At 42.2% G+C, this 60948-nt stretch overlaps 1 protein-coding gene across 1 annotated transcript; it reads left to right on the top strand.

The window, feature by feature from the left end:
• The first annotated feature begins 38428 nt into the window (after positions 1–38428).
• On the top strand, positions 38429–57197 carry LOC146005767 (uncharacterized). Its single transcript, XM_083145194.1, has 8 exons — positions 38429–38532; positions 38609–38708; positions 38989–39114; positions 39344–39451; positions 39636–39854; positions 40056–40094; positions 40312–41082; positions 57166–57197. The coding sequence occupies exons 1-8, from the start codon at positions 38527–38529 to the stop codon at positions 57195–57197; spliced, it is 1401 nt and encodes a 466-aa protein (XP_083001320.1). The 5' UTR covers positions 38429–38526.
• Positions 57198–60948: the final 3751 nt, after the last annotated feature.

A 60948-nucleotide genomic window follows, 5' to 3' on the forward strand; every position in this document is an offset into this window, starting at 1 on the left:
TGATTCATCGCGCCCTACGGGCGCTCTTCACACCGTCGTAGGGGGCTACGCCCCATTAAAATGAGAGCACACTGTGATGCTAATGACACATTATGCCGCACACCTTGATGCCCATTACACCCCATACTGTGATGGCAATTACCCAATGCTGCCCACACCGTAATGTCCATTACGCCCCATACCATGATGCCCATTACACCGCACAATGTGATGTCCACAGTGCCAGATATGCCCCCACAGTGCCAGATATTCCGTCACAGAGCCAAATACACATATGGCCCCACAGTGGCAGATATGCCCCCACAGTGGCAGATATGCCCCCACAGTGCCAGATATTCCGCCACAGTGCCAGATATTCCGCCACAGTGCCAAATACACATATGCCTCCACAGTGCCAGATATGCCCCCACAGTGCCAGAGACACATATGCCCCCACAGTGCCAGAGACACATATGCCCCCACAGTGCCAGAGACACATATGCCCCCACAGTGCCAGACACATATGCCCCCCACAGTGCCAGATACACATATGCCCCCACAGTGCCAGATATACCCCCACAGTGGCAGACACATATTCCCCCACAGTGCCAGATATTCCCCCACAGTGCCAGAGACACATATGCCCCCACAGTGCCAGACACATATGCCCCCACAGTGCCAGATATGCCCCCACAGTGGCAGATATTACTGGGGGGAGGGGTGAGGGGGGGGGAGATATGCCCCCACAGTGATAGATATTGCTGGGGGGAGCGTGGAGTGCCAGATATTCCCCCACAGTGGCAGATATTGCTGGGGGGAGGGGTGAGGGGGGGGAGATATGCCCCCACAGTGCTAGATATTGCTGGGGGGAGCATGGAGGGGGGGAGCGCTTACCCAGTCCCTGTCTGCGGCCCACGCTGGACCTCCTCCAGCCCTCCTGCGCTGGCCGCGGCTTCCAGAACACGGACGCGGCTACAGGAAAATGGCCGCCAGCCTTCTGCACTGAGTACATGTCTTCAGTGCAGGGGGCCAGCGGCCATTTTCCTGTAGCCGCGGCCGTGTTCTGCTTCTGGAAGCCGCGGCCAACGCAGGAGGCCTGCTGCCGTTGGCTAATTGGTCCTGACGCACTTCTTTCCATGACGTCATGCTGTATGGCTGTATACAGAGGAATAATAATTTATAAATAAATAAAAAATATACAAAAAATAAAGAACAAAAAACGTCATGGTATTTTTGTATGCCGGTGATGTGTGAACCTGCGGGTTTTGGTGTGTTGTGAGTCCTGGATGTGGGAGCCCTACAGGCTGAGCTATATGAGAACAGGATAGCTTCCTTACCACTTTTTGATATTTGTATACATATACGTAAATACTATAAAAAAATGGGGCGCTAGTTACTACAATATAGAATTTATATGTGATTGGGTTCATGATCCCAAGAAGTGACTATCTTCCTTGATAGTATTTAAATTGATTTATATTTGATTCAAATGTATACTAGGCTTTTTTAACTAATTAGCCATCTATATTTCAACTACTTACAAATTTGTCCAATATAGTTCTATAAATATAAATTGTCTAATGTTTTAACTACGTGTATATCTGTATAATCTAGTTTTCTAAATGCACAAACTGTGGGCCAGCTCGATATGGTCGAGTTAAACACATTTATTTAGAGAGAGTGAGCAGGTGTTTATACACGGACATAAAATAAAACTTAATAGATCCTTCCCTTCTTTATAAACAGTTTTTCTATTTGCAAAATTTAATAAAAAAAAAGAGAAAAAATGTAAACTGTGCTGATAACTGCGGGAATTGGACCCGACACGGTGTAAAGCAGGCATGTCCAACGTTGGCCCTCCAGATGTTTTGAAACTACACATCCCAGCATGCTTTGCCACAGTGTTGCTATTAGAGCATGTTCAAACTATTGCAAAGCATGCTGGTATGTGTAGTTTCAAAACATCTGGAGGGCCAACGTTGGACATGCCTGGTGTAAAGTATACTATTCTTGCTTTGCGAGATGCGCCACCCCGGCTAGTGATAAAAGTGGGTTAAAATAACATTACTAATCCTATGTAAAGAGAAGGAGGACAATTGTCACACCAGGGGTCTGAGTCGCGGAGACTGAGACCTCTGGTGGGGACCTGGATCGGTACCTGAACCGGGGAGTTTGCAGAGGACCCTTTCGCATGTGATGCGAGACAGTGCACCCAGAGCCAGTAATCAGACAGAGGTAAAAGTACAACCAGATTTATTATGCAGAAGGTTGTAACGGTACAGGCAGTAAAGTATGCAATGATGGAATATATACAGTCACTGTAGATAGCAATACTTTACAGCTGGGTGGAATGATGAAATCGATGGTGGAACATCGGATCCGGAATATCGGATTTGAAGAGGCAACTGTGGGTCCGGAATGACGGACTGTAGTTGAGACTGTGGGTCCGGAATAATGGACGGAAGCTGAGGCTGTGGGTCCGGAATATCGGACTTCAGGGCCGATGGTGAAACATCGAATAGGACCAGGGTCCTGGAGCTAGGCTTGGATTGCTGGGCAGCGGATAGTGGATCACGGAGATGGAATACCCGGACTTCTCAGGAGATGGAATACCTGGAACACACTGCAGCAAAGGAGAACATGCACCAGCAGGTAACACTTGCATAGACAAATGACAACTGAAGCACTAGAAAACAAGGAATGTCTTTGCGGAATAGACCCTTTTCGGGGTCTGCGAATAGGGCAACCTTCAATAAAAAGAAGAGTGTGTCCCTAGGGGCACCTAGGAGCGCGGTGGGTACTGTGCCAGGTGATATATAACACAGTTTGTGGATAAGGCAAGGTTGCTGCTTCTTTTCTGAAGAGGATGTGTGGCCTCTTACTAATAATAGGAAAAACAAACAGGGAGTGACTTTGTCCCAGAATAAGGGACGCTGTCACTTTAAGAAGCGCAATTCTGCCTTAATTTTCACAGTATTTATACACACAATTGCTTGAATAATAGATTGTATTTATTTAAAAAAGTATGATACATATTAATATGAAGTGCACTTCAACATATCAACATTGAGTATTACATAAAATCCACATACATGACAAACAACAAATAACATATATTGCTGGCTAGGTGTTTGAGGCAGTTTGGCAGGCTTGAAATATTATGGCATGATAGTCATTTCTTTGTTTGCAATTTGTAATCCTTTTTATAGTTACCAGTCCATTTCACAGTCAGTGTTCTCCAGCAGTGATTTATGGATGGAGATGCCTCCTTATGCAGGTGTAATTCTGTGGGTGGCACGTCACTTATCTACCTTTACCAGTAGGATAACTGGATATCTGCTGTCCACTGTATAAATGACCCGGCTGGAGATTATTAAGGACGGATGATGTAGAAATGGAGCTCAAAAACGCGTTTCTTCGCCTTGCGTGTCTGTCAAAGCCAACGCCTTGCGTTCTGGGACAAAGTCACTCCCTGTTTGTTCAACCTTCAATAAGATGCTCTGGACTTCCGCAATAGAGACAGATGATGCTTTCTGTGAAGCTCCCGTTCCTCTTTGGAGAGCCTGCAGCGCAACTTGGATCGAAATCCCTCATTCAAAACAGGAGGTAAGACATCTGCATACCCTTTACACTGAGGGAACAGAGAATCTACTGCTTCCATGGCAGTTGTACGAACTGGGAGTGTTTCCTTTCGCTTAGGGCAGACAGATATCATGTGTGAAGGAGCCCCGCAGTAAAAGCATAACTGTGCCTCGCGGCGAAGTCGACGCTCTTCTGGAGTCAGGCAAAAGCGATTAACCTCCATAGGTTCTTCCTCTGTCTGGGGCATCGGAGAAGGAGGTATAAGGAATGTAGAAGATGGCGTCTTGACATGATAATTTTTACCTCGTTCAACTGCCCTCTCTCTGAAAGGTAAGTCCACCTTGATACATAAAGAGATGAGGTCGTCAAACTTAGATGGTAGACCACGGGTAGCAAGTTCATCTTTAATTCGATCAGACAGACCGTGCCAGAACGCTGCATACAGGGCCTCATCACTCCAGGAAAGTTCAGAAGCTAATATCTGGAACTGAACTAGGTACTGTCCAACAGAACGGGACCCTTGCCGGAGGCGGAGAATCTCCGTGGAAGCAGAGGTTACACGCCCAGGTTCATCGAAGATGCGCCGAAATGTATGGACAAAGTCTCTGTATGAAGACAGAAGAGCATCAGACCTTTCCCATAGTGGTGATGCCCAATCTAGGGCGGAGTCAGACAGGAGAGAGATAATGTAAGCGACTTTGGTTCTCTCTGTGGGAAAGTTGCTGGGCTGTAACTCGAACTGGATTTCGCACTGGTTCAGGAACCCTCTGCAAGCTTTTGGGTTCCCATCAAACTTGGTAGGAGCGGACAGGTGAAGATAAGGAGCAGCAGGGTTCACGGGAGGAGGAACTTCTACTTTGGGAACACGGATAGTCTCTGGACCACTTAAAGTGGCCTGAATTTTATCCAGCCTGGCGGACAGACCTTGAAAATGTTGAATCATCTGACCTTGCGCAGCTTCTTGCTGATCCAAGCGGGCACTGAGAGTCTCTGGGCCACTGATGGTGGTCTGTAATTTATCCAGCCGAGAGGACAGGTCTTGCAGGTAGTGGATCACCTGACCCTGGGCCGCTTCTTGCTGGTCCAAGCGGGCAGCCAGTTGCATGGCGCTGGGTGGTGAATTGATGCTTGGCCTGAGGCTGGATCCATCTGGCTAGTGCTTACTGTCACACCAGGGGTCTGAGTCGCAGAGACTGAGACCTCTGGTGGGGACCTGGATCGGTACCTGAACCGGGGAGGTTGCAGAGGACCCTTTCGCATGTGATGCGAGACAGTGCACCCAGAGCCAGTAATCAGACAGAGGTAAAAGTACAACCAGATTTATTATGCAGAAGGTTGTAACGGTACAGGCAGTAAAGTATGCAATGATGGAATATATACAGTCACTGTAGATAGCAATACTTTACAGCTGGGTGGAATGATGAAATCGATGGTGGAACATTGGATCCGGAATATCGGATTTGAAGAGGCAACTGTGGGTCCGGAATGATGGACAGTAGTTGAGACTGTGGGTTCGGAATAATGGACGGAAGCTGAGGCTGTGGGTCCGGAATATCGGACTTCAGGGCCGATGCTGAAACATCGAATAGGACCAGGGTCCTGGAGCTAGGCTTGGATTGCTGGGCAGCGGATAGTGGATCACGGAGATGGAATACCCGGACTTCTCAGGAGATGGAATACCTGGAACACACTGCAGCAAAGGAGACCATGCACCAGCAGGTAACACTTGCATAGACAAATGACAACTGAAGCACTAGCATTGATCTGAGAGCTCCCAGAATACTTATACCCACTGGGTGGCCAGGATTGGCCGGGCAGGTATGACAGGGAGATCAGATCAAACAGGATTGGACGGGAATGACATGTGACTGGGAAAACATGGCAGCCCCCATGTCAGGCTATGGCGGGAAAGACTGTTTGTTCATGCCATGCTTGTGGCCAGGAGCATTAACGAGTGCAGCTGTAGTGAGCTGATGCATCAGGTCACACTGCAGGCTTTGCTTCACAGCTGCAGCATTAGGGAGTTACTGAAGAGACTGTGGGGAGGCACTAGAAGGTAAAATAATGTCTGTTTTATCCAGATCGTGACAACAATTAGCTAATATAGTGGCTTTTGTCCAAAATAACAAGGTCCGTTTGTGATATACTGCTCTCTCTTTGTTATCTCTACTTATTGGTCTACTTTGTTATAATAAAATTTGCAATTGCAACATTTCCATAATGATGAACGTATTGTTTGTTTGTATTTACAACTATAACCGTTTTTCAGCTACAAAACACACACTAAACACAGGTGTATTAAGTCATTACAAATTAACTACAGGTGATTACAACAAATACACCTGTTTGATTGGCTATTAGTCTTTTAAAAATGACCCCTAGAAAGGGGAAGGGCATCTTCTGAAGAAACCGACATTGTTGGGAGTCGGAGAAACGCGTCAAGAAAGCCCCTCTGACAGGCATTGTTTCCTGTGTAAGGACGTGGACTCCGCTTACCCTATGTGGCTGTGCCTCTACAAAGCATTCTGACTCCGGTTCTGACCTACAAACATCACGGCGGTGCTGGTTACTCACCATTGACGGGTGAATGCTGAAAACTCACTTCTGCATGCAGTGAGGAGAAACATCGTGGCCGTAAGTCTAATCCCACAGGCGTCCGTCCCCAGCTGAGTGAGTACGGACAGCCTTTGAGTGCAGGAAAAATCAAATACCATATTGCACTCAGCATCTTTTATGCAGCAACCACAATCCATCTATATGTCTCCCTGACCTTAAAACCCCACTGTCAGCATCTATAGCCCGGAGTACAAAGCTATTACCACCTAACCTCATTGAAGGTCTGCTGTAAAATATCTGACACAGCACACATAACAAGTTTTCCCATTACGGTTCTATTGTGACTGTTTGAACTAAGCGTCATTTCTGCATAAACAGCCTTTAAAAATATGGGCAACTAAGTAACATCTAAAAAGACTGTGTTGAAAGTGGCACATTTAGCCTTAGTTCTTGGCTAATGCCCATCTGATTGCTTACAAACAAATACCGGTTGGAGAAATTTATCATCCAAATTCAGAAATATATACATCTATACAAGTGGTTTAAAGTTAAGCTGGCCAGCCTAACAATTTTTATTGGATGTCCATGTCCTTTATTTAAACTGTATTTTATTTATATTTTTTTCTTATTATTATTATATGTACAATGTATTACATGTGTTTTAAAATAATATACTAGCCTGTCTGCCTACTGATTAGGTGTGTGCTAATTATAAATTGTTGATAGAAAGATTAAGATATTATATAAACGATAAAATAAAAAATATATTTTTTTATCAGTAATTCCAGTGTCACAATTTTGCTCTTTATATATTCTTGTGATATTCTCTAAAGTTTTCTATCTACTTTTGGGTTTTTTGCAGATACTCCCCAGTTAAGAGCTGCAAGTGTAACACTTTATAACTATCTAGGAAATTGTATTGGTTAATGTGCGCCCGATTTTGAGTCTCTGTTCCATCCAGCACAGTGTCACGGGTGGATGTGTGTCTAAATATGTCACACATCATTATTCTGTGGCGCTCTGTGTGGAGGAAACAGAAGACGAAATTCTGTATGGCTATTTGGCTACATGTGTCAGCTGGGAGGGGGTTTGTGACCCCGCCCAGCGTTACGGACACAGTGTCCGGATGATTGACACATGTAGCCATATATATATATATATATATATATATATATATCCATGGGGTGGGACGACACTCTTTTGAAAGATACATTAGTGCTGGGATGCTCACTCAAAATAGTCCTCCAAATGGAGTATACTTGGTATATACGTGGGTACAGGTAAGGTCACTCGCCAGACTGAAGTTTTTAAATCATTGCTTTATTTCATTATCTTCATACGCTGCCAACACTCTGGTCAACGTTTCGACCCGAATTAGGGCCTTTATCAAGACTTGTTTTGACAGCCATCATAAATACATCGAACAAAGTACACACCTTGCGGTGTGGAAAGAGTAGCAACACGATCTGTTGCACGTGCCAACGAAACGTTGTATCTACACTTGGCTGTGAGACTTTCTTTCCAGACATCTCACGCTATTGAAGGACCGAGAGTGCCGCCCGTCACCCTGTATGTATCAATCCCCCTGGGGAAGGCACCCGGCAACATAACATCATACATTGGAGTACCTGAGTGCCGAGCAAACCGTCTACATATATATATATATATATATATATATATATATATATATATATATATATGGTGTGGAACAAATGGCAGCACTTGGAGATTTGTAGTAAAAAACAACAACTTACTACAAGTCTCCAAGTGCCGCCATTTGTTCCACACCTTACCCATTGTCTTGGAAGGCACTGGAGCAAAGCACCAGAGGTGATTGAGTGCCGGTCCGCCCCCAAAACGTATATATATATATATATGTCACCCGCTGGCCTCATTAAAATACTTCATCATTGATCATATCCCGGAGTCTCTAAGGAGAGGTGATCGTGCCAGACAGCTCCTTAGGTTAGAATCCAAATGGATTCTGAAACTAGATGTTACACATCCACGTGGTCTTAATGACAAGATCAACTGGAATGCCATCATGTGATTTATGCTATTTGTACAGTTTTTTGTATTTTTCTCTCATTTTTCTTGTACTTTCATATATTTTTCCCTTATTTTTATTTTTATTTTTATATTTGTCTAATAGTGTTTTCCCTATTTTGTAATACAACACTTATGGTGCCTTTGTTTGTATATTGCAGATCTGGTTCCCCCTCATCGCTGACATTGTGCGTGCAGTGGCTTGGTCATAGCGCAGTGAGCAACGTATACGTGGTTGCTAGGCAACCTGTCCTCTCCATGCAGCAGCTCCGGTCTTGCACTGTGTGCGCTTCACCCACTATTGTGCGGCGCTGACTTCCGGACTGAGGTGAGACGTAAACTCCCTCAGTTGCTATGCAACGCCCTGCCCGGAAACTACAGGACGTGTTTCCTGTTTGAGCGCATCGTGCCGGAGGCAGCGTGCGGGGGTGAGCCAGACCTGCTCTCAGGTATATTAGGGGTAAGTTCACTGTATGTTGTTTGCTGTATGTACCTGACGAAGGGGGTCACACCCCGAAAGCTTGTTGCTTCAATACAGATATTTACCTTTGCAATTGCCCCCTGAGTGCTGCTTGTTTTGGATTCCTGCATTACTACTTTTATCCAGGCACCGGGGCTCATTATCAAGGAGTATCAAACGAGTGCCGGTCGATTTGGATCTCTATCGTTTGTTTCCACCGATTTATCTACAAGGCACCATCGATTGTTTCTGCTTTTTTGAACTTTTATTCGTTTCCACTGATACAGTATCTTCTCCCCCAATTCCACCTGTGGAGCACTGTTTATATCTTTCACAAGATGGATTCCACTGATGCTTCAGCCACACAGGATGCACCTGGCTGCCTTAACGTCTCCATCCCTCCAGGATTAACCTTTACATATACAAAGGCTGAGATATCTGAGATCTTATTCGACACCGATGTTGATGCCGATGATGAGGATAACATCCCTAACATCGAGGAGTTACATCGCCACCTCTTCAAACTACACAGCAGGAGAATTGATTTTCTGTTGCACAGAACAACTTTATCTGACTACTACCGTGCCAGACGTATCCCACAGGGCTTCAGAGTCCATAATTCTCCGACCATTGGACGCCAAAACCCAGAATTTGTTCGCAAGTGGGTAGGCATACTAAACCGCTGTGCGTTGGATCTAATGGTGCTTGTAGTAGAGGAGGCAGGCCATGAACTCCAGGCCACAAAAGAAAAGATCAATGCCTTTCACTCCCAACATGCAGCTACTTTTGAAGACCCAGCTAATACAAGTTGGAAAGATAAATTGGATGACCAGTGCAATGCATATAAGAAGGAATCACTTAAATTCAAGCGTGAAAAGAAAACTATTGTTTACTATTGATTACGAGACCAATCGAGTTTACTCTTGGCTATCTGGAGAACCTGCCCCCAAACGATCGGATAATCGAGGCCGTCGCCGTAGACCTTGGCAAAACCGAGGTAAACACCAAAATGATAAAAAATCTGGACCTACTGCAATTAGTGACAGCGATTTTCAATTTTCCGAATCAGATGAAGCTTCTGGGTCACAACAGGTCCCTTTAGCCCAGGGCCCGGCGGCTACCAAACCCGCCACAAAAGGCCGGCCACCCGCAGGGGCGGACAAAACAAAAGAAGTAAGACGCAATCCACCGCGCATCCCAATCAACAAGAAACCCTAATTTACAATTTGTCTAAACGGACCCTGACACCAACTGAAATCAGTGTTCTCAATAGAGGGTTGTCATTCGTGCCAACCAACTCATTCGATGATTTTAGTTGGAAATGTGATCAACACCGCTCTATGCGGAAACTACGGCTGAAGGAATTCTTTGAACACTCTACACCTACTGTATGCCACGACCCTGTTACAGAATTTGCCAATACCCTATCCAGATCATCTTTCGACCCCCCCTCATCCAATGCGTCATTGAAAACCTTTGGACGCCTGTTGGATCAGTCAGCAACCAGATTTATGGCTGCTCCGGAACATGTACGTAAAAACCTCTCTCTGGAGGAGTCTCGAGCCCTTAAACAATTGTCTGAATATGAGGACATTCTTATCCGCCCTGCGGACAAAGGGGGAGCTATAGTTATCTTGGACATAAGTGACTATAGAACTGAGGTATATCGGCAATTGGGGGACGTGGCAGTTTATGAAAAATTGCAGAATGATCCCACTATTCGCTTTCAACGAGAACTTTCCACCATTCTGACTACTGCTGCAAACAATGGGACATTACCTGCTAAAGTCTGCAAACAAATGCTTAAAGATTTCCCTTCAGTACCAGTGTTGTACATTTTACCCAAACTACATAAAGATCCAGTTCATCCCCCTGGCCACCCGATAATTGCAGCCAGGGACTCACTCTACCAACCTGTGGCCAGAATGTTGGATCACCTATTGCAACCCTTATTGTTACGCAAAAAATCTTTTCTGAAAGATACCACCAGCTTTTTAAACCTTCTTGCCAGCATTGAGGTCGTCCCTGACAACACCATTATGTGTTGTCTCGATGTCAATAGCCTGTATTCCTCCATTCCACATGATGGGGGTCTGCAGGCTATGCAGTTGTTTCTGTTGGAGTTTTTAGATCCTAATATGTTTCAGCATGATCTGTTTTTGCAGCTATTGACCCTGACCCTTGAGAGAAACTACTTCCTCTTCGATGGCCACTTTTTCCTTCAAAAACGTGGCTGCGCCATGGGATCTGCCGTGGCGCCGTCATACGCTAACATTTTTATGTTTGGCCAAGAGGAAGAGGTGTTTCTTAAGAGGCCTGAGATCAATAGGAACTTGCTCCTGTACACCCGTTACATTGATGATATTTTCATCATGTGGACGGGTGTGCAGGAGGAATTTGATGATTTGATGAAGTACGCCAACTCACGAGAGTCCCCGATTCGTTACACATATTAATGTAGCACTACGTTGACTCACTTCCTTGATGTGGCAGTGTCCATCCATGATAACCATATCACTACTGACGTGTTCTCTAAAGATGTTGCAAGGAATACCTTCCTCATGTCTAACAGCCATCATCCACCGGCTCTTAAACGTGGGCTCCCGCTCTCTCAAATGATTCGGGTGGCCCGTTTAGTCAGTAATCATTCTGTGTTATCAGATAGGCTTGATTTACTTATTGAGAAATATCTTGGCAGAGGATATGATCCAGCTCTCCTTCTTGCCCAAAAAAACAAAGTCATGTTAATGCCGCGCTCAAAATTGCTTGAGCCTAAAACACGCCCCCTCACTGATGTGATACCGTGGACTACCACCTTCTCCACTGCCAGCCCTGTCTTGAGTTATGCCACCAAATCTTTGTGGCCCATCGTGAATTCTGATGTAGATTTGCCAGGATTCCATACATCCCGTCCTATGGCAGCATTTAAACGGGGCCCCAATTTACGCGATAGGTTGGTTAAAATGGAGATCACGGGCATGGGCATCCCTCGGGCACCCAACACTACTTTTAAGGCAGCAGGATGTTATAGCTGCTCTAATTGTATGACATGTAAATTCATGGTGCCTTGTAAGGATTTTAAACATCCACACACGGGCAAAGTCTTTTTCATACGCCATGTGGTCTCATGTCGTACACCCTTTGTTGTGTACATCATCATGTGTCCATGTGGGCTCTACTACGTTGGCCAGACCACCTGCCAGTTTAGAGTCAGAATGGGACAGCACAGGTCTGCTATTGATCTGTCACTTAAGGGCAGAGTCATTGATCAACCTGTGGCTCGCCACTTTAAAAATCTCTGTCACCCGCTGGCCTCGTTAAAATACTTCATCATTGATCATATCCCGGAGTCTCTAAGGAGAGGTGATCGCGCCAGACAGCTCCTTAGGTTAGAATCCAAATGGATTCTGAAACTAGATGTTACACATCCACGTGGTCTTAATGACAAGATCAACTGTAATGCCATCATGTGATTTATGCTATTTGTACAGATTTTGTATTTTTCTCTCATTTTTCTTGTACTTTCATATATTTTTCCCTTATTTTTATTTTCATATTTGTCTAATAGTGTTTTCCCTATTTTGTAATTAACACTTATGGTGCCTTTGTTTGTATATTGCAGATCTGGTTCCCCCTCATCGCTGACACTGTGCGTGCAGTGGCTTGGTCATAGCGCAGTGAGGAACGTATACGTGGTTGCTAGGCAACCTGTCCTCTCCATGCAGCAGCTCCGGTCTTGCACTGTGTGCGCTTCACCCACTATGGTGCGGCGCTGACTTCCGGACTGAGGTGAGACGCAAACTCCCTCAGTTGCTATGCAACGCCCTGCCCGGAAACTACAGGACGTGTTTCCTGTTTGAGCGCATCGCGCCGGAGGCAGCGTGCGGGGGCGAGCCAGACCTGCTCTCAGGTATATTAGGGGTAAGTTCACTGTATGTTGTTTGCTGTATGTACCTGACGAAGGGGGTCACACCCCGAAAGCTTGTTGCTTTAATACAGATCTTTACCTTTGCAATTGCCTCCTGAGTGCTGCTTGTTTTGGATTCCTATATATATAGCAGCCCTCTGACGAAGTCGATGACGAAATGCATTGGGGCGTGGCCTAGCGTCTTCTCTGACCAAGAAATTTGAACATGTGGGGTGTGAGACCGCAACCGCTGCTGCTGTGGATGTTACAATTGAGTGTAACCTCTCCTACAAACTACTGCTGGGAAAAGCAGTTTATGCGATTCTACTGCGGCGACTAGTGCCGCTTGTTGTGGTACGTGACCCCCGCTACCTATTTTATCTTCTGTGTACCCTTCAATAAATTGTTTAAAATTGATTCATGCACTATAGTGCGCTTGCTCTTATCGTTTTTTTTGTAGACAAAACACACCTGTGGATTCAGGATTACCTCCATGAGAGGAAGAGCTTAAGCTGCCGGGCTATATACACCTGAGTGCATTTGAAAGAGACTGTGTGGAGGATACACTCCTGTGGTACTATTGTTCAGATTTGGACACTGGCTTTTTTCTCATAAGTTTTTGCGCACTGTTATTTTTCTCTCTCTCTTTCTCTCTCTCTCTCTATATATATATATATATATATATATATATATATATATATATATATATATATATATATATTCACAGTGTCCCTTGTAGCAGAGAAACCAGCACCAGTCCAAGTAAATTCAATCCAATTTAATCTTTTTCAAAAGATATCATATCCTCATAGCAACGAGGTAGTAGTAGACACCCAACAGGCTATACATTACATGATACGCCAGACAAGAAACATCATCCTCGACGGCCGTTTCGGTGCTATACAGCACCTTCATCAAGAGGGGTCATTCAAAATATGCATGGAGGACAAGCGTTAAATAGGGTCTCAACATTAGCACTCACCTGTTGTAATCAGCGCCGCTCACCGTCATGATTCACCTATTCTCCCGCCTCTCAGCCTCACGCCGTCAGTTCGGAATCGCCGCACCGGAAGTGACGCCAGGAACGGAACCAAAGTGCCGGCCAGAGTGCAGGGGAAGGAAGAAAGGTTCCATCAACCCGGAAGTGCGCGTCATCAGTGACAGGGTTGCCATGGTGACCTAAAACAACAACATTTGAGTATGTTGCGCGCACCATATCGACAAATCCACATATAAAAGTACAATTACAGACATGAAAAGACAGACAACACAGAGAAAGATACAGGGTATATACATAAACAATCAGCAAATATCAAATATCAAGGCATTCAGTGCAGTACGACTAAGCTACACTACGGCAATCACAAAAAGGGTACCAAGGTGAACTCTTCATTAAGGCCAATCGGACTCATTGCTTCCAGTTCATAAATCCAGAAGCTCTCCTTTTTAAGAAGAATCCTGTGCCGATCCCCACCTCTTTTCAATGGCGGCACATGTTCGATGGGCATGAACTGAAAGTCATTCAGGGAGTGTCCACACTGGACAAAATGACGTGCCACTGGTGGCGTGTTGGCATCAACTTTAATACAAGCTTTCTTAATAGATGATCTGTGTGCCCCTATGCGCTCCTTGAGCATGCGCATGGTCTTGCCAATGTAGATTTTATTACATGGACATCTAATAAGGTATACGATGAATTTAGTATTGCAGTCCATATGATGTCTGATTGCATAGCTTCTGCCTGTTTTTGGGTGTTGGAATTTATCTCCCACAATCATGTGTCGACAGTTCACACAGCCTGGACAACGGTGAGCTCCGGCTTGCCTGGTTAGCCAGTGTCTAGATTTGTCACCTTTAGGACTGATGTCAGAGTATGTAAGCTGCTGTTTTAGGTTGTTGCTGCGTTTGTAACAGAATAGAGGTGGAACATTACGTACAGCACCCAGAACGGTGTCGGTGCTCAGTATGTGCCAGTGTCTGAGTATAGAGCTTTTGATTGCTTTTGATGCCACAGAGAAGGTGCTGGCAAAATGCAGTCTCGTGCTGCTTACTTCTTTCTGCCTGGGCATAAGTAATTCTTCTCTAGACAGGTTTTTACATCTGTCCCTGGCTTCTCTCACCTCCTTCGGGTCATACAGCCTGTCCAAAAAGTCCTTACACATCCTGTCAAGTACCTTGTCGACATCATCTGGACAAGAAGTAATACGGACTGCTCTTAAGAGCTGCGAATATGGAAGACCACGTTTGAGTGGTTGGGGATGAAAGCTTGTTGCCAATAACAACGTATTTCTGTCAGTTGTTTTTTTAAAAAGTGCTGTCTTAAATTCTCCCTGTTCAATGCTGATTAATACGTCCAAGTAGTGTATGCTGGTAGAACTTGAGTTCTTGGTAAACCTTATATTACCTGGGATGGAATTTAAATAACTCACAAACTCCATAAGCATTTCCTCAGTGCCAGTCCAAACAAAAAACAGGTCATCGATAAATCTTACATAACAGTTAACGAAAACCGAAAAAATAGGATGAGCTATGATATGCTGGATTTCAAACTGGTACATAAATAAATTGGCATACGATGGGGCCATATTGGACCCCATCGCAGTCCCACGGCGCTGCAGAAAAAAAGCGTTATCAAACAAAAAATAATTTTTGTTAAGAACCAATTCCAACAGTAAACATAAAAACTCAATGGGTGGACCCTTGTAGGCTGGACTGGCACTGAGGATGCTGCGTACTGCACTGATACCCTCCTCATGTACAATGTTGGTGTATAAACTGGTAACATCTAAGGTTACCAGTATACAGTTTTTGATTGGCTGACCAAAGTTTTTCAATTTATTCAAAAAATCAGTGGTGTCCTTTAAAAAATAAGGACTTGATTGTACCACTGGCTGCAGAAAAAAATCAATGTACTGTGAAATAGGCTGGCTCAATGAGCCCATAGAAGAAATAATAGGTCTCCCTGGTGGGGAGACCAAAGTCTTGTGCACTTTGGGTAGGCAGTACAGGAGGGGCGTGATAGGATAATCCTGTACAAGAAATTTCATGGTTGTTTCATCAACCCATGAGTTGTCAAACCCCATTTTTATTATAGAGTCAAACTCTTTTTTATATTTTTGTGTGGGGTCATAAGTCAACCTTAAGTAGCAGTCTTTATCTGCTAGCTGACCCTCAATCTCCTGTACATAATACGTGCGATCCAGTACCACAATCCCCCCACCTTTGTCGGCGGGGCGGATTATGATATCTGGATTCTCACGTAGAGATCTGACCGCCTGTGACTCAGATTTGGTTAAATTAGAGTAAAATCTCTCAGGTTTTTTCAGAACGGGCATAACATCATTTTTCACCAGTCTCATGAATGTCTCTATTGAGGCGTTAGGCGATGGGGGGTCAAACTCACTTTTAGCCTTAAAAGGAGTGGATTTAGGGGCTGTCTTAGTAGGTGGATGACGTAAGAAGTGATCTTTAAGGCGTAGTTGCCGATGGAAACGATAAAGCTCTGTTTCACAATCAAAAGGCCTCTGTCTGTGTGTTTGCACAAAGGAGAGGCCCTTGTTAAGTACAGACATTTCTATCTCTGTTGGGACATACTTAGATAAATTAAAGACCATTATTTCTGCTGGGTCCTCCGTCCCCTTCCTTTTGTGCTTGCGGTGCCTGACACCCCCTCGCCTGCAACGCCTTTTGGTTTTGTGGTATTCCTGGCTCCCGCCCGACCTCCTAAAAAAGATTTACTAGACTGGTCTGAGTCACTGTGTGATGTTTGTGACTCTAGGTCAGTAAAATTAACATCACGCTTCCTCCTATTGGGAACATACTGCTCCCTCCATGGACGTCTATTACCCTGACCAGTAAGCCAAGGATACACTCTTAATTCACGGTAATCATCTTTCACCTTTTTGTATTTAATTTTCTTGAAAGACAATAAATCATTTTTAAATGCTAGTACAGCATCTTCCAATTTGGTCAGCCAATCAACTGATGTATCCGCCCTCAAAATGGCGGTATCCTCACTTTCACAAATAGTAATCTCTCTCTTAACGATTTCGATATCAGCATTAACCTGTTGTACCACAAGTACAATTAAATCAAAGCTGCACTGGTTGAGGATAGAACACCAATTTTTGCAAAAGTCCTTATTTGTCCTGCCAAGGGTTGGTTGGTTCTTTATACGAAAACCCCTTGGAATAAGGCCCTCTTTGTGATACTGCGATAATGTGCGTCCGTGGAGTTCTAACTCAACCATCCTTTTTCGCAGACGCAACAAATCTGTATGTATCTCAGAGGGGCTGTCTATATCAAATGCCAATTCATCAGTGTCTGTAAACAGAATTTTATTTACATCTTTATCCAAAAATCTTTTTGTCCCAGTGAGATCGCTGGCATCGAAATCCATTGTAGCAAATGGTAATAAGAGACCACCACAATAAGACACACGTGTAGAAAGCTTATTCACTTTGTAGATAAACAGTTTCAATCGGTGGTGCAATTCAATGTTCCATAAGAACCAATATAGTAGCAGATGTAAATCGCACAACACTCCACAAATGGTGATTTTGACTGTGCTCGGTAAACCAATAAGATATTCACAGTGTCCCTTGTAGCAGAGAAACCAGCACCAGTCCAAGTAAATTCAATCCAATTTAATCTTTTTCAAAAGATATCATATCCTCATAGCAACGAGGTAGTAGTAGACACCCAACAGGCTATACATTACATGATACGCCAGACAAGAAACATCATCCTCGACGGCCGTTTCGGTGCTATACAGCACCTTCATCAAGAGGGGTCATTCAAAATATGCATGGAGGACAAGCGTTAAATAGGGTCTCAACATTAGCACTCACCTGTTGTAATCAGCGCCGCTCACCGTCATGATTCACCTATTCTCCCGCCTCTCAGCCTCACGCCGTCAGTTCGGAATCGCCGCACCGGAAGTGACGCCAGGAACGGAACCAAAGTGCCGGCCAGAGTGCAGGGGAAGGAAGAAAGGTTCCATCAACCCGGAAGTGCGCGTCATCAGTGACAGGGTTGCCATGGTGACCTAAAACAACAACATTTGAGTATGTTGCGCGCACCATATCGACAAATCCACATATAAAAGTACAATTACAGACATGAAAAGACAGACAACACAGAGAAAGATACAGGGTATATACATAAACAATCAGCAAATATCAAATATCAAGGCATTCAGTGCAGTACGACTAAGCTACACTATAGTGCGCTTGCTCTTATCGTTTCTTTTGTAGACAAAACACACCTGTGGATTCAGGATTACCTCCATGAGAGGAAGAGCTTAAGCTGCCGGGCTATATACACCTGAGTGCATTTGAAAGAGACTGTGTGGAGGATACACTCCTGTGGTACTATTGTTCAGATTTGGACACTGGCTTTTTTCTCATAAGTTTTTGCGCACTGTTATTTTTCTCTCTCTCTTTCTCTCTCTCTCTCTATATATATATATATATATATATATATATATATATATATATGTATATATATATATATATATATATATATATATATATATATATATATATATATATATATATATATACACATTCAGACTGAACCAGTGACCAGAGCACATCTACTAAGGGTGAGGATTGCCTCCTGGAGCACCCCTAGTTCTGTACTGAATTTATCGCCTTTTAAATTATATTAAGGTGGACTTACCTGATATCCAGCCCTTTAACCAACTGGGGTCCCCCCAGATCCTTTAGACAGTTATCATTTTTATCCACTATACGTATAGCCACCTCTAAAGGCTTTTTTTGGGGGGGGGGGAATTGTTGATCAAAGGGATAAAGGAATCTTTTATAGCAACATTGTTTGGGGGAAAATCTTTCCCCACCAGTCGGTCCTCCTACATAGACATTGGAAATAGGTCATTCATTTGTACAACGACCTATTAACAATCCTGTTATGAATTGTCTCTACCTGTGAAAATTATACAAAATCTTGTCGTGAGATCCGTTAACCCCTGATGAAGTCCCGCTGAAGTCCCGCTAAGAGGTTTCCATGTACCAGAGATGTATAAATGAAATGTACAAAGATCTGGAATAACTATTACCACTGTGTGGAAAGAAAATACTTTTTTATAAATATTTAAAGATTGGATGGACTTTTTTCCTATGTGCTAGATTTATATTGCCTAAAGGTGCCCATACACGTACCAATTACCCGATACTTTTTGTGCTAAAATAGCATAGTTGTGCATGTGTTGTGCATGGGATGCGATGCTATTTTAGCTCAAAAAGTACCGGGTAATTGGTACGTGTATAGGCACCTTATATGTCATGGGGTTTGTGTCCCCCCGAAACCATACCATCTGTTGGCAGGATATTCTGAAGCATATTCTGGAGCTGTCAGTAAATTGCCAACACAGATTCACATTTACATTTACAAAGCTTTTTATTGCACATTCCCACAAAACCTGTTCTTCAGACAGTTCTCTGTATGTTTTGCATTTGACATGTATTTTCTCCATTTTTTTCGTTGCTTGACCTTTCAGTTCAATTATTGCAGACCTTTGTGACTTTAAAACAATGCTGATAGTATTTTAACAATTCCCTGCATTCAGTTTTTATGCACAAACACACATCTGTCAATGTAAGATGTTTGTTTATCTGAACACAATATTGTTGTCTACAAGATAAAAATCATGTCTTGATTAGAGGATAGTAACTATATTAGTTGCAATACACACAATGTTTTTATTTACATATTCTTACATACAGTATCTGTCCTGGTAGTTCCTTTGATGATCTATGGGTCCTGGCAAATTAATTTTAACCAATAACACCATGAACACTGATCTTCATTTCTCCAAATAGCCCCCTTACTTTATGAATAGTCCATGTATTGGTATTATGCACAGACATTAAATGGGATGCTGGGAGTTCGGTCATCAAAGTGAAGGATAGACTTCTGTCTGTGTACATTCTCGGAGTCGCACCCTGAAAATGGTTATGACACACCTGCATTTTTTGGCACCAATTACCCCAAACAGTTCCTGATGGTCACTTTGCAAATAAATCTTTACTGCAAACAACATTGCAAATGTACCTTGGTATGAGGTCAATGAGACAGTGATGCAAACAAATTTGTCTGATAATTGCTCACATTATCATTGCATTCATCTCTAAATCACGTAGTCATTTGCCTGTTGTATTTAAACTGATGCTCATCAAACTTTCTGTCATTGGCTCATTGGGCCAGTTGTATCAGGCTTCAAAAGTGATCAAATGGATAGTAATTAACAACCAACCAATTAGCTCCTACCTGTAATTTTATACACCTAGCCTGTAACATGGCAGTTAGGAGCTGATTGGCTGGTTGTTAATCACTCTCCATTTTATAACTTTTTGATGCTTGATACATCTGGCCCTTTATGATAAGCTTTTGATATCATTCCATCTATGGTTAATAAATTAGGGTGGTATGTACAAAGGGTAAAATATGTATGTTAAAAACTCTGAGAATGAAATACGTATCAGCAAAACTTGCTGGAGCTTCTATGCACTAGGCAATCTATTGGTGGCATTGCCTGACAGAAACCTATGGGTATTTTTATGCATAAACCCCTAAGAAGATTCCAATAGGATCCCTGCAAGTATTCCCTCAACTCACATGTGTTGTCCGTGCTTGCACATGTGCAGTAAGACTTCTGGGTATTAAACAACCCATTATAACCTGATACGCTGTTCTCTTTAAAATACTCACACTGGGCCTTATTCAGTGTCAGTGTTGCTCACAAATAGCCAATGTTTTCAGTCTGTACAATAATCCTGATTGTCTGTGCAGATAATAGAATAGAATTAAACAATCAGAAAAGAATTAAACTCTGAGAATTGTCATGGGCGTCACCAAGAGGCAACAATATTTAAAGAAATCACTATTATGTTTCAAGATGGTGTCCATTTTAAAATATGTAAACCAAAATGTTATGATATGTAAACCAAATGCAATTCAGCTTGGTTTCACCCAGTTTGGTTGGTCAATACCCCTAATTGTGTAGCCATCCACAGGACCTATTGTGATCTACCATCGGACACGCACCATCTGAATGCCCCCCAGATGAAAACCTCCAGGTGAATTTCTTCATCTATTGTCACCCAAAAGAGGATTCCCTCACTTTTGCTTCACCGCCCTTCACCTCCTCCAGCGGCCCATGGGGGTGCCACGTCACCAGAGAGGACCTAGGGCAAACCGCAGGGTCCAAACCATCCGATCCCTTCACAGATTCCTCCAGCAGCACCAGATACTGCACAAATAGAGAGGACCTGTGTTACTCCAACCTCCTTTTACATCCAGGAGCAGTGACATTTACACCAGCCCAATTGGTAATGTGCACTTACCTTAAATCTGTGTATCATTGAGCCTGTGACTTTGTGGTCCAATATTCATCCTGGGAGCTAATTTCATCAATCAGTTTTTAATATTGATATGTTTCTATGTATATCTGAATTGTTTTCATTGTTATATAAATTATTTTATTGTCCAAGTTGGTCTAGTATCATTCATTGTGGTATCAGCGCTGTTTCACTTGTATCTTTTTCCTGTTATTATCTGTATGCATGTGTAGTCTAACGATAATCACCCAGCCTGTGAATTCTCAGCTGTGCAATCAGGTATGAATAACCCTATGGTTTTAACCTAACTTTTTTAGTTTATATTTTTTTATTTGTGCACTGTTCCTGCATCAAACACAAGGTCACCTCTCCCCACTTCACAGCATCCTCATTTTATTTTAATTTATAGTAGTTTGGGTAATTTTTTCTGTTGTGACACTAGGTGCTGATGACAATTGATTAATAAAATCATCTGCATTAATACTCTCAGGGATATCCTATTACCCCCCATAAAATATCTGCATTTTCCCCATGTTTTATCCATGTCTTTTATTGGACTATACAATATGGTTCTTCTGTTAAAAAGCATGAATTTTTTTTACAGTGAAACCTGTGTGTTTTCACCAGCCGCAGACCCATTTTTGCTGGTAGGCTGTTTTGGGGGATTTAGCTTACTTGAGGCAAGCAACACAATATCCCTGATAAGCCACTGCCTGGCCAGCTTTTTGGAGCTAATAAGATAGCTCTGGCTGAGCCTATTACCTGCAATCACTGACTGCTGATAATAGGAAATCGAAGTTTGACCTTTAAGTGAGGTCCAGTGGTGGGTCCTTGGTTTGTGCATGCTTATAATTACTTTTCAGTATGTATGCTCCACTGGTTAAATGTATTACCTGGAGTGTTCAGTGTCTACATAATTAAGTATGGTGCTCTTTTGTGACTAGACAGCTTAAAGAATATACGTATGATATTAGTTACTTGGTTGAGACACATCTCATGGAGGGGGGGGGGGGGGCAGCTTTATCCCTTGAAAAAAATTTGGTTGGCTATTCTTATTACACAACTCACACATTGTCCTCTCGAGTTGTGTATGACATTATCTTAAACTCAGTTATTTGTATGAATGGGTGCAAATGGACCCCTTGGGGCTATAACGTATTTATTCATAATAAAAAGAATGCCTTCTGATGCTTTTAGTTGATTATGTACCACACCCGTACTTTAGTGGGGTTCTTAAAAAGGGGGCTGAATGTATTGCTACATTACCATATACCCCTGTGCTATGTATAGAAGATTTTAACAAGGTTAAGACCTTTTGAGCTCAACTAGAAAGCTCAATTAGAAAGCTCAACTAGAAAGCACCATTAGAATGTAAAATTTACACTCTCCCTCCATTAAAGGGGTGTGCCTAGGAGGAAGGTAGGATAAGGTTGCAACTTCCTCCATTTATTGCTATTGAATCATATTTGTTTTTTTTCATGCCTTTCAATTAATTTGTATTAATCTAAATAAGTCCTATAATCCTTCCTGTGTGATAATATTGTCCACAGTTCCTACTCTCTTTTATACATCACCAGGGAATTTGGCTCTCCAACCTTTTGACTATATTACGTTGAACAACTACCCACAATGGGAGTAGCTTAAGTTTAGATTGCATGCCTGGCGCACAGAGGAGGAGTTTCCACAAGGCAACCTATACAGAAACCTAGGGCCCAGCAGGTCTAAAGTGGCCCCATAAAAATATCCTGGCCTGGCCTGATTCAGATTTAGCATTTATCAGTAGACTATACTGATCCTGCCAAGGAACTCTAACAATGCTGCCTGCAATCAGCTGCAAAAATATAGTGCTTGGATTGTTTAAGGGAAGGAATTTTTTTTTATGATCAGGCAAGATATTTTTAAATCTATTCAAAGTTATTTATTTCAGTATTTCCACATATTCCCATTTAGTAGACTACCCTAACAGCACCCACCACTAGGATTGGCACCACACTTATCTTGGATTCCAGGAGACTTTTCCCTCCCCCTCATTAGAAGTGGGCATGGTCCAATAAAAGGGCGTGGTCTATTCAATACAGTGGGCGTGCCCCTGTAATAGCTAAAAACAACCAATTTTTGTCCATTACATCTACATATATATGTATATATATATATATATATATAAATATAGATATATATATATATATATATATATATATATATATATATATCTGGATTCCACACTAGGTAGAAAGTGGTCCGCACACCAGTTTGCTTAATAGCTTTTTATATAGAAAAACAACAAGAAAAAATTCCAAGAGGAAATAAACAACTGCACATGGCAACATACTAGATATTTCAAAAATGGAAGGTACAGGTACTTATCGTTGGTCCACTGCAAATAAAGTGAACTAAGGACACCCGTCACCAGCTTCCAGCGGATTACCCGACAGCCTGTTTCGGTGGTGCTACCACCTTTGTCAAGGGTATAAGCCTGAATGCATTAGCTGCCACATATATAGAGCCCCAAGCACTATACCTGTTTGATGAAAGTACTAGTTTCAATAGATTTATTCTCATTCGTCCAATTATATGTATCTAGCAATAAATCCAAGAACTCAATTTTATTTGTATCTGTTTTAGAGGTGAAGCGCAAGTTGTAATCATTAATATTAATACTCTGAAATACAATGCCTCAACATCGATGGTACACCACCTATAAGAGTCTCTCCAATCGATGTTCTGTAATTTCATAAGAATCTGAGTAGAATCCTTAGTATATGACTCAAGCTTACATACTTATTTCTGTATTTGTAGATTAATGAATTCAGACAAACATGATGTGGCAGAATTTATTCCAGCGACAATGGGTCGCCCAGGTGGTTTGGTTAACCTTTTATGAATTTTAGGCATATAATAAAATATTGCCACCGAAGGGTTTTCATTTACTATATATCTCATTTCTTTTTCAGTAATACACCCTTTACGTATGCCGTCATTCATGAGCAGTTTAATTTTATCAATGACTGAGGGGGCAGATCCCTTGTACAAAAAACTTTTTTCCTTGTCAATCAGACTGTGATTGTGTCTAATTAGTATTATAGCTGTTGAGTGTTTTCACTAATTAGTAGCCTTTATATACCATGTCATACTAACCTGTCACCACGCCTCCTGATGAAGTCTTGAACGACGAAACGCGTTGGAGCGGGGTCTTTTGATGCACAGGATCGAGTACGATGTCCAGTCTGAGCTCTCCTGTTTGGACATGCCGACGCCGCTGTCTCTCTGTGGTCCATCTGCCGGAGTCGCTCTCCCGCTTCCAGTCTGCAGTGTGCTGTGTGATACGGTGACCTCCATGCTGATTGCCTTTTACTTAGATGTATGTGAGATATTAAAATTTAAGTAAATTTGTCACGTGTGCACTCCTTCTTGTTTTATCCTACATGCACCTTCTGAGGCTGAGACAAGCCTCATTTGAAGTTGAGCAGCACTACACGGTTGGAGACGGACTTATCTTAAGAGTCATAGTAATTGGCTTTGCGCAGATTTGAAACTTGTATATATATATATATATATATATATATATATATATATATATATATATATATATATATATATATACTCATCCGGAACAACATAATGAATGAAGAAACATACCTTATAACCCCATCAAGTCACACGTGAAAGCCCATGGGTTGCCAAGCCCGAGCTGACGCGCCCACCAATGACATCATCATGTCATGCCGGTTACCATGGTGCTGGGTCTAAACAGTCTGCAAAAAAGAAGCGTATTGCTTTAAACAAGTAATGCATGGATAATCAAGTAAATACATAGCTAATTAGCAGCGGAAATGTTCCATGTACGTTGCTAGAATGTATGTCATTGGGCTTCTTTTTGTAACAGCCCTCTGGATTCACAGGCTTGGGACCCTCTCACCCAGGGGTCTCAATGAATCTGCATTGTTTTCTTTAATCTCCCCATCCCCTTCTGCAGCTCCTGTCCCATGTGGTCTGACACTGATCCGTAGCCCGACGTGTCTTTCATGGTTCTCCTGCATTCATTCACATTGACATACATTCTAGCAACGTACATTTCTGCTGCTAATTAGCTATGTATTTACGTTGTGTTACTTTTTTACCACTGAGTGCCACTGTGTGCTGCCTACTACATATCGACCCAACTGGGTTCTTTTGGAGGGCACCAGTACCGAGGGGAGAAGTTGCGCCTTCACAGGTGAGCTTTGTAATGACCTTTGTAATGACCTGATTGTATGTGGGCGGGGAACCATTTGGGAGTGTACCTGCACCACTGCTTGTATGTATCGTTTTCCCTGACGAAGGGGGGTGACCCCGAAACTGTTGGAATAAACTTTTAAACATCTTCACCAAGTCTGCCGAGTGCCGCTTCCTGTGTACATATATATATATATATATATATATATATATATATATACATATATATATATATATACATATATATATATATATATATATATATATATACATACATATATATACAAAATACAAAAAGAGGAGTCCATTCAACAGGCTTCAATGAGTCCAATGAGATATACAAGTATACTTAGCAATCATGGTACTTCTCCACAAAGGTCATTGCACGACGACCGTTTCGGTGCCAATGAACACCATAGTCATATATATAAACCGTGCTTGCTGTTTTTACCTAAGAATTTTTTTTACCTAAGGCTGGCTGGGCTGGCTTGCTGGCTGGCTGGGCTGGCTTGCTGGCTGGGCTGGCTTATGGGTTGGCTGGCTGGGCTGGCTAGCTTGCGGGCCAGCTTGCTGGCTGGCTGGGCTGGCAGGCAACACCAGCGGTTAGCGGGGGGTGGAGGCAGGGCCGGATTTGTGTATAGGCCCGTGAGGCACCGGCCTCATGGCGGCACCAATTAAGGGCGGCAGGCTGACAATCTGTTAAATGGCACAGCGGGTGGGCAGCGGCGAGTGATGAGCGCCGCCGCAGACATGAATTATCATATGTTGGCGGCAGCACCGCTCGTCACCTGCCACTGCCCACCCACTCTGCCATGCACATTACATCACCGCTTAGTGGCTGGGTCCGACGGTCCCCATGTGCGTCCGGAAATGGCTCAGGCTCACTGCTGCCCATTGTCTACTCTACACACACAGTCTATTGGCTGCTGTGTATCCAGCAGCTGAGCTCCTCCCTGCGCTCATCACAGTGTGTGAGGCGGAAAGAGACTGACGGAGACACTGTGCTAATCACTGTACTAATAAGTGCCTCCCTCCCTCCGGGTCCTCCGTACAGTGAGCAGTCCAGAGTGCTTAAAAAAATATTAAGCTGGGCTACAGTTCAATTTTTATGAAATATATATAAATAGCAATGTATATACATTACACTTTGATTACACTAAAATTGGGGGAGGGGGGCACAAAAATGTTGTGCCTAGGGGCGGCCTGACCCCTAAATTCGCCCCTGGGCGGAGGGCGGATTGCGGCGGGCGGCGGGCCTGCAGCGGGCCTGCAGACAGGCTTGCGAGATGATGATGACATCATCATCTCGCGTGCAACTGTCTCTACGCGGCGGTCTACGGCGGCGGCGGAGAGCATGGAGGCTTTTTCAAACACCCGAATTCCGGGAGAATCACGGAATCCGGGAAACTGAAAAAGCCTCCTTGGGGTTTGCCACATGATCCGGGAGAATCCTAGAAATCCGGGAGAGGTGGCAACCCTACCCACCACCAATCATTAGAATTAAAAGGCAGGTTTATTTTGAAAGAAACAAACACTTCCCAATAATGTTTATAATATATTTTTGACCTTTGCTGAGAATTATGTGCAACAATTATTCTAGTAGTAATATCTGCTGCAGTACCTGCTGTTATAGTTTTGAGAGGCATATAGAAACTTATCTGAAAATACTGTACATATCAAAACAAGTAATATCTTAGGAAGAACATAAATCAGTAGAAAACCTTTTGGAAAGGTTAAAAGAGCCATCTGTGTCTGTGTACTATTTCAGAGTTGTCTGAAATACAATGAGGAATTTCTTGGTTGATTAATGCACTGAAAAGGGAAAGATATACTTGTGTAGATATCTTCACTAAGAGTGTTCTATATGTGAAATGAATATGTGTATCATACTGGAGGGTATTATCTTGCTGACAAAGGGTACATATGTATAAGAAAAAAACTCTTTATATACAAAATAAATAAACTACATTTGATCAGCATTCAGTACCAAAAATAATTAGTTGTAGTTTCTAATGCTGTATTTATTACACATGTATTTATTACCAGATATTTACTGTATATAGCACACACATATTCCGTAGCACTTTAGAGGAACTATTTGGCCGTTAACATCCGTCCTTGCCCAAGTGAAGCTTGCAGTCTATATTCCCTATCTCACACACACACACACATTCAAGCTAGGGTTAAATTTGTCTTGGGCCAAATAACCTACCAGTATATTTTTGGATTGTGGGAAAAACTGGAGTACCCAGAAGAAACCCATGCAAGCACAGTAGGATATATGGTACTTGTTTCCTAGCATGGCCACAATTTTCTCATTGAAATGCATTGAAAAAAGTAAATATTGCGTCGGTCGCGTCGTATGCGGCTAAAAAAGGCTTAAATGGTCCAGACGCGATGACCTCGATTTCCCCATAGGGAACAATGTTAAATGCCTCAATTTACTCGCGATGCCCCCGATTTCCCATAGGAATCAATGTTAAATGGCTCAATTGACCCAAATCATCATAGGGAACAATGGTAAATGGGCCAGAAAACCCAAAAAACACCCCTGAACAGTGAAATGTCCCCCCAAAAGTAGTTGAAGCCACCCCACGATCAACGCCAACCCGAAGCGTGGCGAGCGCAGCGAGCCCGCGAGGGGCGGCGGTACGCGTCCTCCGACCTTTTCATACCCCCACTATCCACGTCGGCATGGAGTTGAGAATAGATTAGTGTGGCGAGCGCAGCGAGCCACCGAGCCCGAAGCGTGGCGAGGGGACGCAGATACCTTCACAGGTAAACGCGTCCCTTCGCGGGCTTCACAGGTATCCGCGTCCCCTCGCGGGGCTCGCTGCGCTCGCCACGCTTCGGGCTCGGTGGCTCGCCACACTATTCTATTCTCAATTCCACGCCGACGTGGATAGTGGGGGTATGAAAAGGTCGGAGGACGCGTACCGCCGCCCCTCGCGGGCTTGCTGCGCTCGCCACGCTTCGGGTTCGCGTTGATCATGGGGTGGCGTCAACTACTTTTGGGGGGACATTTCAGTGTTCAGCGGTTTTCTGGCCCATTTCCCATTGTTCCCTATGATGATTTGGGTCAATTGAGCCATTTAACATTGATTCCTATGGTGAATCGGGGGCATCGCGGCTAAATTGAGGTATTTAACATTGTTCCCTATGGGAAAATCGCGGGCATCGCGTCGGTACCATCGCACCCGATTTTTCCTCACGATGCCCACGATCAACATCTTTGTGGCCGTGCTAGGAAACAAGTACCGGATATATACAAACTTCACAGTTACGGGCGGCCATTCTGAATTGACAAAGCCGCCTGAGCGCGGTGAAACGCGTCTTTGTGAGGAGTAGCACTTGTTCATTGCAGCTAGGGATCTGTGGGACACCCGAGTGGCAACACTAACCGGTCTCTGGTCACACCTTCTATCGGGAACCCGATCCCTGCTACAGATATCCCCAACTACTACGGCGCATCTCCCCACAGCCTGCCGCACGCACGGAGGATTGTGCGCTCATGCCCGTACATGAGAGCTTAGCACAAGCTCACTGCACTAAGGAGGTACAACTACAAGAGCCGGTGTACCCTTACCTGCAATCGGCGGGTCGGCCGGAGCAGCAACTGTTTAGAATTGGACACCACAGAGCACCTTACCAGACGTACCTATCCACCTTGTGGGAGATAGTGCCACCCAAACAGCTCAAACGCTGCTGGCCATTCCACACAGGGCAGCGAGTAAGAGATCTTCTTGCCCCTGTTTAATCCAATTCGGGATTTTATCCAATATTGCATATACTGCCATCGTTCTCTTGGAAGGATCCATATCACCTGTGGGACTATAAATATCGGCTCTACTCCAGCAACCACACCATCCAATTAGGACGTGGTAACTATCTGTTACATATTTTTATCCTTATGCAATTGCATTGAAATAGTTTTTTAGAGTACATACATTTTTTATTTTTTGCATGCATGCAAAGTTATTGTTATATGTTTTTGTGAATTGTGATTTATGTTGTGTGTATTGTTGAATAAATTATTTTCGTGTACAGAAGGCGCCCACTGGTTCTCTTTTCTGTAAAGTTTCTTCTGTTGAGGGCGGCAACCCTCTACCAGAGGGCAGCATTCTGTACAATACACAGCAAACTTGCCCCTAGCGCTCAAAATAACCTTGTCGATTGTGGGAATTAAACCCACACGATGGAATAAAACTGCAGTGTTGTGAAGATGTAATGCTAACCACTGCACCCTCCATGCCGCCTACATTGCAAAGGAGACTTTTAATAGAAAATTTACTTTAAAAATAATTAATTATCTGTTATGTGAGGGACATTCACTAAACTAGCTGTATATTTTGTCTGTTTATATAACTTGTGTCAATATACAAGCAGTTACTGTATTTCAAAACTGCTCATTATTTATATCTATATAAAAAAAAAGGTGCTGATAAAATTTATGCAGGGCCGGTGCAAGGCACCAGAGCGCCCCAGGCAAGTCGGGGTGGGGGCGCCCCGGTGTCTGCCGCCTGGGTACCTGTCCTGCGGCGCTGTAAAGCTGGCGGCAGCGGGGGGTCCCTGCAGTCAATAAGAAATAACGAGCGCTATCCGCCGGGCTATGCGGAAGCGCTTCTGTTTGGAAACACTGGCCGCACGGCGCACGCTGATTGGCTGAATCTCAGCCAATCAGCGTGCGGCCAGTGTTTCCAAAACAGAAGCGCTTCCGCATAGCCCGGCGGATAGCGCTCATTATTTCTTATTGACTGCAGGGACCCCCCGCTGCCGCCGCCAGCTTTTACGCTGCAGGACAGGTACCTGGGTGGCAAGGGGGGGGGGGGCGAAATACCGCCCTCCAGTGGCCGGCGCCCTAGGCAAATGCCTAGATTTGCCTAGTGGTGGCGCCGGCCCTGAATTTATGTAATTACAATGGCATTTATTGACATGTGATATAAACTCTGCTTCCTTTCTACCTGTGCCAGCATTACACACATCTGTTCTCTCATATAGATCTTATATAGGACATTAGTTTCATGAAAATTGAGGTTGTGGTTACATTGTCTAGTTAATTTATGAATTCATTAATTTTCTTTTATCATGGATCTTATTGTAAAATAATGCATAATGATTATATCACTAAGGATGACAATCTATCCTTTCCTTTAAATAGGGGCAGCAACAAGCTTATAGAGTGGATTTTGGCATAACTGCAATATTTTACAATTCATAAACAAACATTAGTACTTAATTAATTACCAGCTCATGGGGAAAACTATCATATATTACCATGTAAAAAACAAATAGTACAACTTTTAATATATGCTAAAACGGTGTTAAATATATCATTTAATAAATAAATGACATGCTGAATAATTCACGATAGAGAATAATTGCTGTTACTGTAATATCAATAGGTCATATAATTATCAAATAGATCACAGGTTCTCAAACTCAGTCCTCAGGACCCCACACGGTGCATGTTTTGCAGGTCTCCTCACAGAATCAAAAGGGAAATGATTAGCTCCACCTGTGGATCTTTTCAAATGTGTCAGTGAATAATGAATGCACCTGTGCACCTGCCGGGTGACCTGGAAAACCTGATCTGTGAGGGGTCCTGAGGACCAACTTTGAGAAACCCTGAAATAGATGACTCTTTTGTTAGTTGATAATATAATTAGTGCTACACTTTCTGCTAGCAGTTTGTGTGCCTGGTAGTTCTGGTCCTCTGTTCTTTTTTTTAACATCAATACTTTTATTAAAATTATTTTCTCAACAGGTTTTAAAGGAGAGGGGGTACAGAAAAAAGAAAAGATGGTGGGAGGAGGGGGTACAAGGTAGGGGGGTAAACTCAGATTCCATAAATGTACATGCAAACAAGCAAAAACATCATAACAAGTACACTGCACTTAGAGTATTAAACATAAACAGGTGATAGCATATAAATACAATAAGATAAAAACAAAAAAGTGTGGCATTAATAAATAGGATAAGCAGGCGGAGGCACATGTGGAAAGTAGGGAAGTACAGTATATAGGGGGTAATTATACAGAATTTAAAGGAGATGAATCCTTCTCATTAAGACTTAATTGGCATGGGATACAGGGGGCAGATTTAGGAAGGTACTTGTTTCCTAGCACGGCGCCTGTCGTGGGTCATCGCATACCTTAAGTTAAGGGGCTATTTTTAGCCTTTTTCCCGACAATTAAAAAATCGCGTCCATCGCATGCCTTAACTTAAGGTATGCGATGCGACCGACGCGACCGACGCGATTTAACATTGAATGCATTGTATTCAATGTTAAATTCTTATGTAAAATCGGGTCCATTGTATGCCATTATAATGGCATACAATGCGACGGATACAATGGACCCGATTTTACATAGGGAACAATGTTAAATGGACCCGATTTTTGATTGTATACCCACCCTCATGGGTAAAACCCGAAGTGTGGTCCTCCGACCTTTTCATACCCCCACTATCCACGCCGGCGTGGAGTTGATTTTATATAGCGTGGTGAGCGCAGTGAGCCACCGAGCCCGAAGCGTGGCGAGCGCAGCGCGTCCTGCGAGGGGACGCGTAATACCTGTGAAGTAATGCGCGTCCCCTCATGGGGACGCACCCGCCACACTATATAAAATCAACTCCACGCTGATGTGGATAGTGGGGGTATGAAAAGGTCGGAGGACGCGTACCGCCACCCCTCGCAGGCTCGCTGCGCTCGCCACGCTTCGGGTTGGCATTCATCATGGTTTGGCATTAACAATGGGGGGGGGGGCATTTGACCCATGAGGGTGGGGATACAATGAAAATTGGGATCTGGGGGGCATTTAACATTGGGGCCAATGTAAAATCGGGTCTCAGGGACCATTTTACATTGGTTCCAATGTAAAAATCGCGCCGATCACGTCGAATGCATCGCATACGATTTGGTTGCATGCGATGTGATCGACACGATTTTTTAGGACACGATGGATACAATTTTTATCGCTGGCGCCGTGCTAGGAAACAAGTACCTTTAGGAAAGAATTCAGAGCCCTCTCCATCTGTGACATATTTGTGCCAGTAGGACCAGTGCACAATTGGGGAATAGGCTGATTATGAGTACAGTATATATTCTGTTTTCATAGTGTAGCTGAAATTGATTTTCTGGACGACTTTTATGAGCTGAGGGGAAGCAGACTGTTTCCAGCATTGAGCTAGGGTGGATCAGGCTGTGATAAAAATATGACCCAAAACATATCTCTTATGGGATGTGAACACGTTTAACAGTGCTGCTGAGGGGGAGGGTGACAATTAAATATCTAATACCTGCCTGACTAGATCAAATACATCTGTCCAATCATTTATAATTAAAGGGCATGACCAGAAAATATGGTAAATGTGACCAATTTCCCCACACGGTCTCCAGCAAAACAGCACACGTGGGCCAGAAAGTGTTTAATCTATCCGGGGTCATGTAGAACCTGTATATCAATTTTATATGCATTTCGGTATGGTTAAAACACCATGACATGGAATAGGAAGAATTAAAGACTTTTTCCCATTGAGCATCTGTGAGCGTTATACCCAGTTCAGCTTTCCATCGTTCAATTTAGTGGTATTAAGTAACTCTATAAACGTTTTGTACCAAAATGTGTTGTCTTTTATAGAGTTTAATTGGTTTAGACATGTGTAGATTTGTGGAGTTTATGTGTGAAACAGGTCAACTCGGTGGGGGACACTATTCCACCAATGGTGAAGATTTGGAGATAGTGAAAAAGCTCAGATCACGGTACTGAAAAAATTTCCTGTAAATTAGAGAATAGTACTATTTGGTGACCATCCATGACATCTCTCAATTTTGTTATATTAGAGGAGAGCCAACGGGAGAGGTGTAGATTGGGTCTGGTCCTCTGTTCTTAAGAGTACTTGCAGTGTTGTTGAGAGACGATATTTCGTTGACTGGATACAATTAATCACTGGTTATTTGATCCCTTGTAGCTGATGTAAAGAACTTAGTTGATTCATAGGTGACCTATAAAATGATAATAGCACAGGAATGCCAATTTGAGCATCCTACCTAAAATAAAAACCTTGGCTATACATGAAATTTGTCATACTAATAAATGTTCATCTACTAATACAAATGGTAAAATAATATAGGTATATGCAGGGGCGGATCCAGGATAAAATGACAGGGGGGGCACCATGATACTAGAGGGTTTAGGTGGGGGAGGAGCGGTGTTAGTAATGCCAGTGTACATGCTAAGAGAGCGGCAGAGAGAGGGTGGGAATGGGATTAAAAATAGGCCCTGGCATTTAAAGTACGCAGGCCCACCATGGCGACAAACGTGAAGGATGCAGTTGTGCGCGCGCCGAAGTCCGGAAAAGGGGTGTGGCCACTCAACAAGGGGCATGTCCTTGAGTGTAGTGTACAAAACCATATACAACTTCTACACATTATGCAACAAAATACTAGACCCCATTATACTTGCCCCTTACACATGATGCCAAATGGAATGAGCCAAAATTCACATAATGCTACATGGATTTTGTCAAAATTCACATAATGCCACATGGATTGAGCCAAAATTCACATAATGCCAAATGGATTGATCCAAAATTCACATAATGTCACATGGATGGTGTCAAAATTCACATAATGCCACACGGATTGAGCCAAATTCACATAATGCCACACGGATTGAGCCAAATTCATATAATGCCACATGGATTGAGCCAAAATTCACATAATGCCAAATGGATTGATCCAAAATTCACATAATGTCACATGGATGGTGTCAAAATTCACATAATGCCACACGGATTGAGCCAAATTCACATAATGCCACACGGATTGAGCCAAATTCATATAATGCCACATGGATTGAGCCAAAATTCACATAATGCCACACGGATTGAGCCAAAATTCACATAATGCCATACGGATTGAGACAAAATTCACATAATGCCACACAGATTGGGCTAAAATTCACATAATGCCACATGGATTGAGCCAAAATTCACATAATGCCACACGGATTGAGCCAGAATTCACATAATGCCACATGGATTGTGCCAAAATTCACAATACGCTTCATAAACAGGGACATTGTCCACCAAAGGTGCGCATTAAACATTTACACCGTAATGTCCATTACACGTTAAGTTACACGCCATTATGTCCATTGTGTATTATGCCAAACACCATAATGCCTATTAAAAATGATGCTACATAAGTGCTGCTTATCTACATGCTCATTGCCAAGGGTACCATGCTCATTGCCAGATGTTCCATGCTCGTTGCCATATGGGATTACATGCTCATTGCCAATGGGGAATACATGCTCGCGGTAAATGGGGGACAGCAGCCGCCGACAGGCAGAAGTGATAGCCACTGACAGTGGCAGAGCCTGGCTGTATTCAGAGCACTGCAGGTCCCGGCTATTTGAAATAATACCCCTTTCACACCAAAAAATGCATTCCCAGGTTGGCCTCTTTTACACCTGCCTAGTCCCTGCATTTTCTGGTGTGAGGGGGAGAGAAGACCACCCCTCCCCCTCTTTAACCAGTTATCTAATTTAACCGGGTATATCTTCGGAACCAACTGACCCATTTACATGAGACAAGTATCATATTGAAGAATTTTGAGTGGGCTTTGACTGATTTTGGTCCAGTGAAACTGGAACGTTTGGTTCCAGAGTAATCTGCCCTCAAAGAACATAAACAGCCATGAAATTACATTTCAAAAATAAAAAAATTGGTTTACACGCAATATCTCTGGAACCGATTGACCTATATGGACCAGCCTGGTATCATATTGAAGGCCCAGCGATTTGGAATTGAATGAGATCAATTACAAGCTTCTGTGATGCCAGCGAGGGAACTGGTAGCCGTTGGAACCGGGTGGGGGTCGGAATTGCCGGGTCCCATATTATCCTATGGGGAAAAAACGTTACAGCTTTGCCAGGCGATATCTCCGGTTCCCGGGGGGCTAGAGACACGGGGCTGGGCTAGTTGGAAAGCCCTGGTCCTCAGCTACAAAATAAAATGACAGGAGGGGCACGTGCCCCCCCCCCTGAATCCGCCACTGGGTATATGAACATATGTTAGTAGATAAGGCACACTTTTTCTTCAAACTAATTGGTTTTGACAGGTCCACGCCCCTTTTATACAGTTTGTCCACGCCCCATTTATACAGTTTGATATCAAACGTGATAAAGCTATCACGTTTGATATGGAAGTGGTATAAATAATATTAACCCCCGTATTAAAATATAATTGGTTTGATACTGTAACTTCATACACTGATATTGTCTATGTCAAATAAAACCACAGCTGTATAAATTAATTTATAAAGGTCACTTAATGATATCTTAACCAGTTGGAAGAATTTCTAAACATAATGCTAAAAAAGTTGTTAGAAAAATATGGTATACAACAGATATATAATTCGTAGAAATGTAGATCTTGTTTTATATCAAATTTGATTTGTGTAGGATGTCTCGCAACGCTGATCATCAAAACAGCCGGCTGGAAGCCTGTTATTATAACGTATTAAAGCCGGGTAATTGGTATCGCTCATAGATCTTTCACGGCGAATAATACAGACATATCATTACCAACTATAATAACACTTACCTTAGAACGATCCAAAAGCGCTACAACGAAGTGCCTGACCAACCGTGTATCAAAAAATAAAAAATAAAAAGTTATACTCCACACGATAACTTCCACACCAGCTAAGGTCCATCTTGCTTTTAAAATGAAATATCAGAGTACATAACAAAGAGGTCTGGGTATACATCTGTTATGCATTTAAAGATACAGGAGCCATTCAGTCTGGGCCTGACATGTTGTAGGCATTTAAATTTAAAGACACACAGCGTGAGAAGTATAGTGTTACTTTTAGAAAGACATCAGATATGACGGATGATTGTAATTTTCAAAAGTAATTTTAAACACCGGATTCCATAGTCTTTGAAGACGTTGATATTTACGTATGACGCAATTAGCGTAGACAGCACAGCAGGGTTGGTAACAATTATATTCATTAGAAAGCTCATACCTCTGAAAAAAACATTTTCACACGACTAGCAGTTTAATTAGTTTAGACAGTACAAAGAAAGGCCATGAAATCTTTGCAACAGGGCATGAGTGGCATCTAGTGGCCATGTATTGCAGTTGCAAGCAAGTTCCAGACGGAGCTAGAGACTACAGAATTAACTTATATATATATTATATTTAACTGAACATTATCAATGCTGATAAATAAAGGATTTATATAAAGTATATATATATATATATATATATATATATATATATATATATATATATAGCTATATACAGTATATATATATATATATATATATATATATATATATATATATATATATATATATACAGTATATATAAATATATATGTGTGTAATGTGATGGTATCATTATATTATGTGATGAATAAAATATGGATAATATGCTATATTATTTAAATCAGATATATATATATATCTCAAGGAGCTAGAGACTACAGAATTAACTTATATATATTATATTTAACTGAACATTATCAATGCTGATAAATAAAGGATCTATATAAAGTATATATATATATATATATATATATATATATATATACAGTATATATATATATATATATATATATATATATATGTGTGTAATGTGATGGTATCATTATATTATGTGATGAATAAAATATGGATAATATGCTATATTATTTAAATCAGATATATATATATATATATATATATATATATATATATATATATATATATATATCTCAATCAAATTACACAGGTGTGGTGGATAAGGTATATATTTTAAATTAAAAAGCATACACATGTATATATAGGTCTTATGTATGCTGTTGATGTTGAAACATATCTGTCATTTATTTAATAATAAGGATAAGGATTTTATACATCACATTTTGGTTTTATTTTATCAAGCAATATATTCTGAAAACAGCTGTGTTTTGGGTAATATGCTATATTATTTAAATCAAATATATATATATATATATATTTGTTATGCCTGTCTATAACTTTGGAACACAACTCATGAATATTCAAATGAAACAAATGCAACACAGATGTGCTAACTGACTGCTGAGTATATATATATGTTCTCCATGAGGAACCAGTCCACACATTTTGAAGGCAGAGAACTTGAAACTTTTGTCCACACACTGTTCAGAGAATACTTGAAGATTTTGTTCCAGAAGGGTGAGTCTATTTTAATTTTCTAAATATATATATATATATATATATATATATATATATATATATATATATATATATATATATATATATATATATATATATATATATATATATACAATATTTCTAAATAGCATAGTTTTAATATTTTATAATATACATAGCAAAATGTTTTATTTAGTGGTAGGGTGGGGGTTTTTAAATATAGTTTGTTGCTGCATGCATTGTATTGTAATGTATTGGGAGTACATACTGGCATACTGGCTGCTTGTAGTTAATCATTTATTTAGGAAAGAAAAATATTGAGCCTATGGTACTTTAACTGTCCATTTGCATGTGCAGTGATTAGTGTATTGTGGTCTGTACATTATACATATTGCTTTTAAAAATACAGTATATTGTGTTATTACAATTTACAGTTCGTTAATGTTAGTCATCGCAGATTGCGGTATTACGGCTTTGATATATATAAATAGCATCATTTTAATATTGCATCATTGTATTATACATAATGATTTTAAATAATGAGCTAGTTATCACATTTATATGTGATGTCTGCTGACTACGCATGTGATATGATGGGGGTGCTGCTGTAGCTTTGTTGGATCACCTGTAATTAATTTTTATTGAATGATCTATAGAATACAATGTCAGTAGATGTGGTTTTTTGGTATTACGGCTTTGATATTTATAAATAGCTTCATTTTAATATTGTATCATTGTATTATACATAATGATTTTAAATAATGAGCTAGTTATCACATTTATATGTGCTGTCTGCTGACTACGCATGTGATATGATGAGGTTGCTGCAGTAGCTTTGTTGGATCACCTGTAATTAATTTTTATTGAATGATCTATAGAATACAATGTCAGTAGATGTGGTTTTTTGGTATTACGGCTTTGATATTTATAAATAGCTTCATTTTAATATTGTATCATTGTATTATACATAATGATTTTAAATAATGAGCTAGTTATCACATTTATATGTGCTGTCTGCTGACTACGCATGTGATATGATGGGGGTGCTGCTGTAGCTTTGTTGGATCCCCTGTAATAAATTTACATAGATGAGGTTTTTTGTGAGAGCGTTAATAGTTTTATGTGATTTTGTGCACGCAAATTTCGTTATGTTTGCTTATAGTTATCTTTTATTATCAACAGTGATTGTTGTAGAAATTGACTTTGAACTTAAGCTATCAACAAAACATCAACATGCAGGTGTGTATATGATATTTACAATAGTTTAACAATATCTTATTGTATTGTTATTTCAACTTATTATTATTTATTACAGAGAAAGGAATACAAAACCATTAATGCAAATAAAATAAGTCTCAGAGATTTTCAAGAGTTACCCAGCTTCCAACAGCCGTCAAATGAGCAGACAAATACATGTAAGTTTACAGATCAAAGACACAGGGTTGTTGCTAGGGCATGATTTGTTAAGGCACAGGGGGCTATTGACGGTGGTTATAAATGTTACTCTGTTGGTGTTAATTATTATTACCAGGCTCAGATGTGTTAGTCACAGGTTCTGTTAAGACAAGCGCCCTATTGGTATTAATGTTACACGTGTTGATTGTATTTTTCGTTCTACAAAATTGTTGTGTTAATTTTTATTTTATTTTTTATGTATATATTATTTTTTATTAAATTGTTAATCCCATAAATCAGTTTCAGATGTCACAAATGACGCATCTGAAGTTGGATCATATGGTTCGGATTTCACAGTCGGTCCGGATCTGACGACATTCGAAAACCCATACGCAGCATACTCTGATTTGTCCGAATCGCAAAAATGTAGGTGTTCATAAGCCGTCAAAAAATGTGATGTATGTTAAAAAATGTGATATATTATTATTTCCAAAAATATGTCTCTCTCTCTCTCTCACGCTATCTCGCGCGAACTCTCACGTTCTCACTCATATATATATATATATATATATATATATATATATATATATATATATCCTGTTATATTCATTTTTATACCGCCTGTGATATTAATGTGTTATTTGTTCTCTGTTAGTATCGCCGATTATGTCGAAATCTGATGCAGAACACATAATGGATGATCTCTGGAATTTACCATCGGCAAAACACTATAAACAGCTATACCAGACCCCGGCTATACAAGGTGAATTTTGACGATTGGCTAGTGATGTTTTTATAATGTGTTTTTGTGTTAAATGTTGCATATCGTCGCAAAATCATGAATAGTGTCCACAGGAGTTGTTGTTATCATGACTTAAATGACGTTTTTTTTTTTTTTTTTTGCAAGTCAGCGAATGTGTCGTTAATTGATAATATATGTATTACAGATGACATAGCTAGCCGGTATGAACCTACGGTACCTAGGGCCGATACGTGTGAAGCGGGACCATCCGGATACAGAGAACCGACATCGGGTGTTGGATCAAACGCCAAACAACCCAACAGCGCATTGGCTAAAGGAGCAAAAAGAGCCCAGATCGGCGATCAAGCTTTCTGGTCATTGTTTAAAGGAACCATGCCGGCGCAAACCTTTGACAAATACCCGTGTATGTTTATTTATTTGGTTTCTTATATAGCACAACATTTACCATTGTTCTTTACAAATGGAAACCACAGGTATTAAACAGCCTGTGTAGACGTAAGCCGACAAGGAAGGTGGGGGTTGGGAGGTGATCCTGAAGTTGTTATAATGCGACTGTCTTTGTGGCCGCGTATGTGTAACTAAAACGGTGTGATTTTTATTACAGTAGGAACCACGCCGATGGAAAGATCTGGCAAATATTCAGGTGTGTAATGTAATGTTTATTTATTTAGTTTCTTATATAGGACCGCGTTCATCATTGTTCTTTACAAATGGAAACCACAGGTATTAAACAGACTGTGTAGATGCAAACCGACATGGATGGGGTGGGTGTTTTGGGAGGCGGGTCTGAAGGTGTTATAAAGCGGTTGTCTTAGTGTCCGCGAATGTGTAACTAAAACGTTGTTATTTTTTATTTACAGCGGATCCGCGACGATTCGCAAAAATGATAGCCGCGGCCGGGGTTGCTCAACCACTCAATGCTGAAATGGATGGGGGTGAATCAGCTAAAACGGTGATCGACCCACAACGTCAAGAAAATGTATCAAGGGCCGAGATCATGGCCACCGAGCGCGACGATTTCAAGCCAAGCAAGCGGAGAATTACAAAAAGTCGAGCCGGTCAAGAAAACAAGGCCGATTTATCAGACCTTAAAAGAAGATTGAAATATTCGGAAGGTAGACCCGTGAGAAAAAGAATTGCATTACAAACAGTGCCAACCGTGAGTAATGTGGATTACCCGCACGCATTTACAACACCTGCAACACCTACTGAATCCGACATTGACATTGCCGGTAATACAAAGACTGTGAAGACTCGTAAAACTTTACGACTGTCAAGAGAGAGATACACGCCGCTGACGGATGATGATGTCATCGTGATTTCAGACACGCAGGAACATCATACTGCAGAAACGCAAAGCGTAGTCAGTAACACGCCTGCAGATACATTATCCGCTAATGATGAGGACTTAAATGGGCAAACATTTTTTATCACCCCTAGTGAAGAGTCAGTCTCAGATACACCACAGAATGATGATGAGGCTGTAACATCTGTAGCCGGAATCCCTGATAAAGTAATGGGTGATGATTACACAAAACTACCCAGTGTTTTTACCACGGTCGGCGAGGCAACCGCATCGGGCTGTGCGGATGCCCCGCCGACCGTGGTATCGACAGACATAGTTGATGGGGGTCAGAATGTGGAACAATTAGGACAAGATGCGGAAATACAATACTACGCGGTCATGGGGAGGATGCGTGAGCATATAGGGTACATGCGTAGAAATGTCAATACCCTGTTGAATCGTATAAAAGATGAGCTTTATGGTTCAAAAAAGAAGCCAGAGATCATTAAAGAACTTGTAGAAATGTACATGAATGTAACATCAAATCATATAGCAGAGACCGTGAGGACTAGGGATTTTATTAAAGCGAACATGTATCATTTTGCCGAGATAATTGAAACGGATCCGTGACTAGGCATGGTGGGTTATGGGTTGAAACGTAATTTACATGTGTGTAAAAAAGCCCCAAGAATTAAAGCAAATGTACCGTGCAAAATCTCACACTTATTTCGCCGTTCGAAAATAAAACAGGCTTTAAAATGCATATACAGGCTGAGAAAGCGTAAACAACACAGGGTGCGAGGCACACCCCCAACCCCGTGTGCACAGGCTGACAAATCGCCGGACCAACCATCACCGGGTGACGCTGCGTCACCTGACAATGTTGAACACCCCGCAACGCCCAGGCATAATGACATAGATGGGAGTGCGCCACCCGGTGATGGTGAAGGTCGGCGAGATGTGTACTTAGAAGCGGTTAACAGGTATGAGCGACACCATCCTAATTTCAGAGCTATTGAGTATCATAATCATTTTCAATTTGTTAATTTGGAAAGAGTTACATCATTTGCAGAGGGTGTTGAAGCCGTACACAACGCTATACAGGTTATGATTGATGAATTCATGGTTGGTGTTGACCCTAATGATCGTGTACAGTTAAGATTGGAGGGGGGTGGTTTACACAACGCCATCTACTCACACCGAAAGCCGCAAGAATCATTAGACGCTGTCAGTTTCTTGAATCAAATTACAAACACTCTTCAAAGTAACGCTGAATTCTTATTAGGCACGGGTTTAAGGTTTGTGATCACTGTTTTTAGAAATAGAGCGGGTGGGGCCCTAACTGGTCGCGGCCTTAGATGCATTCCATACAGCTTAATTATAGAAAGGCGCAGAAGACACCTGTATGATTTCAACAATACGCACAATTATTTGTGCTTTGCGGCATCGATCTGCAAACTTCTGGATAAAGGTAATGCCACAGACGCTGAAATACACGATCGGGCGCTTCAAATTCATAAGGATTTGAAACTATCGATCGATAAAGCAGTCAGCTTTAGCGACGTTGTTGTTTTTGAAAAACACTTAAAAACAAAAATTACAATATTATATCATAATAATCGTTCTTGGCATTACTATTCTTCAGATTCGCGCTACGGTGATACCCTGTATGTATTATATCACGATTCACACTATTATGGCCTGATTAATATCTGCGCATTTCTCGGATCGAGATTTTTCTGTTCCTTCTGTAATCGAACTTATGAGCGCAAAAATAGCCACGATTGTCTTTTCTTTTGTAAGGCTTGTCACAGACAAGCTTGCGCTGATGATGGGGCTTCCGCATTAAGATGTTCGGTTTATAGGGTGTTTTGCAGATCGCGTGAATGTTTAGAGGAGCACAAATCCTTAGCTTTAGATCGCAAAATATCCTGTCTTGAACATGTTTATTGCGACAGGTGTTGTCTCTACCGTCGCAGGTCTCATGAGTGTCAGGGGCTAAAGTGTTCTACTTGCAAGGCATATGTTGATGGGTTTGCGGATCATTTGTGTTACATACAGCCCATCAAAGCGGAAGAACCCACCACCAAATACATCTTTTTTGATTTCGAATGCATGCAGGAGACAGGTATACATATACCAAACTACTGTTACGCTCTCACATTAATGGGTGAGAAATCCTGGGAGTTTAAGGGCAAAGGTTGTATCGATGATTTTGTAAAGACGTTCATGAAACCAAAATTTGCGCATTACACATTCATAGCCCATAACGCTGGGCGGTATGATGCGTATTTTGTATTGAACAAGATCATCAAAGAACGGTATACAGTATCCCTCATCTCTAATGGCGGAAACATAATGTGTATCACAATAAAAGATCTGAAGATTAGGTTTAGAGACTCTCTCAATTTTCTCCCCATGAAATTGAGCAGATTTCCAAAGGCCATGGGATTTGATGGCGTTAAAGGTCATTTCCCGCATTTTTTTAACACAGCCGATAACCAAAATTACATAGGGGGCATGCCCTCAATAGAATATTTTGGCCTACAACACATGATGCCTGAGGAGGCCGCTGATGTTACAGAGTGGTACGAAAAAAACAAACACAAGGCGTTTAATTTTCAAAAAGAATTAATACGATATTGTAAAGAGGATGTCAGAATATTGCAAAAAGGGTGCGCAGCTTTCAGATCAGCCGTTATAGCCATGACAGAACAGGAGTTTGTAATAGCGGCAGAGAAAAAAGATGTAGCCGTTAAACGTCACGTTGATCCATTCCAACTGACGACTTTAGCGTCGGTTTGTATGGCTATGTATCGTTGTAAATATTTACAGGCAAACACATTGGCTCTTGTACCGGGTGATAACTATCACAAGACCCAGAAGCGTTACTCAACACCGGCCATACAGTGGTTAATGTACATAGAACACAAAGAAGGTGTGAGTATAAGACACGCTTTACAAGGTGGTGAGAAGAAAGTCGGCAGATACAGTCTGGACGGTTACGCCGTGATTAACGGCGTGCCAACAGCTTATGAATTCCAGGGGTGTTTTTATCACGGTTGTGACAACTGTTACAAAGCCGATGATGAAAACAATCTGACTAAAACAACCTACGGTCAACTGCGGCACAAGACACAGTTAAGGATACATTTCCTTAAACGGTGTGGATTTCAGATAAGGGAGATGTGGGGGTGTGAGTGGAAGAAAATGAGGGAGACTGATGAGGAGCTTCAGGTTTTTCTGAAAGGTTTGGAAATCCCTGACCCCTTGGATCCTCGTGATGGTCTTTATGGCGGCCGCACTAACGCCATAAAACTTTATCACAAGACAGAGTGCGATGAAAAAATACACTATTTTGACTTTACTAGCCTATACCCATTTGTCAACAAGACCAAAACATATCCTATACGTCACCCACGCATCATTTATAAGGACTTTGATGATGTCACAAAGTATTTCGGTTTTGTTAAATTAAAAATTAATCCTCCGCGAGGCCTTTTCTTTCCAGTTTTACCGGTTAAAATGAATGGCAAGTTAATGTTTCCGCTGTGCCGCACATGCGCCGAATCTGGACAGTGTGAGCCGTGTGTTCATGACTCAGAAAACCGCGCCCTAACCGGTACATGGTGCACAGTGGAGATAAATCTTGCTATAGAAAAGGGGTACAAAGTGTGTAAAATCTATGAGGTGTGGCATTTTGATGAGAGATCTGATGATTTGTTTTCAGGTTACATTAAAACACACCTCAGAGATAAACAGGAGGCTTCTGGTTACCCTGATTGGTGTACAGACTCTGTGAAACAACAAGAGTACATAGACGCGTATCAAAAAAATGAGGGCATAGCTTTAAGACACGAACACATAAATGTCAACCCCGCCAAAAGACAAATTTCTAAATTGTTTTTAAACTCATTATGGGGTAAATTTGGTCAACGTAGCAACATGCCCAATACTTGTCTAGTGACAGATCCTGATAAGCTTTTTGAATATGCCTTTCAACCACACTATGAGGTGTCTGCTTTAGACTTCATAGACTCAGAAACTGTTATGGTCAACTGGAAATACGCCAAAGACCATTATACCAGGTCTTCAACAACAAATATATTTATAGCAGCATTTACCACAGCGCACGCCCGCGTCGAGTTGTACAACCTATTGGATAGATTACAAGATAGATGTCTGTATCACGATACAGATTCTGTAATTTTTGTCAGCAGGCCCGGTGACTGGAATCCGCCATTAGGCGATTATCTAGGGGAGTTGACCAGCGAACTACCAGCTGGTACGCATATAACAGAGTTTGTTTCAGCCGGCCCCAAGTCATACGGCTATAGACTAAGCAACGGCAAGACGAGCCTCAAGGTCAAAGGTATAACGTTGAATGTTTGTAATGAGCAGCACGTTAACTTTGACAGTCTGAAAGAACTGGTCTTAGATTATCCTTTAAACCCCAAAGGCGAGGATCAGAAAAAAATTGTGACCAGGCAGCCCGGTATAGTACGTGTGAAAAAGTACTGGCAGATTGAAACCCGTATGCTGCAGAAAACGCAAAAGTGCGTTTACACTAAACGTAACCTCACGGATAATTTTACAACCCTACCATTTGGTTATTAAGATGGATATCCGTTTTCAACACCCCTTCTCCTGTATTTTAGCCGGGCCCTCCAATTCGGGGAAAAGTTATTTTGTGAAAACGCTAATACAACACGCATCCACACATATGACGCATGTACCTGATAATATTGTTTGGTTTTACACCTGTTGGCAACCGATATATGACCAACTTCTGAGTGCTCACCCTGGTATGCGTTTTATAGAGGGGTTGCCCGAGTCATTTAGCGACGACCAGCTTTTTCCCCCTGATAAGATTAATTTAACGGTGATAGATGACTTGATGGATGCAGCGAGTAATAATTCTGAGGTTGAGAAAGCGTTCACAAAGTATGTGCACCATCGTAATCTCAGTGTCATGTACCTTGTGCAAAACATATTTTGTCAAGGTAGAAAGAGCAGGACTATACATTTAAACACAAAATATATGGTCCTGTTTAAAAACCCCAGGGATAAAATGCAGGTTAGCATTCTGGCTAGACAAATGTACCCATCAAAATATCGTTTTTTTCTTGAAGCCTATGAGTCCGCTACGGAGCCTCCATACGGTTATTTACTGGTTGATTTAAGAAACAATGCCCTTGATGATTATCGTTTACGAAGCGGTTTATTTCCCCCCGACACACCAGTAGCTTATGTTGTTAAGAAGCGGGGTTCTAAATAGCTATAACCGCGCATCCTATAGTCATTCATTACCACTTCTAACAGCTGTGAACATGTTGACCAGGATAAGGCGTAATTGGGCCCTTTTAAAAACCCTCATTAAAGCCAAACCGGCCCAAAGAAACGCTATATTATCCAACGCTTCAAACGATTTGGTGACAGCCATATGTGAGATTGCTCTCAATACGCTTAAAGGTAAAATACCCCTGTCACAGCGCCAGTTGAACTACCTTAAAAAGAAGAGGTCCCTTATAAAATCGCTTTGTAATAAGAAATGCGCCATTGGGAAAAAGAAGAGGTTGGTGAAACAGTCGGGTGGGTTTATCGGATCGTTGCTAGGATTTGCCATTCCATTAATTACCGGACTACTGTCTAATCGGTGATGGAATACGCTGAGAAAATGTATCTGGTCCCCCAGCAACAGATAGACCGTTTAAACAACAAACCAACCAGCGATGATATACGCAAAACAGCCACGCAAAGCCTAGATGCTGAGATCATAAGTATACTACATAATAATGCTTTATCAGAGTATGAAAAGGCAAAACGCTACACAGCTGTGTTACAGAGATACCTGGTATTGAGTAAACAAACTGATAGAGAAATGTCAACTTTAACGCTTTTATCACCCGGTGCAAATGCTGTTGAGGATACAACTAACCCTACACAAGGCGATGCTACCGACGCTGTTTACCACGATGTCTTGAACAGTGTTAATGCGCGGTATAAAAAGAACTGTGAAATACTAATGAGTAAAATGGTTCGCTCTAAAGACATTGCGAATTGGGACCGCAAGGGTGTGTTTATGTATAAAGGCGTCACAGTGCCAGGATCCAATGTGTTAGACTTGATAAGGGGTATCACGCAAAATCACAGCGTGACGAGTCATAAAATGCCTAACGGCTGGATTGAATTTATGCGCGCTATGGCTGAGTTGAATATCCCGTCCACTGTAGTTGGTAATGCATCAAACAGATTACAGTTAGATCGCTTAAAAGCTGAAATCTACGATGATGAAATTGGCAATGTAAATATAGCCTCCCCAATACACAACATTAAAAAAAGTCGTATAAATGTTTTAAATTCCCCCGGGTTAACAACGCCACACGGATACTTACTACCGAGGAAAAGATCCGTAAATCTGTTTCAGGATTCGCAGTGGTTGAACCTTTAACATATAACTAATTTATAATGTTTTTATACAATGTATTTTTGTGTGTTTAATTTGTACGATGACGTTTAATTTGTAATGTATCATGTATTTAGTGTATTGTTTTAACTGTAAAGTTTATCGTGTTATTCGTGATTATTTTGCTGTAAATACATTTTGTCTGTACCAATAAAATATGGTTATGATTTATAAAATGCTGTTTTGTTCTTTGATTCTAACCAGTTTGTCTGCAAAAATATGCAATCACACGATATAAAGTTCAATAAGCAAGATTTTTTAATAGAAAGTAACCATAAGCAATGTACATACAGCATTTCAATCACAACATTAGTTACAAGTTACACAAACAATTTTGTATTACACATTATTTTTATCAAACACATGTTGGTTACTGGTGACACAGGACTGTATACAGTTACCCGTATATCGACTCAAACAATGACTTCTAGGGAGACGTCTTACAAAGTTTGATACATAGCGATCATTACGTTTTGTATCAAAACTAAAACGGACCAACACATCTGTATATTTGTAATTTTTACACATGAAAAATATAAAGTATATACAATATTGTCCACAAACGGTACTGTTAAAACCTTGCAACTGCTTATTTTGGTGGTAAATTCTTTTTGAATTTGAGTTTAAAAAATTTATTATGGCCTTTGGGAATAGGGGGTTGTCAGGTTCTAAACCGTAAGAGTCCAAAAAGTAACACTCGCGCTGGTTGTTAAAATAAACGGCCAACCAATGCTCCCCCGGTTGGGCGCTGGTGTGTGTGTTGATTACAAACGCGCAGGGGTATTGCGATAGTTTACCGCTCGGAAGCATATCACACGGGTAGGTCCCTTTAAAAAACAGGCGCGTCACCGGATTAGCGTACAGTATACAATTTATCTGTAATGTGTTCATATCGCTGATGGGGTGATGAATATTGGTAAATATACGATAAATATAAAAATTATTTATTTCATTTATAGATAATCATACAGCACATCGCGCCGCTGGTTGATCTCGATGATATTATCAAATAATGCGTATATTATTATGTTGACTGTCCGGTCTAGTGCTCCTGCAAACCGGAATTCAGCTCGTAGATTACCGGTTCTGATTAGAGACAGATGCTCCGCGCATTCCTGTTCAGGCGACAGATCAAAAGCAAATAGTGTGTAGCCGTTGAGGTACTCTTCACGGTCAATTAGTATACCCGAATCTGATTTCTGCTTATTTGTGATCTGAATGAGCGACATATACTCGCGAACCGCATTACCGTGTTCAAAGTCTGGTTGAAATGGTTTGGCCGGATGCGGTGTTCCATCCAGGTATAGGGATGCGAAGTTTACATTTTTATGTTCAAACCGTAGAGGGTTTTTGTCATAGGCTCCTGAAAACGCTTCATTATCTACAAAAGCGGCTATAACGGTTTTTGGCACCTGTCCTAAAAACAGATTTTCTAAATTAAATACGCGACTCCCCGTCGGTATGCTATAGATCTTCATGCCCACTCTATCGATCGCATATTTGGCGTTGGTGGTCAGTAAGGCCTGGGCGTGTCCAATCCGGACTGCGGGTGAGACCTGAACCCTTTTCACAAACAGGGACGCTGCAACAATCTGAATTTTAAAGGCCTCCGCTTCAGCAGACATTAAGCAGAAAGCATCTTTGTTTCTGATGAGTTTTATCTTCAAGTCCACGGCGTTCAATATTAGTTTATGTTGATGAAAAAGGTCACAGTGTAGCGGCCCCAATAATTCAACCGTTCGACTTTGTGCCGTTGTTCTTGCCCTTTTTATAAACCCTGTGTTTACGCCATCCAGGGTTCTTGTGTTGTGTTCTCCAGCCACATCTTTGTAGAATAATCCAGTTGTGTGTTTTGTGGATAACGCATCTGAGCTATAATTCAGTATGGTCTCTATGTAGGCCCTATAAGCGTAAAGATTATTGGATTGCGATATGAGCCTATCACCCAAAGTGACATCAACCTGGCTAAATAAAGTTGCTATGGGGTAATTAATAAGAGCGACCTTGGCGTCTTGAGGTATAGCAGTGTTATCAGGCCGTACGATCTTGCAGGTCACGTACAGCAACGTGTTGTTCAGATCGTAGTAGTGTTCCCCGCTGGCCGCTATGTAGAATTCAAGCGGCGCGGTCTCGGATAATGCCGCCAAAGGTTGAACTTCGACGTAGAGGCTTTTCTCTACGCTGGTCTGCGTCGGTGGTACGTCAAAAAGGTCAAGTTCAGATTTTGCGCATTCCATGGATTCATTGTGTATGAAAGACATGCTTAAAAAATATCACCGACCCTTCGCTTCGGTTTCCTTTTTTTAATTAAGCCGCGTCTGCTCCGTTTTTTGTTTAAAAGGGGTCTGCACCATGTCGGAAGTCGTATTGCCCGCTTCCGTTTATTTTTAGCCGCCCCTTTCCTGGCATAGATTAAACCTGATCCATCTTGCTTCGCTTGATTTGCGTCGTGTATTTTGCTCACAACCGCCGCTGTGGCTTGTCCGATGACGTCTTTCGCGATGTTGCGTGCTGCATTCTTCACGTGGGGCTTTGCTATCGCCAGCCCTCTTCGGAAAAGCGGTACCGCTTTTCTGAACAGGCTTCGAAAAATTCCACCTAAACCGCACCCGTACATATACGCGCTGCCGTGAAAACCGGGTAATCCATTACCGGCCTGTGTTTTATAATATTGCGCGTAGAGCCCCGGGTCACCATAATTTTTAACGGCCACCATTGTCTTTAATAAAATTCGGATTTGCGGCGTCTGAAATGTAGTTTCACGTTCGCTTTCCCAAACTTGAATGACATGTTTTCGTTCTGATCATTCTTTATCTCTATGGCTATAGTGTCAAAATGCGTCTTGCACAACGGAACATAATCGGGCTTCTCATACCGTATAGTGACCATCTCGTTGTTACGGCCCTTTATTTCAACGGTGCGCAACAACGGGACATAACTATCACCGACCCTCTGATGTTCGATAATATCTGTGTACACGAAGAGCGTATATTGCCCTCCGCTGATGTCGGCGCACGGTTTTAAAAACTTAGTTTTCGGGTATAACCCCAGTATTCTCGACAATTTAGGACCGGCTGTGATGTTGTACATCGCCTTGTTGTCGATGATTATCTCTCGTTCAAGCGGATCGTACAATAGTTTTAAACCATCCAGTTTATGTCGGTCAATTTCAGCGTTGAAAGAAAACAGTAACGCCCCGATGGTTTCATAAAACCCCGGTTTAACGCAAACCCTCGTTGCTGTACCGCTCGTCCCATCCCACTTTGTTATTTTCAACACACAATCACGCACATCGATTGTATTCCAGGTGTGTGGGTATTGTATTTCTGTAAGAGCTACTTCCCAATCTCCACTTAAGTCTATCGGCCTTGCTAACTTTGTGGTATAGTCAGAAATCTTATTTTGTGGAAATGTATCGGCTGAGGCGTTACTCGGCAATGTTATGTAGAAGGGTTTGTCATCCATCTTCCTCTTTGTTTATATATCTTTTATCTCCGATGCAGCGACCCAACTGTTAAATTTTGTGGGGTATCCACGCCACTTGACTAATACGTGTTTCCTCCCTCTAACCGTCTTATTTTTTAAAATCTTCTCCACTTTGTAAATCCTATTATAGTTTTTCGGTATACTTTGAAGTTCTTCGGGGTAAAAACTACCCGTTATAGCCTCCCCGTAGAGATCCTCCAACGTGTAAAGCGGCTTAAGTCCTTTAGTGTTCACGCCGCGTATTACAAATATTTCCTCAGAAAAACTCTGTTCGTAACCTTTCTGAAATATATCCTTATATTTTGAGATACGAACGTGGTCCCCGACCGCTAAACAAGCCTTTGTTTTCTTACTTCTAAAGTAATCGCCATATATCGTCTTGAAGACATCCAGCGCATTAGAGCCATCCACATCATTCGGCGCCCGCTTAATCGTTCTATGGTATGTGTTATTATAACTGGTAATGAACGCTTGTAAAACGTCTATATATCGGTATGTATTATTCGCCGTGAAATATCGCCACATTCGTGTTTTTAAAGTCCTATTGAAGCGTTCTATAACGGCTGCTTTCACATCATTATTGGTTGTGAAATGTTGTATACCGTATTTTTCTAACAACTTTTTTAGGACTTTGTTTAGAAACTCTTTACCATTATCGGTTTGTAGTTTCCGCGGTACGTCCCCCTGTTGGAATAATTTTTCAAAAGCCTTAGCGACAGTCGTCGCGCTCTTAGCAGTCAGACTTTCAGCCCAGGCCCTCTTACTGAATATATCGATGACTGTTAGTATATATTTTACTCCTTCGTTGTGCTTTGCCAGATCTATGAGCGATACCAAATCACATTGCCACTGTTGATTTATATCCGATACGCATATCATATTCCTTTTATAGTTTTTTCTAGCCGGTTTGTGCAATGTGTACGCGTCTTGCTCTTGTAACCATTTTCTCACATCGGCTCTTTTAAATTTATTTTTCAAAGCTTTATAATATTTATCAAAGCCGCAAAAACTCCCCGGCTTTAATACGTTATAATAACAGGCTTTCAGCCGGCTGTTTTGATGATCAGCGTTGCGAGACATCCTACACAAATCAAATTTGATATAAAACAAGATCTACATTTCTACGAATTATATATCTGTTGTATACCATATTTTTCTAACAACTTTTTTAGCATTATGTTTAGAAATTCTTCCAGCTGGTTAAGATATCATTAAGTGACCTTTATAAATTAATTTATACAGCTGTGGTTTTATTTGACATAGACAATATCAGTGTATGAAGTTACAGTATCAAACCAATTATATTTTAATACGGGGGGTTAATATTATTTATACCACTTTCATATCAAACGTGATAGCTTTATCACGTTTGATATCAAACTGTATAAATGGGGCGTGGACAAACTGTATAAAAGGGGCGTGGACCTGTCAAAACCAATTAGTTTGAAGAAAAAGTGTGCCTTATCTACTTATGTTGAATACAATGTTTTTATCTGTGAACTCTTTGTGTGAAGTAGTTATCAATCCTATACATTAAAGCATTGGTTTCCAAATGTTTTTGAATCACGGCGCCCTAGAGCATCAAAAAAATTTCATGGTACCCCTGGGCTGAATGTTTATTATTGAGGGACAAGACTTGCTACTGTTTGTCCACATATGTTATGATTGGCAGCCTCACTGCTTTTGCCTGTTATATTGATCATAAATAATTTTAATTGGTCTTGGCACACCAGCCCAGGGCACCCCTGCAGGTCTCCAGAGGCACCTCAGTGTGCCAAGGCACACAATTTGGGAACCACTGCATTAAAGGCTAACACTGCTCCTCACCACTATGGAGAGGGGGATTCAAGTAATGTGCATGAAGATGGACACTACAGCATTTCCTGCTTGCACTGACAGTACTGTTATGCAGTGTTGAAATTGGGGCATGAAGGGCCGACCAGGAAACTGCAGTGGTAGGGACCCATACTAAATGCATCACTGTACAGATACAATGGGGAGTATTCAATATGGGATTCCCATGTCATTTTCGTTTGATCCGACAGTAACTTGACAGTCAGAATTTAATGTTCTGGCTGTCGGGTGTCGGAAAGTCAGTGGATTGTCGAAAACAGCTGCGGATTGTCAAAAAACAGCCATGAATTTGTCAATCCACAGCCATGTCCGGCAAAACAGATCCGATTTAAAAAAAAAGTTGGATCTGACACTTCAATTCCGTCATTAATAGCAGTATTGAATAGGTGAGTGCCAATATTTCCCCTGTCGGCACATACTGAATACCCCAATATGTTTGTATTAGAAAAACAAACTTAGGCTATGAAACTTTCTCAGATTGATTCATTAGTGCTTTACTCTTGAGCCAACAATGGTATCCAATATGGCAAACAGAATGTCCAAAGTGTTCTGGAATTATTCTGAGCAATATCTTTTACTTTCTCATCTAGTGTGCTTGAGGCGTAAGTCTGGTGAATAGACCCTTTCAAATAATTACTTTCCAAGGAAAATAATGGCCACTTGGAAAGTGGAGATACAGTAGATTCACACTTGCTTCACATAGTTAAAGGTAATAATCTGTCCATCCAGGAAGTGTACATGACTCTTGTCATATGTGAAGTTGAAGGATATACTGTATTACTAGTATTGATGTTGAGGGAATAAATAAATTGCCTTTCCAAAAAAATTATTTGGGAAAACAAATAATAGATTTATCTCATTATAAGCAATTTTTCAAATAAATCTTTGACATCCTATTTGAAAACAGTGTAAGAGTATTTCCATTTTACTTTGCTTATTACATTTAAACAGTGGGTGACATCATGTATATAGGTGCTGGATGGCACTGGGTTTTAGAAGAGTCTACATATAAATAATTATAATATGTTAAGAATTAAGGTGCATATACACGGTCTATAATCGCTGGCAATATGGTCGCTGAGTGACCATATTGCCAGCGATAGGAGTGTGCACCAGCGAAAAATCGCCGGGTGCACGGTCCCATTTTTAGCCCCCTTATGATCGCTGGTTGCAGGAGCTTGTCTTAAACTCCATTTTGCATGGAATATGGTCAGGGGCTGGCTGGCAATTTTTCGCCTGGGGGGCAAGTCCAGAGCACTGGCCCATAACCGCTTATTGTTAAATGGGGTGTGGTATGCATTAAAACAGGAGGACATCACAGGCTGCTCTCAAATCATAAAAACAGAAGGACACTGCAGGCTCCTCCTCCTGCATAACATCAGGACACCACAGGCTGCTCCTCCTGCATACCATCAGTCCACCACAGGCTGCTCCCAATGCATACAAATGGGAGGACACCGCAGGCTGCTCCCCCTGCATAACATCAGGACACCACAGGCTGCTCCCCCTGCATAACATCAGGACACGAATGCTGCACCCCTTGCATATGAACAGGACTGAGGAGTCAAGACACCACAGGCTTCTCCCGGAGAAATTCTGGGGGCGGGGCCTAATTCCGGGGCGTGGCCTACACTCACGGCTCTCCCGCGAGGCAACGCCCCCATTTTGCCACTATGGGGGCATGACCCAGAGGCTCTGTGAGCCTCTAGCCATGCCCCCAGCCCGCTGGCTGCGGGAATAGACGCTGTGCGCATGCGCACAGCGTTTATTCCCCGCTGCTTAGAAAGCCGACAGGGGGGACTCCCAACAGCCCCCCCTCACCGCGGGACACTGCTGGCCGTGGGAGGGACAGCGGGACAGGCCCTGATAACCGGGACTGTCCCGCTGAAATCGGGACTGTTGGGAGGTATGAATATGTCACCGTGTAGACATATGTACCTTAGACTAAAGTGCATCGTGTGTGCCTCCTGTTGAGTCTCACTAAATACATGTTAAAAAACTCCACATGCTTTAAACACATGTTAAGTCTGTCATGCATACACAAATTCCAATGCTCTGAAAAAAGGTGCCATTACTAACCTAAAGAAGTTGATACAAGATATAGCCTACAGTAGCTTGCACCTTCTGGAGAAGTGTGCAAATATTTATTTTATGCATTTGTGAAATGATTCACTGAAAAATTACACACAACAATGCATGTGATGTGATAATCAATGGTTTTTATATGCTTCATAATACAAAATGTTGAAAGATAAACAGGTAATGCAGTAGCAAGATACATCTCACCAATGTAGGCTCTGGGGGGGGGGGGGGTGGACTGGACTGCAGCTCTGTTAAAAATTCAAATAGGGGAGGCACAGCAACTGCCATTCCAAACTGACTCACTGGCAGTTGGTGCTGCTCCCCCCCTCCGTAGCAGCCCCTGCATCTCACCCATCTCTAATTGTTTGGTACTTGTGTACTTTCACGGCTCCCACGATGTGCATCGTACAGGGAAAAATCGCATCGCATGAGATCGCATGCAATCTCATGCGATGCGATGTCGTTTTTCACAGAAATTATGGACATTAGTTGATCATGTAAAATGCACCCCAAATGTCATTTTTCACACTGTACCACCCCCACTATCAACGCCAACCCGAAGCGTGGCGAGCGCAGCGAGCCCGAGTGGGGCGGCGGTACGCATCCTACGACCTTTTCATACCCTCACTATCCACGTCGGTCATGGAGTTGAGAATAGAAAGTGTGGCGAGCGCAGCGAGCCACCGAGCCCGAAGCGTGGTGGACACGGATAACTGTGAAGCCCGCGAGGGGACACGGATACCTGTGAAGGTATCCGCGTCCCCTTGTGGGGCTCGATGCGCTCGCCACGATTCGGGCTCGGTGGCTCGCTGCGCTCGCCACACTTTCTATTCTCAACTCCACGCCGACGTGGATAGTGGGGGTATGAAAAGGTATTAGGATGCGTACCGCCGCCCCTCGCGGGCTCGCTGCGCTCGCCACGCTTCGGGTTGGCGTTGATAGTGAGGGTGGTACAGTGTGAAAAATGACATTTGGTGTGCATTTTACATGATGTCAACTCATGTCCATTATTTCTGTGAAAAATGACATCGCATCGCATCAGATCGCATGCGATCGCATGCGATTTCATCAAAAATGCATAAAAACACGGGAAAATCGCATCCCATCGCATGCCATCGCATGCCACTACATATGGCATGCGATGGCATGCGATGGGAGCTGTGAAAGTACACAAGTTAAACAATGCCAAGGGAGGAGGAGGAGAAAAGAAAACTCTGGGTGGGGGCACCCTTGTGTTACAGATCAAGATAGGTTATTCAACAATAAAATATAGCTTTTATTAGATATGCTTTAAAATACATGGGTTCCTGTACTGAAAGAAATTATATATAAAAAGCGCAGCGAAAATATGAAAAAAAATATATAGAGACACTGGTCAGGCTCAAGGCATCGGAAATCCTCATTAATCCCCTGATTGACACCAGGTTGTGGTCTGTTTGTTATGGGGTAGATATTAAATCATTTCGATTTTTATCCTGGACCAGTTGTTTGTCTCACAAAAAGGCAGGGATTGGCAGCAGTATGTCATGCAGTTGTGTAAAATAATGTGCTGACTTGTGGGAGCATGTGGATAAGTGTGGCATAAATATGAGCGGTACAGCAGGTAATGAAAGAGTGAAATACAAGAAAAGGAAAGATCCACTGGTCGAGACCAGTGGTTACCTGAAGAGACCCCACCGGTGTGGTACTAGGAGGCCGGAATGAAGTCTGCTGCTGTGCCGGGTATGTATGCGCTCGCTGCTGGCTGCTGGCGTCCCTGCCTGGAGAAAGCCAGTCACGTGTGTGCACCACGTGTCCTGGCGGAATCCTCTGACGTACGTTTCGCTACACCTGGTCACAGAGGTGTGTCCAGTGTACGTCAGCTCCTGTCTACTAATGTACGCTTCAGCCAATCAGTGCGTGGGCAGTGATGGTCTGCCCAATGCGACTGCTATGTGTCAGGGCGAATCCCGGAGCGAGGGTGCGTCCCTGTGAGCCAATGGGATGCCTAAGACAGCGGCCATGACACAGAGTGGAATCATTTACGCATTGTATGTTTAACTGTGCATGGGTCTTACATAATGAACCCCTGTGCGCTGGATAAAGATTTTTTTGGATAAAGTACTAGGAAAGGCTGGCGTGACAGGTGGGTGGGTACACTGTATAGCGGTCGGGTAAGCTGTTAAAAGAAAACGGGTCAGTACACACTGGGGGAATAGGGGTAGGGATGATGTGGAAATTAATCCATATTCCATCTAGATGGTTGCAAATGATGGATAGGGATAATGAGTGGGAGTAAAATTGGGAGTAAAAGGGGAAAGATAAAAATATATAGATAATAACGGTTTTATGTGGGTTATAAAGCCTATATGCTACCGTTACATGAGTGGAGACATATAATGGCGGTCCATAAGGATTATATGTGTATGTATATATATATATATATATATATATATATATATATATATATATCTCTCAGTGTGGCTTGTAGATTTACTTGTTCTTGACTGATAGTTCTTAAGATGATTATTTCTACATATTTTATAACTTTAACGGTTCCAGGCAAGTCTCAAGGTTGTGGAGATCAGAGTTAAATGGAGATGAATGTCCATAAATTAGTAGGCATTGGATCTGATAATGAGATTTTTAATTGACACAGAGAGCATATCTATAGAGAAGAATTGTGGGTCGTGCAATATGTGACTAATGACACTGAATGGGAATGTGAGGAGTGTAAATGGTGATATGGTGTTAGTGCCACAGTGTACTATGTGGATATGATGCTGTGAAAAATAATATGAGGAGGGAAAATAATGTTTATATTATATATATATATATATATATATATATATATATATATATATATATCTGTTACCACATGGGAGTTGTGCACCGGCCTGTTTAGAGACTTTGAATATACGATACCTGGTGTTCACAGGAGGTCCCCCATCCCATTACTTACCAGGCCCAGTGCTGCTTAGCTTCCAAGGTCGGCCGTGTTTGGGCGGTCCAGCATCGGTTTGATCGTAGTTTTCAGATTCTTACAGGTGGTGGGTGTGGGGTATTGGTGCTGGCAAGAGGGTGATGGCTATCAAAGGCCATCACTAATAGTGATACCAAATGTGACTATAAAAATATTAATGAAACGTGAGAGAGGTGGGAGTACTTTATTTGTGAAGGTTACCTTCCATAGTGCTGGAAAGTGTTATGGGAGGGATAAATAAAAGGGGTGATAGTAGTAATATAGCATATAGAGGTGCCACAAGGTGAGTCTATAGCGCTCTGTTTGTTAGTGTCAAGGAAGTTCAGCCAGGTTGGTCTTTTTATAGGAAAGCACCGTAGTTGATGTTCTCATTCATTCCTATTGGGTGGAGTGAGTTCAGCTTGAATATCCATTTGCTTTCTTTCTTTAAGAGGGTATTCGTAAGGTCTCCGCCCCTAATACCCAGGCTGATTTTTTCCAGTCCAAATATTTTCAGATCCTTCCAACTGTTGTTGTGTTTCTTGTGAAAGTGGCTGGCTACCGTCGTCAGCTTCCTCATCTTGGTTTTGTCAGTGTTGGCATTGCGAATGTTTCCTATGTGCTCTAATATTCTTTCCTTCAGTGGCCTTGTGGTCATGCCCACGAAGACTGTATGTACTGTCTCTGCTTGTATTGTTACCTACCTGGCTGTTTCGGCGACCAGTGGCGCCGCTGATGGCTGCCTAGGCGCTGTGCACCTCGGTGGGTATGTGTTCCCCACATGTAATGTTTTATTGTAATGTATGTAATGCCTTCTCCCCCTGCCCCCCCCCCCTTCATCCCTGCTTGTTGCTGCACTGTAAATCCACAAAAAATTCCTAGTGTGCGCAAGCATACATGGCCAATAAAGTTGATTCTATTCTATTCTATGCCCACGTATCGTTGTTCGCAGGGACAGGTTAGACAGTACACCACGTTTGGAGTATTACAGTTGATGTAATGTTGTAATTCAATTTTTTTGTCAAATTTGTCCTTGATCTGTTTGGTGTTGATGGTATGTGGGCACATTTAGCAGGAACCGCAAGAGTAGGTACCTGGTGCGATATCCTTGCGTTTTTGTGATCGAACAAAGTGGCTGGAGACTAGTTTGTCCCAGAGGTTTCTGGATCGTCTCCAGCTCATTGAGACTTGGGGGCTGAGTTTTTGGTAGAGAGTAGGGTCCAGGTGTAGCACTGGCCAGTCTTTTTGGATCGCATTCTTAATTTGTCTCCATTCCTGGCAAAAGTTGCCCACGAATCTAATCATCTTGTCATCCTTTTTGGTCTTCTTCTTGAAGATGAGTTCTTCACGGCTTCTGGTCGACGAAGTCTTGGCGGCTTTTTTGATGGAAGTTTTGCTGTAGCCCCTATCCTGGAGTCTTGAGGCCAGATTTTTGCTGAGTGTGATGTATTCTTCATGGTCCGAGCAGTTTCTTCTGAGGCGGAGAAATTCACCCTTTGGTATTTTTTCCACTGTTGGTGGAAAATGTGAGCTGGTTTGGTGCAGAAGCGTGTTGGTAGCCGTTTCCTTTCTATGGAGTCTGGTAGAGATCATATCTTGGTCGTTTTTGTAAATCATCAGATCCAGGAAGGGAAGTTGTTGTTGGCTGATAGTGTGTGTGAGATGGATGTTGAGAGGATTGTTGTTCAGAAGCTGGATAAAATCCAATCCTTCCCAAATCATCGTCGATATATCGAACCCACATCAGGACTTTCGAAGTTAGGTGTTCATTTTTGTCATTGAATACCAGGGTTTCCTCCCACCATCCGAGAAAGATATTCGCATATGTCGGAGCGCATGAATCTGTCATTAAATGTGAAAAAGTTGTGTTGTAAGACAAATTTCAGGAGTCTGCTCAGTAGTCTATGGAATTCCTCCATCCCTTCTGTCTGCATGAAGTACTCAACCGCCTCAATTCCGTGGTGATGATGGATTTATGTGTAGAGGGCCTCCACGTCAAGAGACACCATGTATTGATTAGGTTCTAGTTTTATGTCATTGATTCTACGGAGAACATCAGCTGAGTCCTGGGCAAAAGATGGCAGTTGTAAGACATGGTGTCTGAGGTGCAGGTCCAGGAATGTGCTGGCTTTCTCAGTGAGTCCTCCGATGCCGGATACTATCGGGCGGCCGGGGGGGGCAGTTGACATCTTTATGAACCTTCGGTAATAGATAAAATGTAGGAATCCTAGGGTTCTCAGTGTGCAGATATTGATGTTCTTTGTTCGTGATTACACCATCTTGTAGGGCTTGGTTGATGATTCCATTGTATTGGCTCTTGTAATTTTGTAGTGGGTTGAGTATGAGGGGTTTATAGCATTGTAGGTCATGTAGTTGACGGTATGCTTCCTTGAGGTAATCGCTTTGGGCCCACAGGACGACGTTGCCCCCCTTGTCCGAGGGTTTGATTATAACGTCTGTCCATCCATTTAATTCGGCCAGGGCAAGTCTTTCTTTGTGGCTGAGGTTGTCATGGCTTCGTCCACCCTGAAGTCCCTGTAGATGTATGGAGTCAAATTCCTTTGCTACGGCTCTCATGAAAACCTGGATCTCTGGACTGAGGTGTTCGTTGGGGAAGAAGGTGGATTTCTTCTTAACCTGCGGACGTTTTGTAATGTCCCATCTGTCTGATGTGTCCGGGTTAGATTCCGAGAATAATTCCTCTAAGGCCTGGAGGGCTTCTTCCTCCAAGTTGGTACCAATCGTGGGTCCCAGGTCCAGGTTGTCAGGCATTGGGATGGTGGTTATGTCTTGATCTTTGCCTTCGTACATCTTGGTCAATAGTAATTTCCTGCAGAAGAGTTTTAAGTCTTTTTCCCAGCCAAAGCGGAAAAAGTGTTCCGTGGGGGAATATGATAAGCCCTTTCCCAGTATGGATATCTGTTCAGGACTAAGTTGATGCGGGGTGAGGTTTATTATTTTCAAATTGTTATCTATATCCTCGGGTTGTGTGTGCATCATGTCCTTTACAGGGGTACATATTCCCTCCTGCAAGTCTGTTTCCCTGGGTAGTAGGGTATCGGTAGGTCCCACCTTCGCGGTTTTCTTGTGTTTTTGGCCTCCCCTCCGCGTGCGTTTCCTCTTTTATTTCTTCTGCCCTTGTCCTCTGGGGGCTCCCCTAAAAAAGGAACCCTGGTTGGTGAGTTTCCTCTTCTGATTGTGTTGGTTCTGTTTGTCTGAGGTTCGAATTCATCATCAGTTGCTGAGGTTTCGGCCTCTGAGGAGAAATACTGGTCGGAACGTGCTTGTGGTCTCTGTTTCCTAGTAGTCCTTTGCCATCTAAAGACTTGGCCCGTTGAGAAGTCCCTTTTGTCCCTGGCGAATTTATTTTTCTTTCGGTCAAT

The sequence above is a fragment of the Crinia signifera genome, chromosome 5, assembly GCF_055691185.1.
Source record: "Crinia signifera chromosome 5, ASM5569118v1, whole genome shotgun sequence".
NCBI classification, from domain to species: Eukaryota; Metazoa; Chordata; class Amphibia; order Anura; family Myobatrachidae; genus Crinia; species Crinia signifera.

Bases quoted from the DNA above. Each gene is read 5' to 3' on its own strand.
- LOC146005767 (XM_083145194.1), top strand. The intron at 39,115-39,343 runs GTAGGTGTTCAT...GTTCTCTGTTAG, and splicing joins TTTGTCCGAATCGCAAAAAT to TATCGCCGATTATGTCGAAA. The intron at 41,083-57,165 runs GTCAGAATGTGG...TAACGGTTCCAG, and splicing joins GACAGACATAGTTGATGGGG to GCAAGTCTCAAGGTTGTGGA.